The sequence below is a fragment of the Larimichthys crocea genome, chromosome I (genome assembly GCF_000972845.2).
Source record: "Larimichthys crocea isolate SSNF chromosome I, L_crocea_2.0, whole genome shotgun sequence".
Lineage (NCBI taxonomy): Eukaryota > Metazoa > Chordata > Actinopteri > Sciaenidae > Larimichthys > Larimichthys crocea.
In genome coordinates this window covers 28980669-29052757 of record NC_040011.1, presented here as the reverse complement: position 1 = coordinate 29052757, position 72089 = coordinate 28980669, and the positions used below count along the sequence as shown (strand labels likewise).

At 39.9% G+C, this 72089-nt stretch overlaps 1 protein-coding gene across 2 annotated transcripts; it reads right to left on the bottom strand.

Moving 5' to 3' along the window:
- Positions 1-26428: 26428 nt before the first annotated feature.
- tsc22d3 (TSC22 domain family, member 3) lies at positions 26429-60159 on the bottom strand. Of its 2 annotated transcripts, none has more exons than XM_019265419.2 (3): positions 59402-60159; positions 28797-28848; positions 26429-28176 (listed from the first exon to the last, which is right to left on the bottom strand). In XM_019265419.2, exons 1-3 carry the CDS (start codon positions 59740-59742, stop codon positions 27904-27906), a joined length of 666 nt encoding a protein of 221 aa, XP_019120964.2. In that variant the 5' UTR covers positions 59743-60159; the 3' UTR covers positions 26429-27903. The 2 variants fall into 2 exon arrangements, with proteins under 2 accessions (XP_019120964.2, XP_010730443.1); XM_010732141.3 differs by lacking the exon at positions 59402-60159 and adding an exon at positions 29282-29611.
- Positions 60160-72089: the final 11930 nt, after the last annotated feature.

Below are 72089 nucleotides of genomic sequence, written 5' to 3'. Positions count from 1 at the left end.
AGTTCCTTCCACTTGGTGTTTTATAGACCAGACAGTTTTAAAAGTGGAAGGGAGGGGTGGGCTGTGGAGGATTTTAGGTGGAAAGGCTGTCTGGGTCTGGCTCTCTTCCTGATGGTGACTCAGACCAGGGGGGGGCTTTCCCCAGTCTACAGTCCATGTTGTTGTTTTTTCCCCCCTTTCTGTTAATGTTACTTTCATTCTGTCATTCTTTAACCATTTCATCATCTGCCTCTTTGTTTCTATTTTTACCCTTTCAGTCATCGGTGTCTCTCCCCCCTGTGCTTTCGCTCAGAGGTGGGAGCCAACAGAGGTCTCTCCTTATACAGTCTCAGTAAGGGGTCTGGTGACAATAGGCCTGCTGCTGACATTCGCCACCGTGCCCTGCCTCTCCCAGAGAGCTGAGCGGTAGGTGTTTTCCGAGGCTCCCGCTGACAGACACAGACACAGAAAGAGGGTAAACAGGAAGAAGACAAAAAAAGCTGCTGAGCTCCCAGGGGTTGACATCATCATCTGTTTTCCAGCTCTTTTCTAAGGTTTAAGGGGTTTGGAGATGTTTTGTCTGTTACAGCAGTCTGGAGGAAGAGGGAGGCTTGTTAAACAAAAAGTTGTCTCGCTCAGCAGAATGGGCCTGTGATTTTCAACACAGAATGATGTTATCGTTGTTTCTCCGTCTTTCTTTTTCTGTCTCTGTGTTTCTCTTTGCAGCCCATGAGATTTCCATCAGAGCTTTTTCTGGCAGTGTTATTGGTTCACATTAACACCAGTACAATATGTTCATACATAATGATAGCAGGTCAGACAATGAAAAATGCTGCAAGTTATCTAACAGAACACATTACTTGCTGTTGTATAAAATGCAGATATGTCTAAATAGTCTTGTCTTCTATTTAGATTGTTTCCGGTGCCTCAGAGAGCTCCCAAACTTCCAGGCTCTTTGAGGCTTCTCACTCTGGATTAGACGTTACCATTTTTGTCCTGCCTGGCTTTGCAAACATACATTCCTGGGATTCTCATTAGGTGTTGAGGGGGAAAACTTCCATAAAAATTCTTCCAGAATATCAACTCCAGGGCCTGAAACTTTCTCTCTCTCTCTCTCTCTATCTCGCTCTCTCTCTCTATCGCTGCTACATCTCTCTTAATTTATATGAAAAATATGAAATGTTTTATCACAGGACTTCTAAATGAACTAAAGCACTGTAACAAATGAAGTTTTCTTTAGATTGTGACTGGTTTCACAGATTTGTGTGTTTCAAAAAAAGAACATGGCTAAATGAAGATTGACTTTTTGTTTACTTTGTTGTTTAATCTTTATTTAACCAAGTAAACCAAGTAACAAAGGCTAAAGAAAAACTGACAAAAACAAGTAATACTGAACTAAAATGAGCTAAAACATAAATGTTTAAACATTTGCACAAACACAATGTCACTAACAAGGCATATAACCTCCAAAGGGACATGAATGTTAAACCAGACACATGTGCCAGCCGTGTAATGAATATTGCCAGGCATCCCAGATATTTAAGTGTACAAGAGCCCCTGGGAAATCCCTTAAATTTCCCTTAATTATGTTTCATCTGTTCCCTCATGGTAGCTTGATGTGCTAAGTAGGAAGGATGAAAAGAAGGTCCTAATCTATTGTAATAAATAGAAAAGCCACACAGAGGAATTGACCTTCTCTCGTGAAAGGGAAAGACCTAGTTGCGATGACAGTTCAGACAGCTGATGGAGGTAACCTTCAATAAAAGGCATCCTCCTGTAGTACGCTCTGTTTCTACTGTTTACCTGCCGATCATCGCGATGAAAGATAAAATGATTGCTGCTCTTCAGTGTTTGATATACCAGTTTTTGTAAGCATCCGTTGTAGCTGGTAGCATTACCTTTACTATATGAACATGTTTCATAGTTTAGTTTATTTTCCTCAGTTCAGTTTGTAATTTTCAAAAACAAATGCACTGTAACTGCATACACATTATATTACCAAAGAAAAGAAAGTGAAGAAATGAAAAATCATATTGCCTATCACCCTCAATAAGACAAATATAGAAGGACACAGAAGTATTATTGGAAATATTTCCGAAAGTTCCAGGTATTTCCAGAAAAGCTGAGAGCAGAGAAGAGTGTGGGGCACTCAAGAACATACTAGAAAAGGAAACAAACGGCACAAGTGGAGGGAAAAAAGTGGGGGAGGGGTAATAAGTTAAAGAGGGGTGGAGTTGTGGGTGCGAGATAAGTGTAGGGATAAGAGCCCTGAGAATTTAGTCTCAGGATATAGAAGAGATATGATAAGAGGATGCTCCAGTCACATTTCACAGTGCCTTGTTTTTCTCTCAGAAACAATGACACCTCCTTACATTTGCAAAGTAAACTCACGCCACCCTGGGTACACATGGTTGCCATGGAGCAGTGTGGTGGTGTTGTTGTTGTTGGTATTGGTTACCAAGTGTAGAGAGAGAGTACAACACTGTATGACTCATACTGAGAGTGACTCGCCTGTCCTTAACCTACATCCAGACTGTCAATAGACAGTAGAAATGATGACATGATGCACCAGTCTTTATATTAGGATTTACAACTTCTACTGTGACAGTTTGCTATAGTTGCCATAGATACGATATCTGTTACAGCTTGGAGTCATATGAAAATTCGGGGGTTTCCTTACTTACGTCTGCTTACTTACTTCCTTACTGGAGGAGTTCATCTATGAATAGTAATGTCTAAACCCTTATAAGGTGCGTCTGACTTATAAGTGACCAAATAACTGACAGATGTAAAACAAAACAAACAGGTTCAATCAATACACTGTACCTCAGTGTTGTAATAGTTAAAAGTAATTTATGAAAATTAGCCCTCACACAGGAATAGATACTGAAAAAGCCACAAACATAACACGCTTGTAAATGTCAGCCACCTATGCTGAACAGAGTAAACAGTGCCAGATGGCACTGACAACACAGTACCGGCATGAGCAGCGACCGGCACTGAGAACACTTAAAACAAAATGAGACATGCCCAGGAAACAGGCTCTTAAACACACAGGTCAACTTGTCACACTGTGTTACTACTGCTGCAAAGCTGCATCCACAAGACTTTTAACACATGCTGCTTAAAGCTCTGTTGTTTGAGTCTGACTGTGATTACGAAGGAGTAGCAAGAGGGCCGCCATGCATCATGTAGGGGTGAAGATCGTAGGGTGCGTGCTCACACCTGTGGTGCAATCACAGCCCCATGGTGCACGACAGTATGTTTGCGTTATCTGTTACACTGTGTTTGCAGACGGCGGTCTGTTCAGGTCAGGCCACAATGTAGAGCAATGATCTTGCTTACATAAGCTGCTGTACAGTGAAAAAAAGTAATTCAGGGCTCACATGGTCTAGTAAACCACGACTGGAAAGAAATGTTTCATTTTGTCTTGTAGACCGCAGAAGAAAACATCTCCTTTTTTTTCTCCTGTATGTACCAGGAAGGTTATACAACATTGCATGCATGTTTGCATTTGCATGCCCATTCAAACCTTGGAACTGACTTTCTACTTGATTATCTCCTGGCATGGTAGGTTTCTGTCAGACACAACATAACATTGGATTAAACGTGTCAGTTTTTTTTGCTGTACACCAGTCGTCTGCTGTCTGCCCCATTTAAAGAACATGTTAATATCAAATGAAATTGCTACTTTTAAGTGACAGAGTTAAACAGAAAACAGAAAAGGAAAGAAAAAGTTTTCTGGGTGACATGCATCTTGCAGAGTGACTGCATGGCTACAAGGCTAGGCTGCCTTTCTGCTTGCGTGGTTGTCATTATCTAATTACCCATTCATTCCTCCAAAACTAGAGACTGAAACGGCAACCTCTTTTACAAACCCCGTATTTTTCTCAAGCCACACTAATCCTGTTGTGTGTTTAGTGCTAGACATTACTCTTGTGTGTTTACATTCCCATCTGTTTGCAGTTAAGACACGCCACACACAGGCAAAGACCTGCTCAAGGCCATGCACTTTGACACAAGTGTGTCTGTTGCATAACTAATGGTATGCCAGACAGCAGTTACACATATTCCTGCTCATCTTACTGGAGCAGGTGTTTGTTTTGTTAAGAAAATGCCTTTCTGCATCATTTAAGATGTACAGGTGTCTGTTCACGCACTGCTAATGTAAGGCAATGTGACAATATAAGGAGATAATTGCATGGAGGAAATCGTATACAGTTGCGTGTAATTACTGACTAATTCTTATAAGGATAATACATTATATATGTTGGTACCTGACACGTGAAGGTCAAAAGATTAAAGAAAAGAGGGAGATATTTTCATTATTATTCCGAACATGATTAGCCTTCAGTCTTGTAGGGAATGTTTTGTTAAAAAAAAAAATCCTATGACTGAAGGTAAATATATACATATAGACACAGGCATCCATAATATTCACAGTATTTTCATAGCTGAGATATGTTAAGCTTCATGTCTCGCGTCAGTCACACACAGTGTTATTACTGCTGCTGCCTTGTAAAAACTGCAAAGTGCTGACAGCGAATACAAAATCCAACCAAATACCAGAATCGGTCTGTGTCTGGAGAGTCACGACCAAATGTGATCATGATTAGTTCATTATTTTGTTTATCATAGTCTTACTTTGGTTTCTGATTAACACACTCTTGTAGATTGTGTCACTAAATCATGCGTAAGTGAGTCAACTAAATAATAGGCATGTGCTTGTTTGTTAATTCAACTAGTAGTACTGATGCAAGCATTACCATAAATACTTACGTCACCGAGACTAGCTGCAAGCCAGTCTGCTGTTGTGTGTGTGTATGTGTGTCTGGCTGGGAGTGTGTGCAAACAAATACACATTCAGGTGTGTGTTTTTGTCATTGTAGTTGCATACAGTGTAGATCTGAATAGTATTCAACAGTCCTGTAGTACTCTAGTCAAGACTCAAGACATTTTTTTTTTCTTCTATGGTCTTTGCCTTGTCTTGGACTGGGCCATTGGTCTCGCCAAATATTCTAGTTCGCCTTGACCAAATCTGTAACATCCTCCTTCAAAACAGTGACATCCATGACTTCAAAAATTGAATGATTAGGATTTATGTAGGAAAAATGAACAAACCAGAGTTTGTATTTGCTATAATGGTGACATTTGTGTCTGACAGGAAAGGTTTGAGAATCACTGACTTATGCAGTGACAAGTGTCTCTGTGGTATTTTGAGTGGGTGCATTGCATGTCCATAGAAGTACTGCATTCGAGTCACTAACCCAACACAAGATATGATTCAAGCTCTCGGTTTACATTTAGAAATGAGCTCATTGCACTTCCTGTTTGGTAATAGGCAGTCCTCTTCTTATCTGTCAAGCAGATCATCCCAGGAGAGCTCGTGAAGTGGGTCTGAGGTTTACTCCAGTCTGTACGTCTGTCTGCACTTACATGGAAAGGAGGTGAAGAGATATAGAGACCATTTGTTGATGAAACACACCCAGGGAAAAGAGAAATCATCCTGACATCCATCAATATTTACACCAGTGTTTACGTTCCTCTCCTTCATCCACACCTAGTTTCAGTGTGTGACATTAGGGCGTAATTCATTCCTGTTGGACTATTTTAGGACTAATGACTCAAACATGGATGAGTCCTCATTTCCTTTCATTTCTCACATCTGCCTGTCGCCAACTGCGCTTGTGTGTCTCAGCTTGCTTGAATCTCCATGGTAACCGTGGCGGTGGGAAACCCATAATGAACAGACTAAAAATCTGACTAAGAAATTCCTTTACTGCTCACAACAGCAAATCAACAGCATCCCAGAATAGAAGTTATTGAGCCCTGAGGCTTGGTTTGTTCTTTCGTGTACTGAAGCGAAGAGTGGGAAGGGAGCGAGAGGAGGTGTTGAGTTGTTGTATTTAACAGTGACAGTAACAGTTGAACAGGATTCAATCAAACACTTATTTTTCCCAGGCCTTGAACCGAGGGAGAACTAAAAAAGCAAGGGAAGTGGGTCACGCCCTGGTCAGCTGTGGAAATCCAACTCAGCACAGATGTGTGTCACCAGGAGTCCTGGCACTGCTTCTTTCAATAGAAAAGCTGGACAAAGTTAATACACACTCAGTGCCTGGTGGCTATTGTCCAATGTGCTGGTGCTCAGGAACACACTAATTCCACTTAGGCTCAGTTAGAAGATCAGATGGATTATCTCCATCACTGCAATAAACTTCTAATAAATAAAACCAGGTTCAAATTAGGCCCATGATCAGGTGTTTGTTATGCAATAGGCTATGCAAATGCAGTGGATTTATTTAATCTGCCATAACCCTGGAGTATAGTTAAGACCAGGCTGATGTGTGCAGCTGTCCAAATAGCCGATGAGGCCTTGAAACGACGAGGGAGGGCAATATCCCTCTGTGTGCCACTCCAGGGGAGTCTATAAAGCCGTAATCTGCATGGGAAAAAGAGATGTAACAGTACACAGTACATGAATGTAGCACCATTTTTGCTTGTAGAAGCTTGCATGTATGCTCCAGTGCAGGGGCCATAAAATCCACAAATTATAATTTACAGACGATGTGACCTCTTTTGGTATAATTTAAACTGTCGCTACTCCATCTCGTGCTTTCGGATTTGTATACTAAAATAAAACAAAAACATGCCATGCGTGCATTACTGAGCTTTTGTTTAAACTTCTTTTTTGGAGATGTAGTACTGTAAACTGCAAGAGAAAACAGTAATTAAGATATGCAATACTTATATAAGCAATACTGGTGTACTGGATGGACTAAAACTTGAGAAATAGCTGCAGAGTGTGGGCTACATCAGGGGAAAGCTAGATTGTGCAGTGTAAGATCACCATGGTGTACTTCATAAAATGATGAAAGACTGGCATGACTGTGCAGTGTGCAATTTACTGTACTGGTGTCACAGTACATGATTTTGGGGGTTTTAAAGGCCTTCATTTTCAAACAATTAACTTGTCACTCTTGTTTTGGGCCACCAACATGCAAAACACTAGTGAGGTTTAAAATTAACCTACAGCATTTAGTTAATTACAGATCATTGCCTTTCTTAAGAGAACATTTATCCCTGCTAGATTAACAGACCAAAGCCACGGAGGAAGCGTCGGGTGCACTCCTCTGCAGAGAATTATGGGATTTCCCTCAATGCCAGGCCACCAGATGCTACATAAGAGTGGTACACATGTGTCAGCTGAACTCTTCATGGTGGGGAATGATGGCACGGAGCAAAGTATATATTGTTTTCAAAAGCTTTTGTTTTGGAAAATATGAAACCAAAAAATAACACGCTATCCTGCTGCTGCGTACGTATGAAAAAATCAGCAGAGCCACAGAGGCGAGGTGTCTTCTTTCTTTCTTTATAGTTGTTGAGTTTCTCTCTCCACTCTGATTCATGAAGCCCCCTGAAGGGAAAAGAAGAGCAAGCACAGCAAGACCTCTGAATTTTAGGTTGTGTTTATTTGGGTTTTAGTCATATTGGTTTAGGACTATCTCTGAAGTTTAAAGCCATACACACAATGTGAACTTCAAGCTTGAAGAGTTACCTGAGGTCACTTAAAAACTAGATGCCAAGATTGTAGCCTGAAAATGTGTTCAGTAAAGCTGTTTTTTGGGTTTAAAATCTGTATTTTGAGCACAATAAAATAAATTTGTGATTGCAATATCAATGTAATCCTCTGCTCATCCACATCTATCTGGATCTGGCAGGTTAAACATATCCACAGCTGTTAGTGAACACTAAAACCCCAACACCACCAGCCTCTGACAAGCACCCAGCCAGTCTGGAAACCGTTCCCAAACATTTGTTCATCTGACTAATCTTCACAGCTTCGGGGGTAGAAATAGAAGCTATTTATATAATCAAATGAGGTTAAACTATGCACTTAGCAACATTTCACAATCAAGCATACATGCCCAAATTGTCAAGATAGGAAAACTATTATTTTGTCACTTCAGAGGAAAATTTTAAACCTACCTTGGTAACAAATATTATAATCATTTCTCAATTACATAGTTTACTTGTGTTGACTTAGTGTAATTCCTGTTCAGTCAAATTAACTGTAACACATTGAATGGTTTCGCTTTTGTTAAAGAAAAACACTACTCCAGCCTGCAATGTGTACAGAACATTTCCCTGGATGTGTTTCAGTGGTATGAAATAACATTAAAAATGGCATTCAGTTGAATTTATCAAATGATTACCACCATACTATTATGTTTCCCCAGTTGCATTACACATCAGGTAGATGTTTTTCGCTAATAGCCAACAGTTATTTTACACATATGTCAATCAAATCAATCAGTATCAATGTAAAAAGAATCTGGTGCAACAAATCAGCAACAGGCTATCCATCTCCTGATTGTGGTTTGTTTATCTCTTACTTTCTCTGACCTATCAAGATGCTCACAGCATTCCCGTAACAAAATCTTATTTCTTGACATTGTGACCAAAGCAACCTGGCTACTTATTCAATTGCTTGCCTTTCTGTTTGTTTATTTGTTTGTTAAGACAGAGCTACATTTCACGCATAGTCAGCCAATGACTCATTCTGGCTTACGCAGTGGGACTCTTTAGCCAGCATTTGACATTATCAGACAACTACCAATGCCTCCCAATAATGCAGTCACAGCCAGTATGAACAAGAGCCTTCACTGTTGTATTACAAAGGCACTCCTACATGATCGGAGTCAAGCACCCTGCCATGCCATTTTCAACAAGGACGACATTCTCTGTCTGAGCACACTATAAACACATTTGGACTATAGCGTGACAACTTTGCATCAAATCCCATCAGCATCTTCGATGTAGGTCACAGGAGAGGAGTTTTCATGAGCATTTTTCCCACCACAGCACTCTGAGTGTTGGATTCTGCATCTCAATTTAGATTTTGCAATTAGCTATATGGTGGATAGTAAAAGAGCTGTAAAGTTGATGAGAAATTACACTTTCACTAGTCCTCAGACAGAGGTTACAATGCACACAAAACCTTTACTGTGCACATGTTGTATCCAACACCCATTAAAAAATGCTTTCTGCCAATTCAGCAGCTGTTTTCATTGACTAGCTTTATAGGTTTATAAATGGGATGCATGTCAGTGTTTGAAACTTTGAGGTTGTTTAAGTTAAATCCAAAAGGCACGGTGTCATCGTTTAACATTTATTGTGTTACTCTCCACAAAGAGCAAAATAATTTAAATGGAGGTATAAAACTCACCACGCATTCTACGTGCCAAATTAAACTACCATGTTTCCCCATTTCATAGTGATATTTATTCTGCATATAAACAGAGTCAATTAAATGCAACAGTCTTCAGGACATGTTTTTAAATGGGAAGCATCTACAGCAGTGCATCAGTGTGTTTACAAAGTAAAATACAGATAACGTTATCGCCACCAAAGCATCAATATCTATCTGTGTACACATAAGTACATGCATGAATGGTTTAGGTGTTTGGTTGAGGAGCATGACTGGTTCTTTAGCACCATAGTAAACCTGATCTGGATCATTAAAAGTCATCATACAGTATAATTTGTTTATTATTTGTAGTAAGTTGTCCCATCCCTTGTTTATGTATTTTATGTGGCTAAGTAATACAGTAATCTGGTATACAGAGTAAGTTTCATTAAACTTTCTGTAACCAGTTATGAGTCAAAAATGTGTAGAACTGTGTTTGGAGAGTAGCAGGTCAAGAGAGAAAACTGACCTCTGTTTTGGTACATGGACTATTATACTCTGGGGGCCAATGCTGGGCAAGCACCAACTTTAAATCCAGCTACTGAAGTTTGACCTGAGCAATGTGGTGGATAAGTCATTCAGGGACACTGAAGGAATACAAAAAAAGAGGAAGTTATGAAACCGTGACCTTAATCTGTCTATTGTGTTTGTGCTATACAGAAGGAATACACTCCTCCTCCAGTCCAGCCTGCATCGGCACCCTTCAAACACATCACACTAACGATGGTCAGCAGGAATGTTCTCTCATCTGTATCCCACATGACCTAAAAACCAGCTGAGCCAGAGATTAGTGTGAAGTCAACATGCAACATGCGAGTGAATCTAGGTCAGAACAGAGTGTCACATACCGCAACTTTGAGCGAAAGAGTAAAAGTTTGTCCTTCGTTCACCAGAATTATTGCATTGAGAGATATTGCTGATGTTAGATCACGTCACAGAGCAATAATACAGTTTTGAGCAGTTTTATGATAACATCATGAGAATTCAACGATCTAATCAGACAGACATATGAGTTGATCTTCCAATCTAACTCTGAGAAAACAAACAACTAAAGAGGGTCTAACTTATCTAATATGCATTATAAGCTCGTCAGTTAATTTGAGGGTTTCTTGAATTTTATATTTAATATTTTGGCATTTTAGTTTGTTCACACCTACATGCTGTATGTGAAAGGAAATGCGAGTGTTTTTGTTTCTGTTAGAATAACTTCACTGCATCATCTACTTATCTTCTGAAGAGAGATAGGATCGTGCTCAGATGCAGAGACTCGGGTTTTCAGCAGATACAGGAAGCAGATGGGCCTTAAGCGAGCACAGCTCTATCTCCACATTATAAGGGAGTTAACCCAGTCTTCAGTGGGTGACTGGTGCTTTGACAGCTGAAAGGAAATGATTCTGAAGTAGGCTAGTGATCCTTCCTGTCCAATTTACAGGCCCACAAGTCCCTGTGGCCGCACAAGAGAGAGAGAGAGAGCATGTTAGTCTTGTCAGTGAGCCAGAATAGCTTTCCCTCAGGAAACTCCTTGAAAACGCATAGTCAGACCTGAATAGTACTTTGTGAGTCCCACACTGCAGCTGAGGCAGCACCAGGAAAAGCCAAGAGGATTTCAAATCTTTCCTCAGTTTATTTTCATCTCGGTGACACTGTGAGAACCCATTGTTAATAGATAGCTCAGACAGCAGGAAATAACAGGAATCGAGCAATTCAAACGCATCATCGAGCACTGAGGTCTCAGTCATGGGCTTGATATTTTCTACAAAGCGTTCTGTTTAAAAAATAATTAACAAGAAGCAACGACTCCAGTTTCCTTACCTGGTCTGGCTTCTTGATTATCACATCTACCTAAAAATGTATTGTTGTTCCTGTTTATTTCCACCATGATGAGGTAGAAGACGTGAGCCCTGCCCATGACCTTGTTTGACTCTGGCACAAACAAAACGTGTTCCTTGGGGACTATAACCAGCCATTGTATTTTATTTCCATTCCAGGTTATTTTTTACTGCACAGACAATCATTTCCTTTGTTTTTAATGCTCAACAAACATTACAAACTTTCCTTTATTCTATTTCTGTTTGAAACCCTCAGCTAAGACCTACAGAGGGGAGAAAAAAACCCAGAGCACCGTCATATGACTCGTGTCTGCATGTAGTCTGGATTCCAACTGGCGGCTTGCCAGTGTTTTCTGTCTGTGTCTAACCGACACCTCGAGTAAATGATGAAGATCCCACACCCTGACTCCTCCAATGAAAATATCATTGCTCGTAACTGAATTAATGTGTTCATTCCCTTACCTTTAAGCTTTGATCTACATTTTTAAAAAATTATTAATAATATGAACAGCATACCGCAACGGACAGCTCTTTAGTTGGAAGACCAAGAATCTGGTATGATCAGCCACTTAGTATCACACCTTATATTTCAGCGTTACAAGATGACATGTATTTATCTATGTGTTTACCTGCTTATTCTTTTTAGCCAGATGGAGCTGGATCCCATCCCAGCATGCACTACAGGGAATATTCAGGGGTCTTAGTATAAATAATGAATTACAAATGCGCAGATAATGGCTCTATATTCTGAACAGGGCAAAAGTGGAGAGCATCCTGTGTATGTGTGATTGATTTGTTGCTACACTTGATAAGCTGTATCTGAAAGAACCAATTAGAAAAATATCTGCATGGTTTGAGGAGCCTTTTCCTTAAAACTCTTTCCTATTAGTACAAGTAAATCTTCTGCAGCCCTTTTTGCATTAATACTTTAGAAAGCATCAATATGTCTGTAGAGAAAAAGGAAAACATGTCTATTATGCAGTATATGATTTATCATTTATGATTTTAATTTACTGTGCAAGACAGAACGCACCATCACCATAGTCAGTCTATCTGAAAAATAAAATAAATAAAAAAAACAAAGATTGCCAAAGATGGCCATTGCAAATATGATTTCTTACTTCTTTACTTATCATCTGCTCTTTTGGTTTCAGATTATCACTGGCACATTCTTTTTCCTGCAGAAAAAAAACACAAAAAACATTATATGCAGTGGTAAATAATGGCCTCATAAAAGACATTATTATCATAGGCGTATGCTGTGGTGCAGTTCAGCGTATCAAAGCATAGTAAGCATGACTTCCGCACATGAACCTATTATACTGTACGTACACAGAAGCCGTCTGCTTGGGGAGTGTTGCGTGTGAAGATTGTTGAGTCTGCAGAGGTAGACGGTCTCTGCTCCAGGCTCTGTCTGTCTCAGAGGTTATGCAAGATAGGCTTGGCCACGCCACATGCTACCTTCTGATTGGCTTCATGGAACTGATTCTAATACCATCCCCTGAAAAGGTTTTTGCCTGGCGTTCAGCTGACTGAGAGTAGAGATGTTTTGAATGAATGACTGTACTTGGACATTAGGACATCCAGAGGAGTGAAAAAAAACATCCTTTTAAAGGATACTTTCTCTTCTTTATTTGGCAGTTGGATACAAAGGAAATCTTTAGCGAGGAAGTATTTCTTCTGGGAATGAGGGAGTGAACTGAGTGAACTAAAAGAAGCAAAAGGGAGGAGAACTGTCACGATAAATCAACAAATCCAACCTCCGATGGGTTCTGGTTTCAGTAGTGTAATCAAATATGGGAGGGTGCTGCGCTTCCGAAGCGTGGCAAGTCAAAAATGAAAAGGCTGTCTTACATAAGTATCTGAATTCCACTTGCATACTGTGAGGCACATGGGAAAAAAGTACCAAATATAGAGTGACCAAAACTAAGCTCAGAGCCTCAGCAACTATGTAACCATTAAAAAAGAAAATCTCATTCTGTTTGCAGCTTATAAACAACATGGACCACCACAGATGAAAATGTCTGAGCTGGCTATTTCATGCTGCATTTCCCCTGACAAGGCAGCAGGCAAGACTAACACCCTTGGAAAATGTGATTTTGTGATGCAGACATGATGTCTTTCAGTATCCGTGCAATGAATCCTGGAAAGGCTTTTGATATGTTTGTACAGAGTATTGCCATCATCAGTAAGATGTAACAATTCTAATTCTGTTTTGCATGGTAAGATACTTCGGGTGCACTTTCCCAAAAAAAGCCACACCCTTCTTTTCATGGAAATAGAATATGGCTTTAATCCAAAATACTTCGATGCACGCACAGCGCTGACAGATACAGGTTAACCCCAGATTTGTTATGCGTTGAGAAAAGTGTGAGGAAGTCTCTTGTACATATTCTGCATATGGATTCATGGTCGTGTTCATTCTATTAAATTACCAAAAACTGCAGACGTTGCATAAGCAAACAGCAACTGTTGGCAGATCGCTTCACCCTGCACTTCCAGATACGCTTTATCATTGTGCACTGTTGCCGCAAAAGCACAGACATCAGTTCTGCTGACATTCATAAGAAGCAGAAACAGATGTGACCTGGCAGCACCTTGTTCTTACATCCTGTCTGACCTTCTGTCTTTCTAATGGTCAACATGTCAGTATCAATCAATGGCATTAAACGGCCTGGCCTTGGCCTGCATTAGAGAAAGTAGCACAATGAATCAGATAAAGAAACCCTGTCACTGTCCCTGCTTTGCTGGTACAGAGGTGAGTCACTCTCTAAAACAAACATCATCAGTTGTCAGGGCATCTATAGTTGATTCCAAACATACATGATAAACTCTGAGGGCAGAGACCTGCCTGGCATCACTCCCTGTACAGTTTTTCGTTGCCAGGACAATGTTCTTAGAATTACAAAGTTTAAAAATTGCATCATATATTGATTTTCAATGCTTAAGAGTCACGGGGTCATCCAATGGATTTGTGTCGGGATATCTTTTTTCTGATCCCTTCAAAAGTGCTGACATAGATCATGTGTTTTAAATTCTAAGTGAGAGTGTCTATTTAGCTGCATATTTGTGGTATTAATATTAGCATTAATATGATACATATTGATGTTTTATTTGAATTACACAGTAGTATTTTGTTTTTGTTTTATTATTATGCTGCCATAAGCAATGGACACTGTAGGTTGTACATTTGAAATTTAACAGCCAAGACCTCAAGAGAAACAATTTGTTCAAAAGCACTCGTGTGAGAATAATTAACAATTTTGTACGTATTGTTTGTTTCCTCTTGAGGCCTGGAGTTCTTCATTTTGACAACTGTTTACATGCTTTACCTTTTGAAATTGCTGTAATCCCTTCATCCGTTCAACCTGCTGAAGTAGCACTTTGGAAGCCCTAAAGAGTTTAAATAAGTGAGTTCTGGGTTAAAAGGCTGAGTGGTTATGCATGAAAGCAAATACACACCGTCTGACTGCTACCACACACAAAGAGGCATCTGTATCCAACGCGTTCGCTATGTACAGTGAGTGCTAGAACACTCTCAGGAACACTCTCTAACATACAACTCATATATCATATTCTCATGCTCATTTGTCACTTTTACGCCCCTGGCTAGAATTGTCCAATTCATTAGTCAGGACCCGTTTCATAACCGTGGATTTATTTATGAGGTGACAAGAGAAATTCATAATACTTCATACCATGTTATAAAATGGTGTATACGGTGTGCAGTGAGTTATTCAGGACATAGGAAGCGTGACAGCAAACTGACGAAGGGTCAGGATTGTGTGTGTGTGTGTGTGTGTGTGTGTGTGTGTATGAACTGTATGTTCCCGTGTGTCCTTTTTCTTTTCTTTTTTCTTTAACATCATGTTTTCATGCGTGCAGTGTATGTTGACTCATGTGCATTGTTTTCTCTGTCTGTTTTTTTTCCCCCCTTGTAAAAACACTGTTTAAATATAGACAGCAAGTTCTGACCCATCAGTGTCCTACTTGAGACTTAAGACTTACGTAACAACTGACATACTGTGCATCTATAACTCAAATGGTTACTCTTGAAGCAAATAATCATGATAATTCACTACAACGATATCTGAATAAAATAAAATTTAAAAAAAAAGGTTTTTACTCTTTTTTTTATTTATTTATTCATTTTTAATCTTTAGGTACAGTATGGCTCTTATCTTCAACTTTCATTGAAAAAAGCATTTTTATAGCTTTTTTAGCTGTGACGTAAGGAGTTTTATTTGCAAAAAGAGAGACACCATTCTTATGACTGAATAAAGAAACACCAGTTTGATTTATATTCCTCTGATTATACAATAAAAATAAATAAATAAATAAAAAATCAATGTAAATTGAGGTATCTTATCAATGTGCTGTCGGGGATAATCTTACACCATATGTAACTCTTGCATAAAGCTCAAAGGGTCTGTGTGTGTGTGTGTGTGTGTGTGTGTGTGTCTGTGTCTGTGTTTGAACAGACAGACCTTTAGCCTTTTTCTCTTGTTTTGCAGTTCCAGTTTCGTAAGCAGACTGTTGCTTGCAGTGCATTCCGCTGCACCTCATAAATATTGCCTGAATGCTTTTTCGCTTTTTGTGAGATTATCAATGAAGCATTTTCTTCTTTGAACTAAACAGATGTATTCAGCTAAATACTCTTTTGCACCTTCTCATCCAGGAGAGTGAATTCGGGGTGAAAGTAATGGTCAGGGGTTAAGGTCAAGTCTTGACACCATAGAAAATGAGGTGCATGTTGCTGACCTTTCTGCAGAAATAACCATTACATTAACCCCAGTGTGAGTGCAAGAAAATATGCCCCAGCAGAGTTGTGTGTCTATGTTTGTGTGTGTGGCTGTATTTTCTTGGTTTGCATGTAGCAGATCAATTGTGTTTGAGTGGAATGCATGTGTGTGTTTATTTTTAATGTGTCAGTGCTGCCATGCCATAGCATCGATGCCACCTCTGTTCCCATTTATCAGCGGGACGACAGCCTGGCCAAGTTATGTATACTCTTAACCTTATCGTCTGCAACTGTGGCTCTGCATATGCCAAGAATTAGATCACAATGTTCAACTAGCTCCCCCGAATCCCCAAACTGTAGCCTGAGAGGGTAAGGGATGATACTGAATGAGGCAAAGTGAATGATGAAACGCACTGGCATTATTGCTAGAGCAGACATATTATTTCTTGTTCTGTACAGTCCTCCAGCAAAACACACATTCTATTCTTCTATTCTGCCAAGAATGTTTTGTCCCAAAAATGACACATTGCACTCCAGCTTGTACTGACAGCTTATTGTGAGTGGACTTTATCCCCCCCTGAGATCTTCATTCTCAACTCCTCTTTGGCGCAGTGACAGGTTTTTCGTTTTGTAATGTTTATTTGGAATATGTACGTTATGTGCTTCTTGCGTCAGTATTCTCCCTAGAAACCTGCCAAACTCACCACACCAGTGCTATGAGCATCTCACACTCTACTTTGCAAAACTGGGTTGCTATCTTTCTGACCTTCTTTCTCTCTCAGGCTGTCAGTCACCTGAACCCGAGCAGCTGGGAATGTTGTTTGATGATGTGACTCTGCAAATCGACACCTCGTAGCTTCAAAGCTGAGCAAAACCACTTGACGATGAACATGATTTATAGATTAAAGCCGCTGCAGACATGCACATGTTTACGACTGATAAATGACACCGATAGCATTAGCGTAGTCCACATCTCATTAAAGTTCTGAAGCAGTGAATTATGAATTATTTTGACGTGATGACATTTTGAAATATGATCGTTTCTGTCTCTCACTGTTGAAAAGCTGATTCTTAATGGGACTGACTACTTTGGGCTGTAGTTGCCATGTGATTTAATTGTTTTAAATCATTTAAATCATTGATTTTTTTGTTGTTGTTGTTGTATTTGGATAGATATTCTTCCTTTATTTGCGGAAACATTAAAACACATACATGATCTTTTCCATTCCTTATGAACGTTTTTGTCCGCTGATAATGATCATAACTTTTGAGCTGCGTCATATATATCTGAGCACGATAAAAAAACAAAAAATGAAAATCTGTGTAGCTTTGATTTTACATTTACCACAGAACAACATGCAGAACACGTTGTCAACTATTCAACTGATATTAATTATCCATTTAAGTTGTGCATGTAAGCACTCAGCAGGTGTGTTCGGGCAGTGTAATTTCTCAGAAATATCACATGAAGCCATTAATAGTTTCATGTGTGTTTACATGTTCTTTTACACTCTGGATTGTGGTTCAGAATGCATGCATGTGTGTCTGACAGTAAAACATTGTGCGATGTGTGTGAACCGCTCTGCTTAAATAAATTCACTTTAACTGTAAGGGTTAGGGGTTAGGGTTATAAACTCCAGTTACGACAAGTTCATTGTACTGCATGCATATACTTATTTCAAAACATTATCATGTTTCATTAATTAACTGCACATAATGATTAATAAAACTAAAAGAACACTAAAACAATTTAAAGATCCGTTATGTAACATTCAGGGGCCTCTATACAAATAAGTTGACTTGTCACTGTCAGATCATGTATCTCCAATTTTTGATTACTTTTTTTTCTGTATATGGAAAGTGCATAGTCTCTTCTGTCTACTGTTAATCATCATTTTGACCAATGAAAAGATATTTTGGTACATCATATATGTAGCAAATCCATTTAAATATTAAATAGTTCACTGATGGTTGTGTAAACATAGCATGATTTCTGGTGCTAAATCTATTTCATTACACAGTTGTAATAAAGCTTCTGAGAAAAAGACACTATACTGTACATACTGGTCCTTTGTAGATAGATGTGTGCTATTATTTTATTTATCACTATTACTAAATGAAATGTCATAAATCATAAAGTAACATTAATTCAGGACAGACAGTAATCTCAAGTTTTTCATTTCCTTCTGTCTTTATTTCAAGCTTCTACACTTTATACTGTCATATGAATAATACAGGCGGTGACACATTCCTCCCAAAATGCACATTATCTCTAATAAATTCCATTTTATATGCAGACTCAACTGCTATCACACACATAGCCAGCATTAATTCATTTCACATTACATCACTGACAGAAGTTCAGTTCAGTTCAGTCTTTGTCACTTTTCATTTTCTCCCTGCAGAAAGGAACTGCGCTCATGGGACTGAGAGTTGAATATTACATTCAGCAGTGAGAAGTAAAGTGCATGTCACTGTTCAGGATGACACAAGTAGCTCAAAGGCACAGTGATGGCGTGTTAGTATTACTCATTCAATCTTAAGGGAGTCAAGGAGACGGCTGCCATGATGTTCTGCCTCCATGATTGATTAGCAACCATTAGTGATTTTATTTTAAATGAGATGTAATTAGATGTAACTTGCCTTCAGAGTCAGTAACAAAATCAAGTTTATTACAAGTAGATTTTCACAAGGCCTACAAGGAATCTGCTTTGGTACGTGACACAATAAACATAAGTTAAACATAAAAACAGAAATGTATAATACAGATTAGAGCATGAAACGGGCCTTAGAAGTCAGGCCTGACCTGGCCCCGGCCCAATAGAATTCAACCCGAGCCCGGCCCGTTTTGATTGACAGCTTTGTAGAGCCTGAACATGTTTGCAGCGCATATGGCATCAGTCAAGAATGAGTCATCACACCTCAGACCTTGCTTTTGCTGGCTCAACCAACACAAAGTCACCACAGGCTAACCTCCATTTCACCTCCTTAGCATCCATTTTTGCACCTGTCTCGTGCAGTTTGAAACGCATCACATGATCACTCATTTACCGTGCAAGTCATAATGCAAGCCCGAGCTCGGCCGGGCCCGATTCAAATGATAAAAATTATGCCCAAACCCGCCGGGTCCCGCCAGGACTCCACGGGTTCGGGCAAAGATTCCCAGCTCTAATACAGATGTGTAAAATCTGTCTGTTTAAAAAAAAGATCTTCTCTATATAGAGGTAGAATCTGAGAACATGTTACTCATTATCCGTCAAACACGCAACATCTGCTGTGAATAACATTATGCAACAGCAGTACACCAAAAAAAAAAAAAAAACATGGGTGCCCTGACTTGTTGTTTCAAAAAACACAATTATGTAGCTGCCAATATTGGAACATAATAACCCGGCCCACAAGCAAACAATCCTTTCTGATCTAGAATCGCACCACACAGCTGGAGACAGGTTGAACGTCTGTAAAGCAACTCTCATAAAGTTCACAACCCCGGAAAACCACAGGAAGGCAATAAACCACCAGAGAACATGTTGTTCTGCCATCCAAAAGGAGCTCAATGGAGGCTGCTAACATGGAAGCAGGACAGGACAGGTGTGAATTCACACTTACCCACTTTGTAATTATTTATTATTTATCGAGTTTGAACAAAGGATTCAATTATATGTTCCCAGTTTTATGATTGAAAGCTACCTGTGTAGCAAGTAGGGTGTAAACAGATTTATTATTATTATTCCTCGTGTGTAACTGGAACATGACATGCACCATAGCTACGAATAAAATGAAATATAATTTAATCCATGACCAGATAAAACTAGCTTTCCAATATTTTTGTTTGGGAAAAGGTGTCAGACTTGAAGTTGCGCAAGTTTTGGCGTCACCTGTTTGTTGCAAGTCGCCTCGCGTTCAGCTTTTGGACATCAATCTGTCAGACACGCCTCGGAAAAGATACTGTCTGTCCTCAGCCTGCTGGGCCACTCTCTGTCTGTCTCATTAAATTTTTGTGCACGGGACAAATGACACATTTTCAATACTTTTCGAGGCAGTTTTGAAACTTATTTCAACAGGATCAGTTGAGAAACTGGGAGAGGGAACTTTTGCTGAGTCAGCCTGTTCTTTCCAAAAAAAAATAAATAAATAATTTCCCAAGAAATGGAAGTGGAAACTGTCACAATTAACCCGTGAAAAAAAAAAACCCAAAAAAAACATGTGACATACTGAGGGCTCATTTTAAAATAGTTTTCTTAAACTTAAAAAAAATGTCTTGATCCAATTAATTCATGTTTTATGCTTAACCTGTCAAAAATGTGTGACTGTGACGACGAGTGATGACAATAATACTCTCCTACTCCAACCTCTCTCAAATTGCACAACGGTTTGTTGTGTTTTTTTAAACCATAGACAAACCTGAGACAAACAATTTTTCTAGGCAGAACATTCACGAGACAGAAATCTTATCTGTAACTGTAAATTCTGTTCAGCCAAGACATATTCAGCTAGACTGCAGGAATCCTGCAGCAAACAAGTTCAACTATAAGGACTCTATTTTTGGTACTGTATTGAATAAATGGCTGCCAGGTCGACATCCAAGTCACACTCTGTCTATACACCCTTTTGACATGTTATGGCAGGAAAAGCACTTATTTAATTAACAACACCACTAATTATTTAATGACATTTTCATGAGACAGTTCCAGGGCCCTTGTATTTTTTTATGGCTCACTGAAACGTTACGAAACAGAGCTGTTTTGGTATTTGTTAGACCTGTATTTTTCCTGCTATGACAAGTCACAATGTCAAAAGTTCAGTACTGTCTGTCCTATATCTCAAAAACAACATGTCACTGAACTGTATCACTATTCACACACCTGTTAGTGATTTAGAAATAACTGGCACATCCATTCTGCATCCTGCTATGGAGTCGCTTTACTGTTGCATACATATTTCCCGAAATTCTAGCATTCTGACATGATTACAAAGCCGTGACGATATGGCTCGTGCTACCATGTGTGCCCATCGTGGTTTTAAAATGCGGTAGGCCTTTTGCAGGGGAAACGGTGTAAATATCAAAATGCATGAATATCATTGAGCTGTTTTGATTTCAAGATTCTGGTAATGTGCATGTTGGCTCAGTGCCAAGACATGCTAAGCCTGAGGCATTGTTAGTGTTACGAATAACACCTGTGCTTTAACTGCTAATAAGTCAAAAAAAGGTACCGGTATGTAAAAACAACTTTTGTGTGAAAATGGCTATGTAATAAGACTCATTTTATTTATGTTTTTTTAATCTTTGTCTAAACCAAAGTGACAGAACATGACAGAATATGAATTTAGATATAACACTTACTTCAAACACATTTGTAACTCATATTGTTCCTTTGATTCAAACATTTATCAAAGGAATATGTTTGGGCAAATTATTAAAAGTGTTAAGAGAGTAGATGTTAATCACAGCAGCAGCAGCTGTAACAGCTACAGTTGTCAGAATTTCTTTGAATTGCATTTTGCCCTTGTTTGTGTTTTTCCCCGCCATGCATGTCACAACAAAGAAAAAGGTTTTTCCCTCTCGTGTATAATCATAAATAGTGTGATGGTTATTATCATCATCTGTTTTCCAATTCCGATATGCATGACTTGGTCCTGACTTGACTTGCTGCTGCTCCACCCCACAGCGGATAATAAAAGGAGACTAAGCCTGGATTTGGGAACATTGTGTTGATGTCAAGAAAGTATAGTATCATACATTGTGGAGCAATCCTGCACATTAAAATGTAAACATTCTCAATTGATGATTCCATATTTAAATTTTCTATCCACACAAAGGATCTATGATCATGTGGAATTTTGTTATATTTCCACATGTAAAAAATAATTCCAAGTGTCACATGTTATTCATGAACCAGTTCCAACCAGTTATTGTTTATCATGCGTGCGTATGACTGACTCAAAGGGAAACCCTCTACCAGCCTTTTATGTCACAAATCTATTCCCAAGGTTGTCTAGAGGTCATTTCCTGCCCTGTTTATATCTTAAACATCCTGCAAGCCACTGACAGCTTTCTTCACATGGGCCTAAATTCAAACAGAGGATGAGAGATGTTTACCACAAAAGGGTCCAGTCACACAAAGAGACCACAATGGAGGCATACTGCAAAATCCCTCCAAAATGCTACCAAAAAACACCACAAAAAAAACAACAACTGTTAAACCCGTATTTGTGGTTGAAAGTAATATGACCGTAAACATGCTGCAGTAAACTGCTCCATAAACACTGTAAACTGCCTTGTTATCTTTGTACGTTTATCAAGTCTCAGCACCCGCCCTCATTTTTACGTACTGACACAATAAACTTCAACATCTTTCATCTTTAGCTGTGTTCACTTGCATTCTTATTGTGTCACATATACAAGATGCTAAATACAGACAGCCGCACAGCTCTGCACTGTTATGTTTAAAAAAAAAACAATGAGGGCCTTCTGTATGATTTAAATTAAAAATCTGTGTGCACAGAGGCACACCCAGCACCCGTAAAAGAATACAGTCTTGCACTGGACTAAAACAAAGACCTGTTTTCAGATTTTCAGTTGTGTCTTAATATGTTCAACACTCAAGAAGACTTGTGATTGTGTGTCTTGTGATTGGTGACCACTGCTGTGAAGGAAGCTTGAGAAATGTACATTTCAGTATTGTGCAGGTTATGCAACCATCTCCCCTTTGACCCTGCATGTGTCACATGGTCTGGTGGGGGTCTGCAGGCTTATGCGCAGGCTCTTGTTGTGAAACGGTGCCATGAACCTGGGTATCACCATAAATCTGAAACCAGTGGCCCCTTGACCTTTTTGTCTTTCTAAATAAGATGTCCTGAGCTGGCAGCATTCTTAAAGTGCCTTTGATCAGCTTGGATACAAACACAGTTGACACCATCATGAAGAAAAACAAGAGGTTTCTGAAGATATCGCTCACAAGACCCAAAAGCCAAGCCACTGAAATGTACTGTTTTAATGTGCCTGTCTTTAATGTTGACGTGTAATATGCTATATCATACGGTCATAGTAAATGGAATTTTTGAAAATGTTTTGTTTTAATTTAGCACCAGGCATAGAGGGACTAACTAGATTTAATGGCAAACTCTCCAGTATTCTCAGGAGTGATACAATTTTCTTTCAATTTTACACCTTGTTTCTTGGAGCATGACAAACTCCAGACACTTAATCCACATGCAGACCCCATGAACGTGTTAATCAAGTTTATACTCCAAATGGAGTTAGCAATGCTATTGATTTAACATCCAGGCAGCGTGTCAGTTGTGACATTTCAAATCCAAAACAAATAGTTGTATAAACACAAAGCACAAAATATTTTAATAGTTAATTTTCCATCATCTCAGCATGCAAATTCAAATATTTTGTCGAAAAACTATAGCAGGGAGATTGTTCTTTCTGCAATGAGTGTTAAAAAAAATGGGGTATTTGCAGCACAAAGCAACCAAGCAACAGAGAGAGAGAGACACGTGAAAAAAACAACTAGGCGGAGCGAGCACATTTAGCACATCTCTTCTTTGAGACAAAACTCACTCACGTCAACCCTCTGACCTCATTTCTAAATTTGACAACTCAGAGGATTATTGTTTGGTTCATGGTTGTATGTGAACAAAAATAGAAAGCAATGTGTAAGAGGAAACGCAGCATATAAGGGCAATTCATTTAATTTTGCATGATTCACTAACATCTGTCTGCAAAAACGTGTGCCGTGCAGTAATAAATAAATGAATCGAAATAAGTTTTTCTATGATGGTTATTCAGACATAAACTGAATAAAATGTCTGTTGTGTTACTTATTTTAACAGGGTACCAAGGCAGCAATAAACCACTCTGGCTCAGACAGGTTGTAACCAACCCCCCGATTGAACTTGTGCATTGTTTTTTGTTCTTTGACCCCCCTTTTTCTTCAGGGGTGCACATTAACACCTACTTTAAAGAGGTCACATTGCCTTGTCAGCACATGAAATAAGTGGTGCGAAGGAAGATATCAATTGAGCCATGCTCATAAGTTGGATGAAGTGCCGTGTCTCTGAAGCTTGTAAACTGTTTTCTCATGTGAGAGAGCAATAATTGCACATCTTATGTAACCATCTGTCATCAGCAATTTGCAAATCTTTTGAACTGATTTTTTTTTTTCTTCGAGAAAGCAGAGCAACTTCATATTACAGGAAATGTGCAAGGCACGATAGAGTATTACAGTATGACAAAGAGAAATCTGACATTGGGCTGTAACTTTAATGTTTGACATGATGAATATGTTTACATTCAGAGGACACACAAGTTGTATATGTCTGCATGGAAAGTAGTTAGACCAAATTATTCCCCTGCATGCGAACCAACCACACTGAGGCAGAGCCTGCTTATTCCAGCACAACCCCTGAATTTCCATCCGAAACAGATGTTCTTTTTTTTTTCATTGCATAACACTAGCAGTCCAATGCAAACTCTTCTCTTGGCTGCCTGATTTCAAGCTTTCAAGTTCCGAACTGAAGTTTAATTCAACACCTAAGGCTCTTCCCACACTTTTAATATTTAACTGTACAGTGATGTGGAATCACTGATGCTTTCACTCAGATCTCCTGTGATTTTGCCTTTTTAGTAAATCCGGCCGAAGGCAGTGATGGCTGCAGATCTTTAGTCATTAACAAATGAATGAATGCGAACACGTCCTCAGCTAGTTGGTTTTTAACCGGGAGGGTGAGATCAATGTTTGATGTATGACTGTAAAAGAGTAAACGTGTAGAAAATACAGTTATGTAATTTAGAACATCCTGGTGAGACGTGTTGGAACGGTTAACTCCGTTCACACATTCACGTTCAAATGTGTTACATGGAGGTGAGAATAGTACAACCACATCATGTTCACTACCTACATGACAACATAACCTAACTTTCAGAGGCAACTACAGGGAGCACATAAACAACAAGACCAATGAAAACCCTAAACAGGAAACATGGCGTTGGCAAAGAGACAAATATTTCCTGATTGGGCTTCAATTGCAGACCATGACTGAAAATTTATGATGAATCGGTTTCAATAAAAGACCACAAGCACTAAAGCGATCCTAGAACACACTGTTACTGAACCAGTCCCAAAATAGAAAGACTGAATGAGCATTAAAGCAAAATAGGAAATTAAGCCAAGTTCCTAATTGTCTTCAGACTCTTTGTGAGCCTCTAGAGTCTGTGGCATGTACACACTAGCTGTACACCCAGATGAGTTTTTCCACTGTGTTTGCAGCTGCATTAGCCATTAGCAGAAGTATGATTAAACTGCAGCACCACTTTTTGCAGTGACATGCACAAGGTCTTCAGATATCTGGATAGAACAGAGAGAGTCTGACTCCAGTTATCTTGTGCAAAAAAAGCCAATAAATGTCAGTCCCTCTCCTTTTTGCTACAGTAAACAAATGTCCTCCTTGGTCAATATGCTGAACGTCCCACCTGACACTCATTAAATACAGAACATATTTCAGAGGAGCCTTATTGATCGGGACCATCGGTTTTCACGTAGAATCAGTTGTTTTGACACGAAACACCAGGAGAGGACTCGGTTTCATGTGTGAAAGTGAGCAATGGGGAAGACACTGTGTTTACCCTGGTGCTATTTGATCTGCGGAGTCTCTCTCTGTTCTCTGCAGTAGATGGATGTGAGCCTGGTCTACGCACCAGGGAAGCCACAACATATCTAGTTACACACAGGCTTCACTGACTGGCTGCCAAGCTGTCTGAAGGGAAATGCTACTAGAACAAACTGTTTTTTCACTCAGGCAGATTCCAGTCCACTGGCAACCAGCATATTATTACTTCACTATCATTAGTGGTCGCACTGTTTTTGACTTTGGAAAAAAAAAAAAAAAAAAAAAAGTTTGTGTACTTAATAATATTGAACTTTTTCCTTAAAGGTCTCAATGAGAAAGGAGCCATATACTAAATTTAAAAAAAAAGTACCTTTGAAGTAAGAGGGTCATGGTTTACTGCAAGATTGTTCTGAATTTCACTAACCACATGCTGTTTGTCAGACTGACCTTGTAAACACGAAAACAAGGCCCCCCAAAAAAACTCAATAGAAATCCAAATATATTCAAAGATTTTATAATGGCGTGGCTCCAACTTCCAGACAATGGTGTTGTTTACTCTGAAATTCAAATGAGAGGATTTCACATTCCCAGACTTATTTTTCAGCAGCAGTAAATGAAATCATCCTGGTTTATGTTACAGCTACTTCATCCTCCCATGACTCGATTTCCAGGGAATAGAATATGTGACCTCCAAAACACTACTCTAAGGAAAATATTAGAAAACAAAACAACTAAATCTGGTCTAGACTCTGTGGCATTCCCCTATTATTACAGTGTATTAGTGCTGAAGGCATTCATACCTACATACAGCCATTAAAAAAAAGCATGTTCTGTTTAGTTAAGGACTTGAAATACAGTAGATGCTGCGTGCTCCATAACACTGTAAAATCACAGTGTTAGATTATGATTTAAATTCCCTGTCAGGAGTCACATATCTAATCATACATCTTTGATTTTTGGATCAAACACAAGCTATGTGGGTGCAGTTAATGAACAAAAGACAGTGTGTCAGCGTATTGTATTATGTAAACATAAGGTTTATTGCAAATGTGCAGTTGTATCCAAACACCATAGTGAACAACTGTTTCCAGGATACTTTACAGCAACAATACCTTTATCTTTACAAAACACATAGAAACTTTAGCACTAGCTTCTCCCTGTGAAGTTTAACACATGGTCCTGGTTTGCTCGCTGTTGTTGTGAAAGAAAAAAAAAAAAAAAAAAGTCTTTGGTAGCTTGAAAAACAACAACAACAACAACAACAGCAGAGTTCAGTGTGGAAATATGTTCCTCTTACTACGGACAGGCACTGTTGTCATGCCATCGTTTTCAAGTTGGCATCTGAGCAAGAAATGGACCAGATACTGGACGACGCTGCTAAAAATCAGGAGTGCATCTGCAGCGACTAAATGCCGGAGTCTGCTTGCTCACCACCCCCACTAGATTCACCTCAGGACGTTTCAACTTTTATGTACATTGTAGTTATCCTACTTTTAAAAAAAAGGAGCTAGGCAAACAAGGTGAGCAGACAAACCTGCCCGACCTAGATTACAAAAAAAAAAAAATTAAGACCACTGTACAATACTCCTATTTTACAAACAGCTGATTTTTGTTCAGAATCATAAACAAAAACAGGAGATATAGCAGGATTAACTTCCCCCATAAGCAGCAAGCCCCATCTGCAGACAATACAAGATTACATTTTATGAATCATTACAGTATACTGATCAGTCTACTGCAGCGGTCCACCAGCTCTAATCGGCTATACTGCATTAACCTCCACCTCTGTTGCTTTAGCCTATCCTGTTGATTATTCTTGTTATGCTTAAATGTACATGAACAAATGAACAATACATCGTAGGTGGTACAGGAAAAGTCCTCATTGTGTGGCTGAAATGTGTGGCTGGGAAGAGTCCTTGAAACTTGTATTTTTGAGATTGGACAAATCCACACGATGGGGCTCTTCTCGTTGAGACATGGAGGACCGTCTCATATGGGTCTCCCCTGGGTGAGTGGGGAGCAACGTTTACCCCCCCACACACTTTCCAAGTTAGCACCTGTAGGGCCAGCCCGATCAACACCTCCTCGCACACTCCTCTGTGGAGCAAAGGGTGTTTGTTGGAAGGGTTTGGCTAAGGCGGGAAAGTACCCCCCCCTACCCCAACATGTCTGAAAGCAAGCGCTCATCGGTGTCTAGTCAGCCCTCTCTCTATTCTCAGCGCTTTTGTCTACACGGACACTACGACAAAGAGTTGGACGGTATCAGAGGACGGGCCTGACACCGCACCGGTCAGAGCGTCTTAAGTTCTGTTTTGTGCTTATCAGAGTCAACAGTTCGTTTGTGTCCCATCGATCATTTACAGCCCCGATGCTTCACCTTCGTTGTTTTCGAAGGGTTCTCGGCGACGGCGATTTTGTAACGCTTCATTCAAATGGAGGTCCATTACTGTGAAGAGACAGTGGCTCTGCCCGCCCCAAGGCAGAGCCACTTACACAGCAGAGCCACTGCTGTGGATGAAGGTCTGCTGCTGCTGCTGTTGCTGCTGCTGGTCTGGGGTCACCTGGGTGCTCTGATTGTCCAACAGGACATCTGTCGGGATGCGAGACTGGAACTTCTCGAGCTGCTCTGGACTGGCCAGGTTCTTCAGCAGGTAGTTCTCCCTCTCGAGCTGATTGTTCTTCTCTGCCAGCTCTTTGATCTGCTCTTTGAGGATCTCCACCTCCTCACGCACTGCATACATCAGGTGGTTCTTGACAAGGTCCTGTCACAAGGGAGAAGAAGAAGAAATTAGATCAGTTTAGATATGAAAACAGGAGAATGATGAGATTAAAATCGGATCTATTCGGATGCACTGAAAGAAAGATTTTCCAGGAAGAAGAGTTCTGCTTCTCTGTTTTCGTCTGTTTACTTGCATGGATCTCTTGTGTACACTGAAGTGCGTGTGTTGCAACTTTAACTCGAGGGTGTTTTTAATAATTCTGTGCTGCGAAAAACATTTTTTTTTACTTCCTGTCATCCTCTTGCACTTGTTTTCTACTTTGCCACATGAATAAAGCATACATTAGCCTGCAACCGCCTTCACAGAACAGGGACCTCCCTGAGCATTCATAGAAAGATGGTTTTTGTGCAGAAAGTATTGTGGGGGGAAAACTGGATTTTGGAGAGATCGGCTGGCTATAGCAGTTCTATACTTGCTGATGCTGACAAACTCTTGGTCGAAGGGACCATGTGAAGCTCACAGTTTGATGTAGTGATAGATCGTGTGTATCTAAACTGTAGCAGTCAGTCAATGGGGGATTTGCTGATATGCTGATGTGTGCAAGCTATATATTATTACATCCATGACATTATCTGGTGTTTGTGTGTGTTCTCTCAGCTTACCATCGCCTGTTCAATCTTGTTGTCGATGGCCACAACGCTAGCACCAGAGGCACTGCAGAAGAGAAGAACAAGAGGCCATAAATGTACAGTTCAAAGCCACAAAGTACAGTAAACTTCAAAAGAAACAAACAAGTCGGTGCTTAATGAATTCATTGCTCCGTGACAATGAAACAGAAAGGAAAAGCGTTTGATCATCTGTTATGGAGTTTATTTCTGTACAGGATGAGGTGCAGGCTGATTGCTTTGAGATATGGGGTATGGTGTAACCAGGACAAACTGTACGAGGCAGTTCAGTTCAGTGTCCAAAGTCCAAATAAACAGCAGCAGAGAGAAACACAGCTGGACAGACAGCGTGTGGAGGGGTTTGGTAGTCACAAACATTAAGCTCTGAACCCCTGAATCAAAGTACAGCATCTGCAGAGCCGCAGCAATGAAAAACCAGAACGCGTTATTAATGACATGTAATGTTGTCGTCGGATATTTACCTGTTGTCAAGTTTGACCGACACAACGTCTCCTCCGAGAAACGAGGAGAAGAAAGAGATGGAGAAGTTGTGTAACTGGTAGACGGCCACCTCCATGGGTGTTTTCGCGAACATCTCCGTGCTCATGTTGAGTACCAGACTCGTTTGGATTATACTTCTCGCCACGTTTGCGACTGGTTGCTTCACCAAACTGTATATCCGGATTTGTTTTCGTCTGTAGTAACGATGCACTGACTCGCTGCTTGCTTGCTGAGCTGCGGTGCTGTGTCGGTTTGTGAGCTTCGCCGGTTTTTACAAGCGACTGTCTGATGCTATTTCTGCCACCGGCTGCTATTTGAATGGCTCGCCTCCTGACGTCATCTGACGCGCGCATAAATTATTCAAATGAGTCGGCGGGTGTGTTTTTTTTTTCTCTCTCTCTCTGGTGCCTTAACGTGCAATAGGACAAACCGGTTTTAACACATGGACCATGTGAGAATTTGTTCAACTTTTTACATAATAAACCCCAAAACACGCGTGGTCACGTACTGAAGTATTCACGTTGGTAGTATATGACATTATTTGTTCCTATTATAGAGAGAATAAGGATCCAAATGTAACATATAAAGACAAAATATGATGCAGTGGAGTATACAACGTAAAATACCACATACTAAAATGAATGCATACATTTTTATAATTCACCCTGTTGTATTTTGAGGAATAAATGTCATTACTTCATAATTGCAGAATATTTTATCTATAATGATCAACTGTGCAAACACATGCATGTTTAAACTATAAAACTGATGTAGGCCTTACAGTAATGCCTCCTTGTTTGATATTATGATAGATAGATGTCTCGAGTCACTAAGATTGAGTTAATTTAAAAAACAAACTCGAGTAAAAACTTTTCATTTGTCATTTTTTTCTGCATTTCAGAGTAGAATACACCACTTGATTTAATAACCAAAACCAAAACAATGAGTTATTAGAGCTTATTATAGAACTATGGATTATAATAATTACACATTATCAGTAGTAAACAAAAACGCTAGTCGAAAGTACGACCCCTAAAAGGAGCATTTGAACGCAGCGTCACGTCTGCCCTGCCTCTGAACTTCTGCTTTGCTGCTTCTGCAGTTAACCCACAGACCGAGATCCGTACTCAACAAACTACATCACAACAAGCTGCTGAACAATCGCAGGCCTGCACAAACAAGTCACTCGCGCTGCTCATCAATAAAAACTCGATTTGTCCCTTAAAGAAAGGCCGCACGTCTGGATGATTTGTGTCATCTGATTTTCATGTGAATCACTGATTTTCTTTCTCGGTTTCATTGAATATGTCGTTTAAACGCACATGTAAGACCTCTAAAGTTGCTGTGCAGTGTACGTTTGACGAGTTAAAAGAAGCCTTCCAACATCTATATCGTTTTGTCAACAATCACATCTTGTTCCCATCAGTTGTTGTTTTCTTGCTTGACATCCTATAACGGAATGTCCTGTGCCACATTTCACACAGGTACTCCGTTTATGTATTTTTCCATCCTCTCTCTCTCGGTAAATTTCCCCTCAGTCTATGTCTGAACTCTATCGGCCTCTAGTGGTGAAAATGTATAACACATCGACCTGTGGGGGACTTTGTTCGTGGACACAATGTTATTATGGAATTTTCCATATACCTCTCCCTGGCTCCATAATTAGAATTATTCCAGGTTGTTTTCCTGCTTATGGAAAACTTGTGGAAAATTCTCAAAAGGACTCTACACGTATTTGTATTTATTGATTTAATACTGTTAACATGACATACTACTTGTTGTTCTTGTGTTTTTGAGAGTAATACAGACTGTAAAGCATTTGTTGTCTGTGCCATTACTTCTGTTTAGTCACAGTATCAATTTATTTGAAGAGCATACAGGAATCAATCTGGGTCCAGAACTGAAGCTCTGTTCCCTGGGCGTATAAACCCCTAACCTTTAGGTCGTCTTTTGAACTTTGTATTCTACAAAGTGTGACGCAAACGTTCTGAGCCTCCTGCAGAGTGTAATAAACAATTTGTAATATAAGCCAGTCGCAGGAGAAAAATACCTGCTGTTATCCGTCGTTTCCCTTGACGGCCTTTCTTTGAGTCTACTGACTGTGGCTGTTATTGAGCAATAGACCTTGTTTTCACTGAGGCATCCATGCAGGTTCTAATAGCTTTAATGTAATTGCTGTGTGTCTCTCAGCTGTCACATTATGTTCCCTTTTCTTGTCACAGTTAACTGACTCAATATCTGTTCATAAGCCAATTAAATGTCTATTAGAAGGCCTCTGATGCATAATATTTCTTCTTACAAAGGCCCAATGACCTGTAGAACATTACCAGCTAGTTACTATAACTTTTATGGAAATTCTCTGCTGACTGGGCCTTAACTGATACAGTACGTATCCATAAAAGCCAGATTTTGAGGTATCTAATAACACAATAAATAAGTAATAATAAAGAGAAAATAACAACATGATTGAGTCCATAAAGTCCCTGCATTTGTATACACACAGCATAGCGATCAGGATGATGATAGATGACCCAGGGCCTTTAACTTTCTGATCACTGCATGGTAAACTAAGGTATAGTGTGTTTTCTTAAGAAAAAGCTGTTGTGTTGTTACATAACAAAACAATTAGAGTGGAAAGGCTGACTTTTGGTCGGCCTAACAAGGCTAAGCAGAAAGCACATTGACTGGGTATTAGGACCCATAGTGCCTGTCGTCTCAGATTTCGTGCTGTGACAGTACAGCTGCCAGGTTTAATATCAGCCCCTGTTCTGGCAATGAGGGGCTGGTGAATTACCTTGCCCCGCTGTGATAGTCCCATTTAGGAGCGGCGAGTCACAGCGATTGCCTGTGGCTCAGCTGAGATGCACAGATAGAAACTACAGACAGCAGGGAGCCTCCCTGCACTGCTCAAATGAAATATACCCAATGAGCCAGATGCAGTAAGATGATGACAGTGTAAAATATGATGCCCATGACCTTCCTGCTTTGCCTGCTTTAATCACAGTTTAATAATTAGCAAGCGATGAAAGCAATTCTTCTTAAAAACTGCATCTGCATGTTTCCAAACAGTCTAAATGCCACAGATAATGACCTACACTGCCTTTTCAAGAAATTAAGTCTGTCATATTTCTGTGGAGCTCGTACTGCCTGACCATTTTTGGTGTGTGCCAAATCCAGTGAGTCACTTAGAAGCCAGGCGATGGGCCACAGTTTCCATCAGATGTCCCCTATGCAAGAGCCAACCGTGTTATATAATACTGTGATTCATCTGCACCAATGGCTGCAGAAGAATGAGATTGAGACATGCCGCCAACACTCCCAGCTTTTGTTATGACCAGCACTCAGGGGCTTTGACGCATTGAATTCAAGATGTACACAACAAAGCCCAATAAGAAAAAGAAGACAAATCCACAGAGAGAAAAAACTATTCTATCGATTTGAGATCACTTCTTGGTCAAAAAGGATGCTTTTTCTCTTCTTTTCTACGTCCCATCTGCACGCTCACAAGTTGGAATGCATAGCGTGTAGCGAGAGTGTGGCCTGAGAACACACAGCCCTGCCATAGGCTGCAGCCAGAGGCTGTCTCAGAGGAAGCTGTCAGTGTGTGGAACACGACTGGATACAGCCAATGAATACTGAACACTCTGCATACACCAGGACACCCAGAGGCAGTCATTATTATCACATCACCTATAAGTCTCCTGAACCATGAATAGAAACAAGGCACATGGCCTTGGTCTAGCTCCTGAGATTTTTCACTAAATTTAACAGGCTGTCAATTTCTGCCCCTGGATTGCATCTAATATAACTTTATGGGATAGGTTGTTTCTAACATGTAATGCATGCAGATAGATGATGACAGGACTGACATTGTTATCCAAGGCCTGGTAGCGATATCACGCTCTGCCTGCCTTCACTGCATCAGTTTAGCAAATTCACCACTAGAGGAAATTGTAAAAGATGACTTTGAACAACATGATCACCAATATTTATATGTTGCAATGGTGTGACATGTCTTTACGTACAGTTGATAAAGGAAATAGCTTGTGGCTTTATTTTTTTTTCTCCTTTTTTTTTCAATCTGGCAAGACTGAACATTATGACAGTTTTACAGCTCTGCGACAAATGACTCTTCATGTGAACACACACGCGTGAAGTGTAAACCAAGCCGTTTCATGACAAACACCGCACCCACAACCCTACATCATGTAGATGTCGACAGACTGCCGATATCATCCATCTTCTACTGAACTGTCTTCAATGTGAACATCTGTCACTAACACATGTCACTGTCATGCCAGACATCCTCTCATGCACAAGACAAACTCTGACTATCCTCGGTGGAACCCCCCACTTACCGCCGATCCGGCCTCTTGAACAGACTCGGTGAGTATGGGGGTGAGTAGCTCATTGCTCTCTCAGGATAGCTGAAGTGCTGGTAGTGACAGCAGAATCTGTGAGGTGGTTCAGCCAGGCGGATGGCGCATATTGTCCTGGGAGAAGGTGGCATAGCCCCAATAGGTGGAATTTCAGTGGGACGCATCTGAGACTGACCCATCTTGGCTTCCAAATGAAGGGGTTGTTCAAGAGGCAGGAGCTCTTTGACCGTTTTCTCACTGCTCTGCTGTTGTTTGTTCTCAACAACTGTGTTCTCAAAGCACAAAGAGACAATTGAGCGCTGGGCCGATACCTCTGGATATGCCACCATAACTGTGAGTGCCATGCTCAGACTGGCACTTGTATGATGCGTCTCCAATCCAGTGGAACACAATGGCCCCAGAGTCACAATGAAAATGACGATTTTCCTGGAACGGTGCCAATTGTTTCATCTCTACACTGCTGTGTGAATATCTGTTTCAGGCAGGCAAAGCAAACTATCTTTCTCTAAGTGTACCTGAAGGGAACAATCATCATACCTATCTCCATACCTCATTCAATCAGTGGTAATATGTGTAATGAAAGACATAGTTGGGCCATTGTTCCAGGATGTGAAACAAAACCTGTTCTCCATGTAATGACCTTATTCGGCACTACACTTTCCAAGACTCTAAAGGCAGCCAAACAAGAGCGAGTATCGTAGTGTTTGCACACTTTTAAGGTCTCTTACATGGAATGGATCCGGAGGTCTCCACCACAGAGAAACCGTTACACAACTTCTGAATAAACTCAGTGGCACAATATTCCAGATTAAGTGTGTGGTGTTCACAAACCCCCAAACACTTTAAAAGTATGATTAAGTGGGTTTGTCAGGTTCAGTAAGCCTCTTTTGTCACGCAGTGTGATTAATGTACAGTAATATGGTTTGGAGAGCTATTGCTGCTGGTAAACGTGTAACAGTAAACTGCTCTCTCATCACTAATTACAAGCGTCTTTCTAGTTTGACAGTCATGTGTAAATGTCTCACACGTCTCCATTTAATCTATCTCAGGGTTTTTGACATTTGATACTGTGTACAGATTGTGATGCACAGGCAAATGTGGTTTTCCATTACAAACCAGTTTCTACATGTTACCTTTTGAAAATTTTGCATATTTGCAAAATGGGATTTAATTTTGCAGTCTTTTGGTGCCGTTAAAGTTCAGACTCTGTCCTCTGAATGAAATCTTCATCCAGTATTTTTCTATGAGTCCACAGCATGCCTTCAGAAGAATAAGGGTATTAACTGATGACAGTTTGATTAGGACATTTAGTCAGGTGAATATTACCATACAGTGTTTAAATCAACAAATTTCTGATTTCAAGTTCACGCAGTTCAAGCTGTCACTGATCACAATCATTATTCAGTGTTATTTTTTTATTTGACAGCGGCTGAGCTGCCTCTGGGCATGTTTACACTTATGTCAGGAGCAATTCATTCAAAATCGAAAAACATTTGATCCTTTTGTATTCAGCTTAGTCATTCAAACTCAGGTGGATGCCTCTTCTTTTCTTTTCACTCCGTCTCAAATTTCATGAGGTTTTACATTGCGGAACACAACACAAAAAGACATCAAACCACTTTTTTCTGTTTCAAAGGTATGCGTTATTCTCACACATGACTCCAGCAAGGGACAAGATGAGCTGAAACATTCCCTCTGAGGTAACTGATGGGTGACTGATACTGAATGTCCATGTTTTTGTGTTTGTTTGTTTTTTACAGTTATTGCAAAACTTCTTGTTTTTGTTCTTCTGTCACACGAGCGGTGCCACGTAATTGCATGTCAACAGACAATTATCTCCTCACACACATGACCAGTACTCTCTGTACAAACATGAACACGCACACATCCAGGAGAACAGCAAAAGTGACTGACAAGGTGATTCATCGTGTTATAATATGGTCTTATGCCAAAACCTACTTATACTTAAGTTCTCAAGAAATGGAGCAAATGAATGAAGAGTAAAGAGAAAAATAACTGCAACCTTTGCTGTCATAGAATTTCATGATAGCAGTGATTTTATACATCCTGTATGTGTGGAATTACAGTAAAACCAGGTTCCAAGACTGATTATATATTAGTTTAAGGCTTTAAAAGTTACAACATGATGTCATGAACTCAGTATTATTATGAGTCTGAGCTGCTGTGTTAAGCACTTTGGCTAAATGTTGGTTACAGGCGCCAAAGGACCAAGTTTTTAATAGGCTGTACTTAGCTACAGAAAGGTTTTAATTATAATTTCCATGGTAGGAAACAGAGAAGCCATCTCTTCCTCTGTACATCCCTAAAGGCAGCAGATGCAGAATCAGAAGACACCACAAGCAGGTGTGTATGTGCGCGTTTGTTTACATCTGTACTCCTCAACATCTAAGAGGAACTGTACTTTGGTTAATAGAGACTGTTCTTTACATCTGCTCGGGTGACATGCTGTTTAGTACTACCAAGCAGGCAAAGCAAGAGCTGCTCCTTACTTGCCTTGATTCGTTTTTTTCAAGCTTTAATGCTTTTTTCCCCCCCAGAAATTAGTGCACTTCATTTCAGTTCATGCAAAATGATGATGTGTGAGTTTAAAGTATCCTTTGTTGACACTAATGGCAGTTTACAACAGGACAGTACTGTGGCAAATGGTGTTGTACAGTACTGCTGTGCAGTACATTCCAGCTAACAAGCTTGGGGACCTCACAGCATCTGGCACCAGGCTGTGATTCAGCAAAAGTCGGACAGCTTCAGGCCATAATGTAAAGATTTACCTTGTGCTGCAACAGAAACAATGTCCTGGCTAAATTTACTGTGAAAATACTGAAATAGAGCTGGGACCCAGAGGAGTGTGTTATTACAGTATGGTGAACCCTTGTCATGCCACATTTATCCCCCTAAAAAGAAATAACAGTATGTTCTAGCCCCTCACCCATAGGATTTCCGTCTGTATTTCAGTGCACACATGTATACACATTAAAACACACACACACAAGACTGTCTTCTCTAAAAGATGAGCGATTAGACACTCCGGGTTTGGATATAGGTATGTCAGTGCTCTCACTAATGGCTCTGTGAAGGTCAAAGGCTGTGTACTCAATTGGCCATGTCGTGTTAAATAGCAGTGAACTTTGTCATTAGCCGTGTCAGAGCACTTTGTCTCATTACTGGTAGCTGAGTTTACCACAGACTTATATGAGTGAGCTGGTTTGTTTGTGTTTCTGCCTAGTCTACTCGGCACCAAATATCTATGAGTGCATATTTCTGAAAATAAAAAGGGGATACCTCTCCTTTTAGAACACACTCTGTTTACTTGATATGAAGCATGAATAGTGATACTCAAAAGGCGGGGTGGCTGCTACTTTGCATGGCACCTGTGATAAATGCACCGTTGGTTGGAACGTGTCCCAGAACAAAAGGTTACAGAGTTCAGTGCCATCTGTCTATATTCATCTGCCTATGTTACATTAGTGTTCTAGTATACTTCAGCTGTTGGTGCAGTTGTGTGTATCTGTGTCTAATCTGAGTTGCTGCGGTGTGCTGACATCCGGCTAATGGGTACATCGAAAATATGATGCAGTGACGCAGAGAAATGGAAATGTATTGTATGCGCTGTGAAGCTGATTGGTGCATATGTAAAACTGTTCTGAGGCAAGGCAATAGTCTATACCACACTATCAGCTCTAAGTTGGCAGGTTTATATTTACCGCAGAGGCTGTCATCTGTTCAGTGTGCTGCTTCAGTATGTCATCATAAATTTGTTTTTGGCACTGTATGTTCATCATAAGCAAAAAAAGGCTGTCGCTGAGAAGGTTGGCTGATCTGATGCTGTGAGTAAACAGATACAGCTAAATGATGGCTGAGCATTTTTATAGGCAAACCACTTAATTGGTTTACAGCACAAAGCAGTCTGCATGAGTTTCAGTGGAAAACAACACTGGAGGGTGACAAAAAAAACAAAAAACACAATATTAATACATTTTACTGAATCCTTCATCCTGGAAAAAAATGGCATGGAATTGCCTGTAGTACAGTCTTTGGTTCAAGTTAAACAGGTAGAAACAAACAGGATGATTCAATTCTTCTTCACTCCCCTTTTTTCTTTGTAAAATCCTCACTCACGTTATCACCTTCCTCTTTCAATCCATTCCTCCCTCTCCATCTTTCCATCCCTCCGCTTTCTTCATCTTTTTTTCCTTGAGCTTGCAGCTGGATGACCCAAGTCAACAAGCAACTGGGACAACACTGGAGGGAACTGGGCCCTCGACGAGCCATCCCCTGTTGCGTGTTTGTGCACTCGCTTGTGTTTTTTTGTTTGCCTATGTGTATGTTGATGCGTGCAGTTGGCCGCATGCTTGCTCATGCACGTCTTGCCTTGTCCTGCATGATCTAGATTTAACTGGTTGATAGGAACCCTGCTAACTCTCACTGTCAGTGTCATCCAAACACTGAATCGTTCCCACAGACTCCAGCAGGCTCCTCCGCTGAGAATTAAAGCCAATTCTCTGTCACCTGCGAGATGACGATGGAGCAATGACTAATTTCCCATGGATGATTTGAGACAAGTCATTGGCGGTCATTGTTAAAGGAAAGTGCCTTAACAGCTTAAATGGCTACACAAATGAGTATTAAATATTTCTTGTTTTTGTAAAAGTGTTCTAGAAGGATAACCAATGCAATAAACCTAAGGTTTTCTTTTTTGTCCTAAAACTTTTTTGTTTCGTGCCCTCTGTCATTCTCTTCCGGCCCTGGGGTGCCTGATATCTCCATGACTTCATAATACAATCAAAATGTTATCTATTTGAAGTTGCTCTAAAAGATAACCTTAAATGTATCACTGGTTGCCTTGTAAAGTCACTTCAAGAGCAATGTTTATCTGTGGCCTGCAATCATAGATAGTAGTGACCAGAGCTGTGTTACTACTAAGATACTCATATTAGCCTGAGGAAGTTTCAGCAGCGTGCAATCCACTGATCCCTACAAGCCAAACAAATCTTGTTTTCCTTCGACAAGACCGCAGGAATGACTCAGATCATAATTCACTCAACTTTTTTATCGGTACACTCTGACTCAAACAAGAGGGCTTTAAGTAGGTGATGACAGAATAGTATGCAACTGATCTACTTTGGTAATATGTGTTGCAGCTTCATGTATAAAACCAGACTGAAATGAGCTGAAACTGTGCCTCAATGCCTCAAAAGCATCAGTTCTTTTAAATGGACCTAAAGATTAATATTTATAGACGCACATAAAGGCTTTCAGAAATGTTCAAAGCAGGAATAGAAATTTAAATAAAACCAGGACCGATCTGTACAGTTCACCCCGGATCTCTTTGTGTTTTAACTTGGGGCAGCACTATTGAGAACTTGGATTAATTACTACAGACACAGCATCTGTGCATTTGGACATCAAGCTGTTGCTGTTTTCATATGTAAATACCAGTATGCATATAAATTTAGCCTAGCTATACGGTTGCATTTAAACCATTCACAAGCCACTTTTACTTTCTCTCAAAGGGGAACCTGATATAACTCAAAGTGCAGCTGTGAAGTGGTGAAGCAGGGAATTCACATATTCAGCACCTCGTATAAGTCTCCTCTTTCAAATAGCATCGCAAATTAAAAGCATTCAACTTCAGAGTATAACCATGAGGGCAAAAGGTCTGTGCAGTCCCACAGAGGTACAGCGTGGATGACATGCAAACAGAGAGGAGGGAGCTGAAGACAGGGAAAACATCGTGTACACTTTACACAATGTTTCCTCAGCCTGTGTCTGCATGGTGAGGATCCCCTACCGACAGAGGACAGGACCAGATGTGCGGGCCCACGTTCTACCAAGTCTTAAAAAGAAACATATTGCTGTTTAATAGAAGAAAGCTTAAAGAAAAGTTAATGAGAAAGTGCAATTAAAGCAGCCACATCTCCTAAAGGAGAAAAACTAAAATGTATATCCAGATGTCGGCCACCCATGTGAAGACTGTAAAACAAATACTTTAAACTATAAACACACACATTACATCATCATTCTCACTACTAAATTCTAAAAAGTTAATGAGGACTTATTAGTGTTAATTACAATGCACTTTAAAACTAAAAAGTAATATAAGTAATTGTATTCTGTTTTGTTAAATCCCTGCTAATCTCTCTCAAAGTTGTGTTTGTGTATTTATCTGTATTTTATCAACTCAGTATTTTATCTGTTCCTCACATGGTGCATTTACTGTCTTTTATGGTTCAATCCCACATATCTCCTGAATCTATGTACTTTACGCATGCCTGAAAAAAAATCATCTGTAATTAATGGCATGCAGTTATACAACAAACTCTTTCTGAGTGGTATGTAACAGCACTGTGTCGCCGCATGGACTGCTTATGTAAGTCTGATTCCACTGTGGAGAATTCTTCATGGCGTGCATGTTGAACTTTGTGGAGTGCGTTAAGTCACTGACACCGTGCCTTTTTCATATTTATACGTTGACCGACAGTTTCATGATATTTAGGGTATGTAAAAACATAAATATACTGTACTTACTTGGTTAAAGTAGCTGTACATGTAGCATGTCAACTACCACTTTCTATTTGAAAGGCAGTTAGCTAAAGCTGGTCCATTTATGTTGAGTGCTCCCTACATTCTGAATGCAGACTTCAAATATTCAGCTCTTGCCTTTGTTTATGACTGATATTGTTCAGCAGGTTTTATAGTGTAACACAAGAGCACTTTTTTTTTTTCAGGATGTGACTCAGCCAAGGGAAGGATCAGCATCAAAAGCTTCTGTTTGATCCAAATAAACCAGGAACATGGTGATATCCAGCACTGTGCAGTGCTGAGCTGTGAGGTTGTTTGGGAGTTTACAGGAACCCCAGCCTATCCTGTCTTCAAAAAGCTAAATGGCCTGCCCCTCAGACAAAGACGCAAGTCTTGCAAGCTTCGCTGATTGGTCATTTGAGTCTTTTTTTCTTTGGTCATGGTCCATTTGTAGATGTGCAACCGAGTGGAGGAGGAGGAAGAGAACAGATAAGAACTTGACTTGAGGATATTTAGTGATGGTGTTGAAATCAGAAAATCTGATTCCCCCCAGTCTAGTTTTCAGGCTACCCTGATCAGTAAGTGTTACTTCGAAAGACAAATGAATAGAACTTGTCTTTTTCTGATGGTGTTCTCCTTGACACTTCTTTCATGCTCATTGAGCATGCTGCTTTGTAATAGTGTAGTAGTGTAGTTTTTCTCTAGTTTGTGGTTTTGAATAATTAGAGAATCGTTGTGAGGTTGTGACCAGTTTCATATGGAACATTTTATTTGCTGCTTAAAAATATACAAACGTATGTAAATGTGATGGATTGCCACAGAGTGGAAGCTTAAATCCAGCGTTCAGTTCACCTCAATTCGATTTTTTTACAAGTTAAAAGGTCGTTTTAAATTTGAGGATTTCATGGCAGATGCTTGCCTGATAGCAAAGTTAAGGTTAAAGCTCTCAGGAAACAAACAGGAAATACTTCCACTTGAAGCGACTCTTGAACTTGGAGTCGGTCAGAGTACACAAGACAGATCAGTCTTTCTGAGTTGTCATTTTCCTGGTCTCGAAGCTGCACAGAAGAGAGAGTAAACAAGATCTACCATCCCAGTCATTGTAAAAAGGCTTGGGTAAACAAGGTAGGCTTAATTGGCCTTCCTCCAGCATGTACCCAAGGGTCCAAAGTTCACTTATGAAACCACAGAACACTCGTATCTGTTTTGCACGCACACACCACCCGCCAGGTACACAATCAGACCATGCAAGTAAAGGTGTGCAAGCAAGCATGGGCGCTGACAACATTGACGTATTCATAGCCGTGCGTGCATGCAAAAAGGACAAATGTGAAAAAAAAAAACACGTAGTCACACACAGAATTGGACACGAATACACGCATGAATCTGAGGACAGACAGAGCAACATATAAGCAAGCATGCACAAGTACTACACGCTGTTATTGTCTCTGTCTGGACGTGTGGATTTACAGTGTTTGGCAGGCGACTGGTCACATTTTTACGACTAAAACAGATATTACTTTACCGACTTCAGATCTTTCGTCGAACCAAGCTCTTCTTACACTGGATTAAATACACATTAGAATTTTTTTTTCGAAATTTAAAGACACTGCTAGGTGTTCAGATCGAGCACAAATAGCAATTCTGAAAATGTAATTTGCTGCTGTCACTCAAACAGTGCGAAAGTGCACGAAAAAACATCAAACAGAAGATGCTTGAAATCTTCTGGAATGAAGAGGCTGACGTAAAAGCTCTAATCAGATCTGGAGGAGAAGGAGAAGTGCGTAACAGTCCTTTATTGTTTTGGCGATGGATAGATTAGGAGATATAGGGAATGTTTGGTGCCAGCACGCTGTCAATTTATCTTCACGCCCAGATTACAGTTCAGTTATTGAGGAAGAACGTTCCAACCAGAATAGGTTATCTTTGTACCAGCACAGCAAGGTGGTGTTGAAACTAAAGGTAAAAATCGGGTTTGCGGTTTCATGGGGTACTCATATCCATAGTCAGTCATAGTCATAGTCAGTGTATTACCGTATTACAGTAGATGGCATTCAGCAAGCCATCTGTTTAAATTATTATGTACACTATATTAAGACTTTCCTACAGCTTAACCTTGCTGTCAGACTTCTTTTTCTTTGACCTTCAACCTCAGAACTTCTGTATTCTTACGCATAAGACCAACTGCGCTTCATGCTGTATTACACCGCAGATCAGCTGTTTGGGTTAGAAAGTTGCAAGATCAAACTGAAATAAAGCATTTCTCAGGATAGCCGTGATGCTGTATCTCTGATGCAGACATCTGAACAGAACAAAGCATTCAAATGTGTTCTCTAGAAAGCAATTAAAACGATCCTGAAAAGATCTTAGATAAAGCAAGAGACTGGGAGAGGTCACTGAGGTCACTGAGGTCAGACATTGCACTCCCGAGCAGCATATTCATTCAGGGTTGTCTTTGGCTTTAATCCTACAATTGCACAAGAGCATTCTGCGGCGTATCACGAATTGGGAGAAATATGCCAAAGCTTGGCTTGCAGAATTATTGCACTGAATAGCAGGGATGTGCCAGAATGTTTGTCAGAGAGCTGTCTGCAATATAAACATCAATCTATCATGGAGTCCATCCAACTGCATTGTAACAATATTTCAAGTAAAATTAAAGCAAATTAAAAATTGCCACAGTTTAGTGATCCCTGTCATATAAGTCCAACACAGATCTTCCTGCCTTTCAGTGTATTTACAGTAAATTCAGCTATGAATCGTATATGAAACTGATGTCAGTTAAGCTATATAACTTATTTTGAGGAACTAATTCAAAATTTGCAGAACTGCAACAAAATCGGGTATTTCACCGTTTCCCACACCCACTGGATAACTCCTGCACACACCAAGTACCAAAAACACAGCAAGTCATTACTTTTTGTCTATGTGACTGATTGTCTTCTTCACACCAGTTTAATGACTGTAGTGTTCTCTCTCGGTAAGACTGTAATTATAGTCCCACCGCAAAGGAAGGAGAACAGTGTGGCGCCTCCAAGGTAGTTGCCAACCTTTACAACACCCCTCAACAAATCATAATAGTAATAGTAACAGTATGTGCCCCTTGGATTGGACCGACAATGCCTAGCGAGTGGCCGATTTGTCCTCATGTAACTTCTGCATCTTGTCTGCCACCTTGTGCACGCTCGCTTGTTCTGCTGTCTGTATCATCTGGCTCTTCTGTTTAGTTTCTGTTCTCCCTTCTCTCTTCTTCTCTGTCTGTGCTGCACTCCTCCTTCTCTAACAGCTATTGTTATTCGTGTTCTTGCACACTGTCTCTGAGCAATAAATCTGACTGGCATGCTTTAGGACAGCCTAACCCTGACTTGAGGTATTTATCCTGTCTCTGACCTGTCTCGTCATATTCATAGTCATTGTCTGGGACATGCTTACCTATTTTTGGCACAGCTGACTGTGTGCATACCGTGAGCTGGATGGATGGATGCAAGGTGGGAGGGGTAACGGTTAAACAACATCAACTCTCTCACACAATCAACTTAGATACATGTGTATGCCCTGCGAGTGTGCCATGTTGGGTTCTGTATTCATGAATAAAGGATGAACTCAATCAACAGTGATGCTGCTCGGGTCATGCCCTGCCATCCTGCTGTCCAAAATATAAAACAAAAACAGAACGTGCATCTGTTTCAGGACTGAACGCAAAGTACAAACTCTGCAGTCTCACACAAAAACGCACCCTGCGGCAACCTGTAGGTGTAGGTGTCAACCTGTAGGTGAGGACAGACATTCACGCAAGTGTTTGTTTATAAATTAGAATATTATAAGTAATATTCATCACATATGATGTATGACATATGTTCAGGCAGATTAAACACTTCTTGACACACCCATGGAAGTCAAGGAAGTGCTGCAAGATATGCGCATTTCCTTTAACATGGCGGTACAGCGAGCACATTTAGCTAAAAGGACACTATGCATTTATGCGATTACAGAATATCACCCATAACTTTTTTTATTGTCTCCGATCTAATCTGTTAAAAGTGTCTGTCTGTCTGAAAAGAACAGAGAAAGCCGGGACAGCAACAACATAGAGCCATGGAGCAGACAGACACGCAAATTAACGCAATAACAACAATCCATAGTATCACTCATCACCAGATACTGTGTGTCTGCGCCCTCCAGCCCGAGGACAGCCCTTTGCTTTGTATCAAAGACTGAGCAGAGAGCTACCAAACACCAAAACAGGAAAATGCAAAAATGAGGAAGAGAAAAGGAGAGGAGAAAAAGGGAGGGAGGAGAGGGCTTTCACAGCTGTTGTTAGGCAGTGTTTCCTCTGATAGGAGGCTTTGGCTGTACTCCCAGTTCTTTAGATAAACTGTCAAAAAAACATTGTTAACTTGAGATATGAGGGCGGAATGCTGGAGAGTTTTTGCATTAGAGAAAGAGAGATAGAGTCTTAATGTGACAAAGACATTAAATCAAAAGGCTAAACTGGCACACTATCAGCAAAAGGTTTTACCCAACATTTTACTCGACCTGTTCCCCTGGTGGCTTAAGGAAATGATGCGCACCACACAATACGGTGAAATCGAGTTGAAAAAAAAAATGTGGAAAGAGATCAAGTCTAAACACCAATTTTGAAAGTGCAAAATTTTATTTGAACACAATATGCAGCATAGGGCACTATCATTAAGCACTGTATTATAACTCCATGAAAAGAGAATAGTCACGTAAGATCAAACACTCAACTCTGTTTATAAGATGACACACCTTAGTGCGTGTTCAGTAAGATGTTGTTCTGGGTGAACAGTGCAGACATCTGCAAAATGTGTTAGCCTCTTATCATGGGATAAAGATGATAAGCAGTCTTAAATCTGTCCTACTGCACGTCTCATAGTATTTGTGACAGCAGGTGTCATGGACTAGTTTTATCACCTGAGGGCAACAGTTTTTAGAATGAATGTACTCGTGGAAAATGTGAAAACCTGTTTTATACATGAAATAGTTTTGAACAAAGAAAGTAACCAAAGAACAAATCTGGGAGCATGTGACGTGGCAACCAAGATGCTGTTAGGCGTTGTCTGTTTTTCACACTAACAGGGATTGAAAAGACAAAAAAAAAACAGGATAATCATGGCAGCACAAATTGATCAGTTCAAGATATCTGCAATAGCATCACATGACAGAGTTTCATATCACAGATCTTAAAATGAGAAGATACGCTTCATATTGCTCACTCTATGCTGACCAGCCAATATAAGCCATTGCATTTGTTTCCATCTGTTTCAATAAAATGCTAATGCCATTTAAGATGCCAGAATGAGAAGAAAAAAAAAAGAGAGACTCCCCAAAAAGACAGGCCCCGGGAGAGGTGCTTAGCGATGCTGTTTTTCAGTGTAATGGCCTAGATATTATTGCAGAAAACACACAAAGGGAGTACAAGTACTGCCTTGTCTGAATCTGATATCTCCTTCTCGAAAGCTTATTTGAATATGAATTGGAGGAAGTATCCTGCTTGTCTTTCTTTTTTTCTCTCTTTTATATACACCCCTTGGTGGCTGTCATAGAATAACAGCAAGGGACTTTGTTTTTTTTTATCCGGGTGTTTCTCTGAATTTCCCACTGATATGAGCTACAATAGCATCCTTTCCCTCCAGAGGGCTGGGAAGTGGGCCCGTGAACAAAAAGAGCCCCAGAAATTACACTAAACCACTTTTCAAAGTCACTATATGGATCAGATAACAGCATATTCATTTCCATTTGAACTGATAAATCTGCTGGTAAAATCCTGAAAAACATCATGGAAAGATTGACAGTGTTTTGCCAACATTTCTAAACTGTTGTGTCTGTCTGTTTGTTATGTAACCTCTGGTGAGAACAGGAATCTGTCTCGGAAGCAGAAGGAGCACTCGACCATTACAGTACAAGTACAGATTATTCATGGTTCATGGTCATGGTCAGAACATTCACCTTTTGACTGCAACAACCAAAAAGGACTCATGATCACCGATATGTTAACTGCAAACTGGATTTACTCTTGTGCACGTACCTGTGAGATGATGATGTGGTTTGTTGTGGAAATCAGCTTGTTTTTATATGCTAAATGAGCTACAACAGTTGTTTTAACTTTATATTCTTGCCCTAAGGATCCTTACAATTCATCAACATTCACAAGCAATCGTTTTCTAACGGGATTGTTCTCTAGGTTTTCCTCTCACCCATCATGACCTCACATATGAGTCTAGAACAAAGCAATGCTTAAATTATGCAAACAAGCCAGAGGGAGATGTATCAGCAAAAAAACATTAGGGATAGAGAAGAGTCAGACACTTCACAGATGATTATGATTTCCTATCAAATTCCTGTGAGCCTTTAGCAGCACGAAAAGGATTAAGAGCCGAAGTGAAGTGTTTCTTCCTTTTCTTTAAAAAAAACTATATATAAAACCCATCCATGATTTTCACTTTGGAATACATTTCATCTTGTTTATGGTGACCTTTGCTGAGCAACAAGCTGTGACTTTGGGTGAAGAAGGAGTCAGCTGTTGGTCTTCCTGCTTAGCTTGTGCTCTTCCACAGCAAAAAAAAACGGCTCCTAGAAAAACCTCCTGACCCGGACAATACTGAAAGGTTGACCTCGAGTGTTACATAAATTCCTCTCTCTCTCTTTCTCTCTCTCTCGCTTCCAAAATGGTGCAGGTTGCACTTCCCCTTATATGACACCTTGTATTCAGGCTGGTGATAAATAGGTCTTTGTGTGCATTTGCAGGCCCCTGAAAGCCTTGTGTCAGGGATGTGGATGGCAGCCTAGATGGAATCTGTGCGTGCGTGTGGTGTGCGTGAGTGTATGCACAAGATAGGGAGACAGTTAAGAGGACTGGATGAAGAAAAGGAAGGGAAGAGAGTTTCAGCATTTGTCAACATTCCTCCCAGAGTCCCACACTTTCTTGGCATTGGCCTCGCTGGTTCCTAACTCCAGCATCGGGGCTCTATTACTTTGCTCCAGAATCATCTACATGTTTTCAGAGGGCTGCTGTTTAAGCTAATCCCAGACTGTGTAAACACCACATCACGCAAACATAATAATGATCCGTGGCTCATTCCTCCCCATGACACCACACTGGAAGGAATGCAGAAAGAGGTCATTTCATGTCACTGCTGCTAATTGCTCATCGTGATGGCACAGTAAGATGGCAGGCGGAGTAAGGCATAATGCCCCGTCAGATGGAACCAGCACAGGCCGCTCCATGGTACAAGTGTTTCTTTTAAACACAGAGTCACAAAGACAGAAGTGAGGTCTCGGACAGGATGTATCTTGTTATTTTCTCTCATTTGAGTCTGCTAGTGCCTCGCTTTGTATCTAACTCTATTTCTCTCTGCTGGGGGAACAGCCAGAAAAAAAAATCACAGACTCCCTGAAACTTGGCCGATATCTGAACGTTCATTTTTCTCCTTTCTCTCTTGTAGGATCTTGTCTGCCAGAAAGGCATCGACAGCGAGAGGGGGGGAGAAAAAGAAAAGATTTTGGCAGAACAGAACAGGTCGACCTTTTCAATTTGCTACTGCTGGCTGCCAGTGGGCTCAAACTGGTCCTCAGTCCCACGAGAGCCACGGTTGTGTGCATTAAAATGCAGATATAGCTGCAGCTTTGTTTTTTCATGCGCTGTGACTCATCGTGAAAAGTTGCATTGTCATCAGAGAAGAAAAGCGGTGTGAAAAGCGAGTGCAGGTTCCTGCCCCTTTATTTTCTTTGCGAGTTTGTTTAGTTCTATATTTCAGCTTTTTTTTTTTCCTTTTCTTTTTCCAGTTTCTTTCCTTCCTTTTTTTTTCTCCAGTTGAGCACAAACACTTGAACACACTGAAAGTTTGGAAATTTGGACTCACTAGTAACAAACAGGAAACCATATTCATTACAGTAAAGTCAGAGTTTGATTATGGTTCATGGGGATTTGCCAGTCATTTGGCCTTTTAGAGCATGTATACTGTAAACTGTAATTCAGAGTGGCAGTTACATTACTTTCAATTTCTGCCCCTGCCCTCACATAAAAAATGTTTTCTTGATGCAGCAAAGGAGTTTATTACATACTGATGAAACAAACTCACTGCACCAGGGTGTGAGCAGGCTCTCCAACATGTTCTCAGCTCATTTTTCTTGCTTGACGGCTGTCTGAAGTCTCCCGCTTGTTTATTTTTCCCCATCCTGCAATGTTTTCCAAAGACCCAATTTAATGATGCAATTATAAATGACAGTAAAAAGTTCCCAGACATGGGACGGGGGTGGTGAAGTGACAGATCTTTCAAAATGAGATACACTTCAGTAAGCTTTAATTGAACAAACTGTTAAAACCCCACTCAGGTACTGTAGATTTAATTAAGGATATGACTGTGTGATGGAAAGCAGATGTCAGAGACTTCAGTATAAATCCAATTACACATTTACTTTTAAACACCCACATTACATAATTGTTTAATGGGCCAAAACAACATAATGGTGCTTAACTGATGTTGACATATGCTCCTTGACCAAAACTGTGTACTTTTATTCTTCTTATTACCAAGCTCATTACCATCTTGTCCATTGCATGACAGGAGAGTCATGTTTTGCAAAACCTTTGGCCCTTAAATTACATACTAACCTTAAAAATGATTTACTAGAGAACCTAGAAGTACAGTCGGGAAAGAAAAACACAGCATCCTGCCAAACTACAGATGTCCAGTAATTTCAAAAATAGAACATGTGATTGGTCGTGGTACTGTAACCTTTCCTGTTTTCTGGGAAGCTTTTCTTCATGACCTGCAGAAGTTCAGAGAATTCTTTTCCTTCACACAGACTCTAGAAGCACTTCTCAGTGATCAGCTGTGGCAACACCGTTGCTTAAGTATGTCTTATACCAACCTCCAGGGAATATATATATCGTAAGAGTGTTTGTGTAAGCGTGTATGTGTGTGTGTGTGTGTGTGTGTGTGCTTATGGATTTATTTTGATAAGGCTGTACACGGTTTGAGCTGAGAAAAGGTGAGCATGAGTGAGTATCCTAATTTTTCTTGCATTCTAGTCTTTTTTTGTGTGTGTGCATGTGTGTCTCTATTTGTGTCTGTGTGTGTGCACCCAAGGTACATCATGTACCCAACCTGTGTGTGTGAATAGTGCCCAGGGAGGAATAAGATAGGCTAATGATAGGCCTGGCTCAGGCTCGCTCCACAAAAGCACTGTCTGGCTGCATTGTGTAGCAGACTATTGTGGTAAGAAGAAAAAAAAAATGGAGTCAGTGTGGGACAACACCACTTGGGATTATAAAACAGGCGTTCATGGAGAAACAGATGGGATAAGCATCAGAATGAGTCAGGGTATGCCAGTCCCTTCAAGGGAAGCTGTCTCTTTTACTTTGGATACATATGGTGGGCTACGAGCTGCCATAATGTAGGCCCACGTGCTTTATGTCAGCACAACTGACACATAATGTTTAGTAAATGACATACATACATCAATAACACAATTTTAAACATGATCCATGGTGATGAAGATACACAAGAATATAAATACAAATGCAATCGATATTATTAGAGACCCGCCAAAATCTTTTTTTTTTTTTTTTCAGTGGAGCTCATGGAGCTCAAGCCAAGCTCCCCCTGTAGTTCACACCCTGGTTTCCACTCCAGATCCACGGCTTCTCAGCCAAAATTCAACTTGGCTCATTGAAGTAGCAGGGTGGGTTACAACATTCTCACTTCTCATGCAGAGTTAGAAAGAGTCGGAGTGGGAATCACCATGCTAATGAAAATAGCACAGAATGAAAATTTTTGCTTCCCTCCAGTCAGCAGCTTGGGTGGTACGGAGAGTGCAAGTCTAATAACTCTAACATAATTTCAGCATCCCTGCATCTGCACCGTGAACTACTGGAGACAATACAAATATTTTCCATTGCCTGTCTAAAGCTTTGGCACTCCAGGTTGTCGTGTGCAAGATGCGGTCTAAAAAATAAAAAATAAAAAAGAGCAAATCACAGCGCGTTAACCCCTATTATCAAGCGTTATGCAAGGAGTATTAGTGTGTAATGCCTATTTAAAGAGTGTAATTATAACATATTGAATGTTTGTGATACCATTACTCCTCTCAAGCACAGCGCTGTGTGTGTGGGAGTGAGTGTGATGATAAGTGTTGACAGGCTGCCTTATTATCTAAATAGGCGCCATAGCCATGGTCCAAACAGATAAGGCAGGGAACGCGAGCCATGGTCACTCCAACCCCCCCTCCTTCCCTCTGACTTATATAAGTCCAGCAGCTCCTCACTAGAATAAATGAGATGGAGAACTACAGAAGAAGGAGAGAAGGAGAGAAGGAGGGGGAAAAAGGAAGGGAAGAGATGTGGCAAATAAAAGAGGGAAGGACAAGGAGAGTTGCGCAAACATGAATCGTGAAAGAAAGCTTGTTTTAATAGTTGGGTGGTACTGCTTTCCTTTGTGTATTCATTTTTTCAGAGAATGCTTTCTTCTTTTCGTTGCTCTGATAAATGACTTTTCAAAGCCTTCTTGCAGGTGTCTGCACTGCACTGTAGTGGAATCCTTGTATTTATTTGCACTTCATACTTGTTTTTTATGGACTTGCTTCAAGAATTCTCCACCATTTAAGTCATGTTTATGTGGCAAAGCTGAGCCTCACGGGCATTGGTACAAAGAGTTTTCAACAGAAACCACAACACTACTCTGGACAAATGCTCCATAACCACAAAACAAAGAACCCAGTATTTCTTTGACACTTGGATTCTTCTTTGACGTTGGATATTTATTATCATTTATGACACGCAGCATGATAGCAATCATAAAATAAGCATTAGGCAATCAGAGAAACTGCTCTTTCAGAAGCTGCAAATGTCATTTTCACTTTCAGTTAATTTAATTAGTTTCAAGCTTGTTTGTAATTGCTAAATAAATTAGGTTTTTAAGATCAATTAAGTATATAATTAGTGTATTTTATGCAGTAACTGTAAAATAAATAGATTCTGGTGGTCCAAATCATTTTTTGTTTTTTTTTGTTTTTTTGCATTCATAATTCATGGTGCTCATTATCCATAATTAGCTAGTGACAAATGCAGTTAGAAGATGGACGGGGTACATCCTCTCTTTTTCCAGCACACTGCAATGTTGAGGATTTAACTCAGATGGCAAACTTGATGTGTCACTTGTAGATTTCTAATCCCCCCTCTGGTACATACTGTATCTCCACTCTCTGTCACTCAGGACAAAAGAGCTTAGCTGGATTCTGCTGTGGTGACGAGTCAACAAAGGTATAATGCTGTGGGTCACCTTTGTGTATACAGCCTGCTGTACTGTAAAGTGTGTTCATATTTGTGTGTTTGTGTAGCCAGGGAGTGTGTCTTCAGTCTCCCAGACAGAAAGATGAATCGCTCAAGCCTGACCATTACAGCTGTCATTAAAGAGTACAGGATTGGTTGTTTAAAAGATTACAGGGCTTATTTATGAAAAAGATACTTGCAATTGAGGTCAATATGCCGTTTTTTTTAAACCACTCCTTAAAGAACAAGGCTGGTTTTGTTCGTTATAGTTGCTAATTCCCACAAAAAAAACAAAACCAACAATCCGTCCGCCCATCGTTCAAGATGTTCAAACTTCCCCAAACTATCTGTGCTATTAGCTTCAGGTCCATATGTTTATACTGAAAGGCTAAACATCTACGTCCTTCTACTGTAGTTTTTAAAGAGTAAATTAGGTATTCTCGTTGACAGTTTTCAGTTGCAGAATTGTCACGCTATGTATTGTATTTAAGACGGATGATTATCTCAAGAGCCCATATTCATTGTAATGAAGGAACTGTGTAGCTTGTGACTTTAGCGTGTTTGGACAGCAATGGAGCTCTATGGCACAGAGGATGAGCTATATCATATTTTAGCACAGCCACCTGCAATTATTGGATCAGTTCATTCATTCTTATTGTTGACAGAATATATATATATATATATATATATATATATATATATATATATATATATATGTGTGTGTGTGTGTGTGTGTATATGTATATGTATGTATATGTATATGATGTATATATGTATGTGAATATATATATATATATATATAAAATTTTAGCAGATGGAAAAGTTTTAATTATTTAATATTATTCAGTAACACTGTCCATGTAACTGTACAATATTTATATATATCATATATATATATATATAATATAATATATATTATATATATATTATATATATATAACTATTATATATAATATATATATAGGTGTGTATAGGTGTAATATTATATCTATATATATATATATATATATATATATATATATCTATAAAATTTTAGCAGATGGAAAAGTTTTAATTATTTAATTATTTATCAGTAACGCTGTCCATGTAACTGTACTGTAACAACAATGTGACATAACTCTAATAAATGGAGGGAAAACGTCAGATTTTCGGAGTCATGCAAACAATACAAGGCTCTTTGCAGCAAGATAAACGTTTGCAGCAGATAAAGTGCACAGAAACTAAAGCACAGACAGAGATAATGATTAGATTATGGCAAAAAAACAGAGATAATAGCGATCTGATGAACATGTTATGTGTGTAGTGTTGCTAGGAGCAACTGAACGTGGAGCCACAGCAGTGTTGGTAAAGAAAGGCCAGTTCACAGGAGGTTGCATCAACCTATGGTACAGGGTGTGTCTGTGGATTTCTGAGTTGCACGCACACTGAGCTCCGTCTGCTGTAGTGGATGGTATGTGTTTGGAAATGTATGTGTGATTAATTGTGGCTTTTCTTCATAAAAAACAACAACAACTTAATCACCATAGACAGTAGAGAGTATCTATACTAGTGGTAGAGTAATAGTAATGTAAGTGTTGTCTACTGTACAGACACAGCGACACATATACATACACTTGTATCGGTTCCAGGCATGTACTGGCACGGCACCAACCTATTCACACAGTCACAACACAACAAGGCAGTAACTCAAGAGGTCCACTAAAAAGCCATTATTGTACATCGCTCTTTAAACTGGTTCCCCAGTGATAAAATCGAGCACAGGGTTAGTTTGTGGTATAAAATATATACTAACATGTGGTTTTTACTATTGTGAATGAGTCCATTTTCATCACGAGCCTGTTACTGAGGAAACTCATAAAAACAACGGTAAAACAAACACTTGTCATGGCTTTTTTGCTTCCTCCCGTCTCTAAAGAATGACTTCCTTTAGCTGTAGAAAAAGGCTGTGACTTTTTCCCCAGACGTCTGCAGTCTACCTATATATCTTAGAGTTCCAGTGTCAACAGCACACTATTTTTAGTCATGTTTTGTCTTTGCACCAGCCTCCTGTCAGGCTCTTTGTTTACCTCTGACTATTTCTCTAGCTATCTCTCCCTGTTGCCCTCTCGCTTTCCCGACATTGCTCAGACCTCGCCTCCGTAGCCTTTGTTTGTTAAGGATTGGCTCCTAAGACTTGCCTGGCCATGAATCCGTTCTTCCACCCCGACATCCTTCCCTTAGCCTTCTCGCCACTAATCCCTGTTTTTTGTTTACGTTTGTCTCCCCTGCCACCTGCAAACCACCAAGTTATGTAACCCTCCTCAAACTTGTATAGGGCACGTCATTTTTCCTTTTCATGTGAGACACCAACAATGTAAGAAATAGCTCGGATCAAATGTAATTGGATACAGGTTCTCTCGTCAGCAAGGATGTTTGACATATAAAAGCCTTTTATGTGGGTCAGACAGGGAGGGACAACAGCAATGTGAAGAATAGTTTCAAACTCAGCATGTTTTGCTATATTTTCTCTCATGATGTATGTGTCTATGCGGGACAGATTAGACTGCTGTCTCTAGGGAATTGCTCTGTAGCAGTGGAAGGGATGTGAAATTTGAATTTCAACACTGTTGCATCAGTTAGTTTCACTCTGATCCCTACGCCTGTTACAGCTTGTAGCAGCTTACATACAAGATGGTTTTGTAATTGTGCCGTATGTTTGTAATGCGTGTGCCCTGTGCTCTGGAGATGTTTTTTGTTTTTTTTTCATGATGGTATTTGTCTGGTAAGTGAGACCAATTTTACAGCGGTTGAGACTACGGAGGAATTATTCTTATACTGGCAGCTACCATACTGCCACAATGTTATCTACAAAACAAGCCTGAATACACTGTTTGAAAATAGACTGATGTCATTCTCTCACAGTGTCACAAGTTCAAATCTGTTTCTCTCCCTCCCACACGTTGTTTATACCCATGTTTCATTAGTAAAGCATAAAACCTGCAAAGCATTTACACACAACAAATACCTCGACACACGGGCGAGCAAGGTGCGCTATGATTGCTGTTCGAGTGTGTATCACTTATGTAACGAGTCTTCTACTGTATGCAAATGATTTGCCCTTGCAGATGGAGCAAGGCAAGCGGTCCTGTGCTCAGCTCTACCTGCATGTAAATTAACTCAACAGGTCACTCTATGGTCATATCCAAGATAAAGAAAGGCATTTAGTTGTATAAGAATGTAGGTTATGACTAGGATATAGACTGTCAAGTCCTGAAAGTAAAACATGAAACCGACTTATGCAATTATGCAGACTGAGGTAAACATTTCCTATGTTATAAAAGCTTCTCCAGTAGCTTCACAGACATAGCTTACTATGAGGAATAATTAGAATTATTACATTTTACACTTGGATGGATTCCTGAACATGGCAAATGCACAGTGGATATAACAGTGGATCACTTAATAGGCCAAGTTATTTCGTAGGTTTATATTTTGATAACACATAACAGCTCAAAAGCTCAATGGAGTCTCCAACACAGCTGGATTCTGTCTCCACTCCATTCTTGAAGGGCTGGGTCATGTTCAAAGGCAAAGGCCAGTAATCATCTCAACCCAAACTGAGAAACTCTTACCACTGTAATGAGGCCTAGGTTGCCAAGAACGATAAATAGTTGTGTCAGAGCAGAGAACCAAACAAAGTCGGAGGTTGTACCTCTTCTGATCTTTTACTGATATCATACAACGCATAAACTTGGAGTCTTCACTTTCACCTGCAGACAGACATATTTTGTCTTTCCCCGTCTGGAAAATTATTTCTCATGTCAACACACCTGAACCAAAAAATGAAAGTTATGTCATTGATGCACACGACAGGCAACTTCTTGCCTACACTTGTTGAACAGCTTCATTTTCTTTCAAACCAAACTTTATGAATTGCAAAATTGTTTCTCTTACACAGATATAGGCTACAGACCGGGACATGAAAGTCTTCACCGGGGTGTAACTTAAAACAACATTTTCTTTCTTCAGAGATTTAAGAGGTAGATCATTGTTCTATTGTCTATAAACCTGGAATGTAGCTCTGTTGGCTGTAGGGTGCAAACTCCTCTTCAGCAGCTGCTGCAGGGGAAGACCTCTTTTATGAGGTCTTTGTCGCTGTGTGACATCTATTGTGCTGCTGCTGAGGTCTTTTCCCTTTTTATTTTGACTGGTTACTGACCGACTCACTGGTCAAAGACCCAAAGTCTTGTGATAAACATTTGTGTCATCGCTGCAGGCTCTTCACCCCACTTCACCCTGGCATGTGATGGTGTTTAGTGGCTGCTAAGTACTGACTGACTGCCTGGGGTGAAGGTGTGTAAAAGTACTCTCTCATTCCAGCCAAGTGTAGTGTGTCTTTAAGCCTCAAAGTATATCAACACACATCCTCTGGTTTTATCCCAGGGAAATCACAGATCTTGCACCCCTCAGGGCTCTCTGGCTCTGCCTCAAAAAGCTCAAATTCTCCTCTCAGCACATTTCTGTGACCCTTAAATCATTTACAGAACATGTTTACTGGCCACCGCCACGTACTGTTATCCAACAAGTCCAAAAGATGTCCTGGCATCTGTCCTCAGGCAATGCTGAACATTTTATTCTGTTAACAAGTAGCAAATGAGAGTGATGGCTGCTCAGCAGCTTGACCACCCAGGGGTAAGGTCACAGTGTAAACCTCGGCCAGCTTTCATCAGAAGCCGGGCGCTCCAGAAGTGCTTGAAAAAAAATCTATGAACTTCTGCAGACCTCAGCTCAGTGAGGCAGCTTTTCTTGTTCCAACTGACAGGATTAGACTGTGAGTACATGTTTGAATGAATGAGTGCATTTGTGTTTCTGCACGAAAAACTGTAAGGGTACACATTTGAAATCAATGTTTTAATCCTGCAAGAAACTCTATCCATGAAAGCCACATGATCTGATTCCCTCTCGAGATGGAAAGGTCCAGGAACAAAGTGTTCTGGCTAAAGACTCTGTTTGTCAGGCAAACAGTTCAGCTGGCACAGACTGATGCATGGTCACGCTGGCCAATGACACGGGTGAACACATTGCTGCTGAGCCAGAAATGTCAAAAATATTCTAGCCAGATTTACTCTCTTTCCTAGGAAATGCCACTTTTGTTTACACTGTAGACACACCTTACGTAAATAGATAATTAGATCACGATTTCAATACTGAATCGTTTTCTAATTAAATAATTGAGGTTTAATTTAGTTAATTCATCTTTTGTTAGTAAAGAAATGCATAAAGCTGGAAAAGCATAGCTGTGGCATGATGGCTAAGTCTGAACAGCAGAGCAGACAAAACTAACAAAGGCCTGCCAGCTGGCACTATTTAAGATATGGTACTGTAAACACTGAACGCAGTGAATAATAACTCACTTGAGCATATCGAAGTATAACTTCAAGTCCAAGGACATGTTGAAAGTATGAAATAAAAAAATAAAATGCTTTGTTTAAAAAGCACTATTTGTTCACTGATATTGTTAGCTCTAATTTCCAAAACTGAGTACTGGCTGAACTTGGAGCAAGTTCAGTCTTCAACTCAAGTTTCTTCACCCATTGTTTGTCATCCTACAGGATCATAACCGTGCTATCATAAATAAATCAGATTGTTTCTTCATGGAATAATGCACCTCCACGGTAGGAACAATATCGCCTTAAAAGGTGTCAAGTTATTGAGTGTTTAAATAGCTGTTATGTAACTTAACAGATGGAAAAATAAAGTGAGTACGTGGAAGTTCTCCAAACAGCCTATATATGATTTTTCTTATTCAGACAGAAGTAACTCCTGTTGTATTCTGTGGTGTGTCGGGTATTAAAAACAGTTCATATAAATGCTGTTGCTTTTTCCAATTGACTGAGGGTCTGGCACTGAAAAATGTTTACGGCCATAAAGACCAAAGACCAAAAGTTTTTGGTTGTAAGGTCTAATCATCCTGTCCAATAAGCCTCAGTGCACAGCAAATGGTTTTACTTCTATTATACTGTCTGTACTTCTACAGTGTCAATAATCACAACAAGAGATAAGAAAAGACTTTAATAGCTGGAGCATATAGCAAAGTTAAGACAGGTTAAAATGTAACTTATCTGGATATGTCGTGGCAGCTCAGCTTCTGGAGAAATTTGATAAAATACCGATAACACTTCTTGCCCAGAGAACATTAAAGATAAGATAACATCTGCAAATAAATGAATCAATGATAACAAATGTCACAGCTATATTTATCCAAATTATTTTATTATCAGGATAAACACATCTATTATCACAGATTTTTAATCTGTTTTGATGGGGGGGGGGGATCTGGTTTTATCTGAAATTATTTTTAGAAAGATTTATGTTCCGCATTGAAATAAGTTAAACTAAAAATATTTGGTTGGACAAATTACCATCAAACGAAATTTAAAAAAAGGAAAAAGTAAAATGGATATGACTTCACAGCCCTTTTGACAAGAACTAGTCAGAGTTAGGTTAAAGGTTCACTTGGTATCAATATATCTTTTGTACACCACTAAACCAAGAAGAAACCCCCCCTTTTATTGCCAGATTATCAGATAAATGTTGTCGTATGACATACGCATGTAGAACATGACATACATGTCATGATCTTTTAACACATATCTCTGTTTTACTGTCACAAATGATGACACCTTCAAAGTACATTATATTCAAAGGTGGCACATACGGTGATAACGTGTTTGTGTTGTCTTAGTGTATATAGATATCCTATAGATCGCCACATTTTACTGCACTGATAACCAGACGGACTTTATGTAATTACAGCTTTTACAGGGAAGTACTGCACAGTAAGTGTTGGCCTGGGTTCAGGAGTTCAGCGACGGTCAAAACTGCAGCCGACTGGAAAGATGGTAACTGTTAATTTGAGGCTGAAGTCATTTGATACTAGCTGCCAAACAAACTCTCCAACTGGCAGCGACTTTGTAGCAGGACATTCTCCTTCTCACAAAAACTGCAAGGTGAGCTGCCAAACACAGTTTAGAAAACAGTGTTTGGCAGCAATGGGTATAAAGTCTCTAATCTCTGTTTTAATTGACCTCTAAGCAATAAATAATGTTTTAATTGAATCAATATGACGGCAAACTGTTTTAGAATAACCTTGTGTGTTTCTTTTTAGTTTAGAGTTTGTTTACCTCTGTTCTCTGGCCTTTTTTTCCACATTGTTGTTTTGAAGTAAAGCTCTATTAAAAGTTATAATACAGTATATAAATATTAACAGTTGTCCTTAAACTGAATAGCCCCACTAAAGGGAAACACCCTATACTGTTAATATTGCACAGCATTGTCAGTGTCATGTTATGTAACACATCAAATAAGCTGCATGAAAGACGTCGATGGCGTGGATGTAAATAGACACTGTGAGCTGCATAAATATTTGGACACTGTTGTATGTTTGGAAATCCAAATTCCAGTGACTTTAGATGTGAAGTAATACAAAGTTTTGAGTGTTTATCAGACATAGACAAAGTCAGCCAAATTTAACCTGACAGTCAGCCTCACACTGCCTTTAGAAGTCAGTAATATTGTGCTTTTCATATTTAAAAAAATATATATCAAAATGAACACTCTCTGTCCGGGCCTGTATTTAATCCATGGCTGTAAACACTTATGTCAGCCTTTTTAGAAGAAGCGTTGATCCAAGATTAGTTAACATTAGCCATCTGGTCTATTTAAGTGAAATATGGCCCTTAAGCAGCACCGTTCTCATTTGATATATGCAGTTCCAGAAGTGAAACGGTGGACTAACTAAGAATAACTTTCAAGTTCAAATTTCACGTCCTAATAAACGCCCCTTTATATTCAGTCGTCACCTTATCAGATAAGCGTGTACCTATCAGATAAGCAAACAACAGACATACCTGTGGAAGAAGAGCAGTATGGACAGCATGGTCTGGTCAATATTGCTGTTGCAGATGCCCTCATTGAGAAGGAAGCAGGGGTCCCTCACCACCGATTCCAGGGAGTCCTGCCTCATGATGTTGTTTAACTTGTCCCTGTTCAGGTTCTGGTACATCAGCTGGTTGCGGAGCTGGCGGAAGTGACTGACACTGGGGCTGGTGGGGCTTGCTGGCAGGCCTCCAGTAGTACCAAGGCCCTGAGCTGGACTGCCGGACATGGAGACATCACAGCCATTGGCCAGGTCCAGGCAGCAACTGCAACAGTCCAGGCCGATGGGCGAGCGGCAGTCATCCTCTGACATCTCGAAAGACAGATGGATGAAAAGGAAAGGCGCCCAGGTGTGGAAGGGCAGGTGCAGTAATCTCAGTGAAGGATGACAGAGACTGAGGTGTATGAATGAAAGACAAAACAGTCAGTAACAGGGTGTTTTCCTCAGCTCAGAGGGATAGACAGGCAGTCTGGGCTGCTCTAGAGTACCATCCTGTCTCCACAGCAAGGCTAAATGGCAGATTGAGTTCCTCCCTGAGAAGTGCAGTCACGCTGGGCCACTCAGCCGGTTTCTATCCCTGAGTTTCTCCTCCTGTGGCTCTGCTGCGTTTAGCCTTTTGTTCAGGGCAGACGCTGCTGCAATGTGTTGCTACTGTGGCAGGAGAGAGAGTGAACGCCCCACGCACACACACACACATACACGCACACACACACACACACACAGATACATACACACTCACACCGATTCAGCAGGAAAGCTGAAAGCACTTGAAAGCAAAACCCAGAAGCTGCTTGCTGCTTATCACTTTTTTTTTCTCTGGTTGGTGCGCCTAGAGACAGTGGGAGGGAGTTAGGAGGGAGGGAGGGAGAGTGACAGAGAGGGTGGAGAAAACCCCTGTGATTGGTAAAAAGCATAGCTGGTTACATGTACCGGGGGCCCCTCCTCTTTCCTTTTTCAGCATAGCTGTGTGTACACATTAAGGGGAAGAGAAACAGACAGAGACAGAGAGTACAGCTTTAGAGCATGCTTGAAACATGTGCAGTTCCGCCAGCTCCACCCTGCCATGCTGACAGCACAAGGAGTGGCAGAGTGAGGGAGGCTGCAGGAACGCACACAAAGACACCATAACATGTCTGTCTTACTAATGTGTGAACATGCCAGCACAGCATTTTCCATCCTTTTTAATATTGAAGAAAACAGTTTGTCCATTTTGCCTCTATTGAATTTGTCAGCAAGAAGGTCATGGGTTTGAATACACCAACTGGCAGGGGGCCTTACTGTGTAAGGACTTTGTATGCGCTCCCAATGTTTTCTTAGGTTTTCTATGGGTGCTCTGGTTAGTTTAACTTGAAACTCTAAATTATAGGCGTTTATGTGAACACAAGTGCTCGTCTGTGTTAGCACTGAGTCATGACCTGCCCTCTTAGTGTGAGCATGGATAAGCTGCAGCCTTGTGCAACACTGCATAGGTAAGAGGGTACAGATTGGTTCATGGATGATAATCAGTATGGACAGCAATGCTTGTTATCTAGTATTTTTTTACTCTTGTTGTTGTTTTTGTTTTTAAGTTAAAGGGCCAATGTGTGAGATTTAAGAGTTCTTTGCAGAAATTGAATACAATATCCATTAGTATGTTTTCATTAGTGTATAATAACCTGAACATAAGAATCACTGTGTTTTTGTTGTCTTAAAATTAGTTCTTTATATCTATATTGGAGCAGGTTCTCTTCCATAGAGTCGGCCATGTTGAACCACCATTTTTGTACAGTAGCCAAGAACAGACAAACTTAACATTGATCTAGATGTGGCTTTTTGCTTTTTATGTGAATTTCCCTACCAGAGTTTTTCTTACATCCTTGGATGGAGAGGGTGAGAAGTGTGAGAGTCTTCATTTGGTTGCAATCTGCAAGTTCATTGCTAGGTGTGGCTAAATCCAACACACCGGACCTTTAATGTAATAATAAATATCATGTAATATATAACGTGTGTGTGTTTGTGTGTGTGTGAGGTTCAGACTGTGTGCTCACAACTTGCTCAGTAAACATAAACATTATCTTATCAGGCCTCCCCTGTGTTTGTTTACACTTTTGTCAATTTCCACGTCTGTTTCCAAATACTTTGGGATTGGGTAAGAGCATGCTGTGTTCTTGTCCTCCAAACGAGTGTTTCACAAGCCCTGGTAAATAATGTCATTACAGCCTTACAGACAGCTCCAGGAGGAATGTACTTCTGAGCCCCCTGACCTCGACCGCTGACCAACAAGTGTAGTGCATGCTGTCTACAGATGGCGGTCATGCAAGAACACAACAACAAGATAATTACAAATAGCATGTCGTACTCTGAGGCATGCTCTGTTTCTGCTGCAATAAAAAAAAATGTCACGCCACGCATTGTTGGGTAGCAGTGGGATCAATTAAGCAGAGAAAATGACTGACTATTGCTTTATTGAGTGTGTAATGATGTCCTCAGGCAGCTGGGCTGGTGCAGTTTGGTTGGTTGAAGGATGGGAATGAGGACTGATCCGGGTAGAGGCTGCCCTCTAGTGGGCTCCTAAAAGTATAGTCACTGATGTAGAAGTGGAACCACCTTCTGTAAGCGTTTTTTAGGCATAACTTTAAAAGAAAAATGGCAGAAATTTGAAACATTTTCATATATTAAAAAAGCCATTTCTGAAATATATCACTGTATACTCTAAATTCAAGTTCTGCTGAATAATAAAAGCCTGTACAAGGTGGATAAAGCAACAACTGAGCTATGTGGCATTTTACTCTTTACTTTATTTATTTATTTACTTTTTTTTTTTAACCCACATCTGTGCATCAAGCCTAACATCACTCACAGTAAAGACAAGAAGAGGCATTTCCTGAAAGCACTTGTGGAACTGTGAAAACCGTATTGGACAACAAATTCATTAACAGGGGATTAGAAATCAGAGTTAATAGATACCACAGACCAGAGTGTGACCAAAGCTATTGTAAAAATGAATTACCAGAGTCACGGAGAGGCTAAATTCATAAAAGTATAGACTACCTGTCAGATTACTTACATTGTCTTTGATGCTAGGGAGAAGCAAAGTATCACCAGTAAAAGATCAACTTAAAGCAAAAATTCGACACCTGGGAAATACACTTAAACGCTTTCTTGCCAAGATTAGATGAGAAGATCGATGCCACTCTCATATCCGTGTGTTAAATGTAAGGACTGAAACAGCAGCTGGTTATCAGAGACTCCAGGCAGTTTCTGCTGCAGCAAAGAAAAAGTCTGGCACATAATCTCTCTCTAAAACTGCAAATTGTGTCTTTTACAATTCAGCCTTTTCTACAGATTCAACAAATGAGATATAAAGTGTTAATTAGTGAACTGATAAAGCCAAGCTAGCTGTTCCCCTCTGTTTCCAGTCTTTGTGCTAAGCTAATGGCCCCTGGCTGTAACTTCAAATGTTAACAGATATGAGAGTTAGTTACCACTAGAGTTAACCCTTTCCACTAGAAAGGCCTAGTGGAAAGGTTGCAGCAAAACTAAATTCTACAAAATCACAAATCAACAATCACAAAAAGGCTGTAATAATAATAAAAAATAAAAATAGTATCAGTCATTTGGAAAGTAGATAAAAGTTTATTGACAAAATGCTGGCTTCAACAATGCAAGTTAAACTGTAACTGCTATGGGAGTGTGCCAGTATTGCTACAAGAGATAAGTCACAGTGTTGAAGACACGTCGACATCACTCGGACAGAGTCCAGCAGAGGAAGCAACAGAATAAATCAGTGAATCACACAGAGAAATTCCCAGTTATAAGTACAGTACAATTTGGCATTCTTCCTCACCCAGGTGTTACCTGCCTCATTGTATTCTATTGTGTGCTGTTTTCCAGTGTAGTTGCAATAACAAACACACAGCAGGCAACAGCTGATGGAAAACACTTACCGGTGACATCACTGAGGGTTAGACCATAAGTGCAAAGTGCTTCAAAGTTTCATGATTTCAACCCTGAGCGATTCTGTGTCAATGTTTCATTTAAACTTTAAAGGTATTAAAATAGATCTGAGCAGATTTCATGCATACGTATTTCGATTCATACTGAGTGGCAGCTGCAAATACTGTATGTAATACATATCGGTCTTGGTTCTCTGCTTTGGGTGAACATTTTTGTCTCCAGAAATACAGACTGCACTGAGCTAAATGATGTGGACAGTCGAGATAAATTATTAATTTTGAAGAGAATTGCCTCTTAGAGACAGACTCCCACAGCTGTCTAAAGTAGGTCAGTGAAACTAGGATAGTGAAAGCTCATTGCCATCAATACCACATTCCTCAAAATGTTTCCAAATAACACTGATAAGTTCAGTCTGGCCACGAGACACACAAGACCACCTTTTGCTCTTGTGTGCAGAGTTTGCAGACAAACAAGTGATAAGTGACACGTACTGCTGATATTGTCATAACAATAATTTATCTTACGACAGAATAATAATTCTGAACAGAAATAACAGGAATGAATGGCTGCAGTATCATGACATATTTGTATCTAACAATTGGAAGAAAGAAAAAGGCTAAAAGGACATTTTATCCCAAGGCTATAATCAAGAACGTTCCTATCCAAAAAGAATAACATTTGGTTTATGAAACTCATATGTCTTTCTTGAAATGCACTGAAAATGACCAATTGGTTGTTTACTGAAAGTCTGAGTATTTGTTACATTAAAGTGCTTTTACACTGCCATGCCAAACTTCAGACATTGGTTCCTGTTCTTAGTTACAGGAACCCAATGGCATTTCAAAAGGACAGCATGAGTGTGTGGGTTGGCACTAGAGTAGAAAAGGTGAACTCACATCCTCAGCACTGGGACAAAGTTGTACTTGGTTCATTTCCCAGTGCCCAGTAACTTGCGAGAAGTGGGATTATTTATGGCTTGTTCATTAGAATGAGTTTTTACAAGCTGCCAGTTACCGAACGTGGCATCAGAGTGAGTCTAAACAACTCTGATTTATGCTCATCTCTATAATACTAGCTGAATATTCTGTATCCCTTGCTTTAATTAATGTGTTCTACTTGTGTCCCAACATGGGCAGTAAGAAAATGAAATATGGGCATGAGTTCAGACTTCAGACACTTTTTTATGCAAGCTTTTCCTGGCATTAGAACTGTTGTCTTTCAGATGTCAAAACAAAAATCCCATTTTTTTCATCCTATTGGGGAAAGAAAGTTGTAAACTTCAATAGCATTCCCACATTCCTTACAAGGTGTGTCCTAGTTTAGGTGATACCAAAGTCTCTCGGTCTAGAGCCAGACTGAACCGGCTCAGCACTGCATCTACAGCAGATACTGCTCCTGAACTTAACATTTTCTATCTTATCACCAGAAAGTCACCAAACCAAATAGCTGATAAATTGCAAATACCTGTGAGGAACTGGGCCAAAATTCCCTGATAGCTGAGTTCAGAGTATAGTGGTCATGTGCCACTTCAGCACTGAAGACAAATAGCAGGCAAATGGTGTGAGTGTATACTTTCAATCATGTTGTTTGATTTGTTTTGTTTAGTTAACATATACTTTTTAACTTAGCCTGTTATACTGTGTGTTTTATACAACACTCGAGCAAATACTTGGAAAATGTGAAACCTCTCCTCAACATGGCTGTGTGAACTAATGATCTCTCTCCAACACTGAAAGAAAGATCAATGGAGAGGGTGTGAAAGAAGGAACAAGTGGGAATATCTTGAGGCCGGTACAAACTGGGTCATCTGGCTTAAATGCTCTTACAGAGTTCATCTTAAAAACCCCAGACAATAACCTGGCTCTTTCATTTCCTAAACCAAAGCAAGGCAGTACTCCAAAATAGATATAAAAAGATCCTTAAAAAATTCTCTTGTTGGAAATTCAATCTTTTTCCAAACACATAAAAACAGATATCTATATACAATTCACTTTAAAGTAATAACTTTCTGCAAACCAGCAGAAGATGGTTGCAGAATATATAAATGCCTTAAGGTTTTCTGGCAAGGAGATCCAGTTAAAGGTGAGGACAAAGTCCAGGTGTCCAGAACAGAGTATCCTGAAACTATGAATTGAACTCTGATTTGTTTGTATTAGTCTTATCTTATCACAGGCATTACAAACAAACTTGGTTGTTCAATTTAGCTGAAGAGTAATTATAATTATAATCCAGCCTCCTCCTACACTGCCCCCTAGATATATAGATATATATATTACATGTATATATATATATATAAATGATGTCTATAAATGCATGAAGACATGTGCACTGCATGAAATATGTAAACCTTTTGTTGCTGGTTTCTATATGCTATTCTGCAGAAACAATGCAACAAACAAACCTATAATAATGTGACAATGATACACAATTGGTGGATGTTTGCTTTGTTTGAGTAACACCAATGTATGGGCACTAGAGGGCAGTAAAAGCAAACCAAAAAGAAAAAAAAGTCTCTTGTACCCCACAGCGCACAAAGTTACAGCTTCTAATTTGGATCTGTATGTGTGAACAAAGCAACCCATGTTATTGTTTATAATGCGTGCTGTTTGTGTTTGTTGTTGTTGTGGTGTCATCTCATTGTGGTGGCAAGAAACAATTTGTGGCTGTCATCAAACTTAACCAACCTTTGCTTTTCAGTTGACATCTTTTAGTTGAGCACTGCAATGCAAGTTAAAATGAAGTGTTGTAGACGATGGAAATGCAAAATGAGAGAAAAAATAAATACAAAAAGGGAAAGAAATGCAACAAAAAGTAATTTGATTAATTTATATTTGTCTTTCAAGTGTTTCTAGATAGATTAAAGTCACTATGCACTGCCAGGCTGATGTGCTGGGGAAGTAAAGCCGAGCTCAAAATGTTCTCAATACGATATAAATGACTGATCAAAATTCCTATTTACATATTAAAAACTGCTAGGTTCACAGTTAAACAGGCTGTGATATAAACAAATTAAAATCATTGCAGTGTTTCAATAAACCAAAAGTTCTTTTTTCACAGAGAGATGACCAGAGTAACATAAATTATTTACAAAATTAACATTTTCTTTTTTTCATTTTCATTTTGTATTTTTTGTTTTCTGCAGATCAGTAAAGAGCCACTCCCCGACACCATGGCTATGATAGTGTGTAATTTCTTCACTGCTGCCTTCTCACATGTGCGTTTGATCCACTGCCTGAGGCTGTGATTGGCCAAGACATCAGGGCCAGACATGCTCAAATCCTCCCATTGGTTGGCAAGATATGGCCCATAATCCTAAGCCTCTCACACCCTTTGAGGATTAAAATTTTCTGTCCAGTCATCTTAAAGAAGTTCGCCCCACTGGCCAGGCTTGGATTGTGGAAAAGTAAAGCACAAACTTTACAGGCAATCTCTCATCACAGGAACATGCAGCGCTGAGCCCAAATGGTGAGCATTAGTTGGCTGTGAAGGAGAATCAGGCCATGAGTTAAGCCAAGGAAGTAATTACCGTTGTCAGGAAACAGAAGTCTGAACTGTCAAGGGTCTGTCTCATGCACTCCAGTGCTTTACCGTACCATCTCTCTCACCATTCAGCTTTAATTCTACGCTTTCAACTCTTTTCCTTTTTTTCTTTAACATATCTTCCGTTCCGCCTTGGCTTTGTCTTCCTGGCGAAGGAAACCTGTATTGACTCAGTGTCACTACCTACCGCTGTTTGCCCTCAGCTTTGTTTTAGCTTGCTTTCTATCAGACCCCAGGCATTACTCACCACATATCTATCATTTGTCATGTACTGAGACTTTCAGGCATTTAGGACAGTGCTCAGTTTTCACTAGATATTTCTTTTAAAACAACAATATATAATTATTATACAGCTTTGAAATCAGTTTGATGGTACACTGACTTGTAATATCATGCATGGTATCTCTGGTATTTCCCCTCTGCTCTCTGTGCACCTGTTCTTGCACTATGTAAGTCGGTTGATCCTGATAAGACAAGTGCATGAAGTGCATAACTCTTTACGGTCCTAATTCACACTAATTCCACAGATTTTGATGAAATTGGATCATGTTTTATGGAGAAAAAGTTTTATAATCGCACATCCTTTAATGAGGATTTTTCGCCTGTGTGGGAGTTATATATTGAATAAGACACAAAGAGATTTGTCAGTGTAACTGACTGATTACTGTGAATGATGAAAACATGATCTCCATAAATTCATGTTGTAGGCGTGGAATATATTTTATTCAGACCCTAGCATGAATAAAATATTATTATTAAAAGTGATATTTGAGAACCTGATCATAATTCTGAACTAAAAAAATGCTTGATCCCTTCATTAGGTTTGTTTTCAGCTTATTTGAAGTTCAAACAGATCAGCACTTAGCATCAGATGTACGAACTTTTAACAGCAGCATTTAGATATCGCTTCTAACGATCTCTCAGTGAAGCCATTTTTTCATTAGGGTCTTGTTCTCTTTTGGAAAACATTACATATAAATAGAAATTTGTGTTGCAGCCTACATTGTGGTAATTGGTAATGTGCTCGACACTAAAAGAGGACATGTTTTTCTCAACTCCAGGCTGATATTTTGGCTTGGGAACTGGAAAAGAGCTCAAAAGAGCTCTGAAACATGTGTGGGAAGAAAGAAATTTACAGAGACTAATCGTGTTGCTGATGCTGAATTTGAATTTAAATGTAATTTAGTTTATGTGCCAGCGGAGCTCCTTAAAGTCAGAGCTACACACTCCAAGCTCGACTTTCACCTGAAGCTTATAACACCCATTTTACTGCCTGTAATTCCAATTATGAAAGTTTTATTAGGATGCACGAAACCATTATCCCAGGGCTTTAGGTGTTTCTGAGAATAAAATTTGAGGTGTTGATTAATGTGAAAACAATTTTACCACATTGGTATTGGCAGACGCACATAATCACCCAGCTGTGCCTGCTCTGTCAGTATAACTGTGTGCAGGGACATATCACGAAATGGAGCGAAATGGGAAAAACGATCAATATAGTATTGATTATCTTTAATGGAGGCAAAATAAATGAAACATCCACAGCCAAGAGTGTGCAATGAAAGATCTGCCTCATTTTGAATTTGTCTAATCCAACAATTTCAAAAGTTCACCTCCAAACACAATTGATCAGACTTAGATCTGAGTTCTCATCTATTATTTTGTCTCCTTATCCATGAAAAAGGATTTGTATTATGTAGACTCTTTGGTTAAGGTTAGCTAAAGGAGTTATGTAGTTAAAGTTTTGGTTGTGGTTAAATAGAAAAGATTGCTCACAGAAACACCCTCACAGAAGACAATATCTAGGATTAGGGTTTAAAACTTGGTCACCAAATTTAAGGACCAATCCCTCCCGTTTATGTATGGTTGCATTTAGACTGGAAGTGGCATGAGCACTCTCCCTGATTGACGAGCCTTAGGAGGCTTCAGCTGCTCACTATCCTCCATGTGGATAGCATTGATTGGCCTTGTTGGGCTTTTCAAGTCCAGCTCCTCTTGGTTAATTACAACATAGCCCTGAGCATTAGAACAATGGATATGTTTATTCACAGCTTTACAATTTCACTTTGTTTTCTACGTGAGTGATGAGGGGCGATGTGGGTAAAAATGGATTCAAAAACGATCTAGACGGGCTGAGATGGCTGCTCGGGCCTCTGAAAGCTGCCGTGTTGTGACAGTTTAGTGACTGATTGACGCCGCTGATGGATGAATGCATGCTTGTTTGCTCCTGAGGCTTGTTGTGGCACTCAGCATTTATTCGGCCAGTCGGAAAGGATGTGTGTCAGGTTGAGGGTGAACACACACCAGCAAACAGTGTCCACAGCACAGACCAAGCTAAGTTCACTCTTACTTTTTACGTCATTAAGATTGTGCCGCATCAACATTTACGATTAATTAAGGCCTGAAGTATTTGGTGCCACTGACTAAACCCCTCCCAGTGGAAATACTAATCCAGGTTTTGCAGCTATGTCTACTTGGCCACATTCTCTGCAATTAAGACTGTGTCTTGCAGTATTCTTACAAATAAATTCCACCTAGTCTCTCAAATCCACAAGTGAAATACAACCTTCTGCACTGTGCAGTACAATTCTATCCTATGTGACAGCACACAGCGCTGCAGCTACCGAGGCCTGTCACTCACTGTTAATTAAATCCCAACGGTTGTTCCATGGAGAGGTCCTTATTTTTTTTGGACAAACATCATTAGACGGAGCACACACGTAACAGCAGGTGGCCTTAAGTCCATCCACTTGTACACTCTCACTGCATTTTCAAAGGGAACCTTCACAATTTAATTGCGATTTGTTTTTTGGTTTTGTTTTGTTTGTTTTTTTAATCATGTGCTTTATTTTCTAATGAATTTAAGGTCACTGAAAGAGGATGTGCAGCCTTCCTGTGGTTGTTGTTAATAGAAACAATGTTTAGAAACAATGTTTTGGATATTTTTTCTGCATTTTAATATATTGGGAGATTATAATAATTATGACATGCTTTTGTAACGTTGTTACATAGACTATATAGCAGATAACAAATTGGGAAATACCCCATTAATGCATCATTATGTGTCTTTGTGCCATTGTGATTTGTGTTCCCCTATGTTCTCTCTTGTCAATACCGTAGTCTTTAGCAATGATCAGACATTAAGACTTAAGTATATAGTCCTTTTAGGCATAGTCATTACTTGAAAAGACTCCTGTGAAGAAATACTAACATCTGTGTGCTTGTGTGTGTCAGCCTCTTTTCAGTATACTGAAGGTCTCCTTTGGGCCTGATTGCTAAAATGACCGGCCTCTCTAATCAAATTCTGCCCCGGATAATTTACTTCAATTTGTAATTCAGTAAGTGGAGTCAGAGAAGAAATATTGTGATAAGAAAGACCAGTCTTAACGTGCTCTCAGGGGTAATCTAGCTTGTATAGTGGTTATTAGCTTTAGTGCCTCAAGTGCAACAAACACACTTTGACTTTTTTCTTTTTCTTAACACACATTTATCCAATCAAAACTTGCTATTAGAATGTCAAAGTGTAAGATTGTCTGTGAGCAGCCTCCTTTTCAAATAGGAGTTCAGTGTGAGTTTTTAGTACAGTCATGCATGGTTTCAGAGTATGATGTGCATCCTAACAGGTGTCAGGAACAAATTATACAAGTCTCTGGGATAAGGTTTGAATTTAAATGCATGAATACATGATGTACTATGTTTTTCTTGTGAGTTGACACAAGGACTGCTGATATTTTGTGTTTTTTAACAGTTTGGTAACAATCCTGAAGTAATATTCTCCATGATTTCCATGTGCTGTGAGTAAAACATGTCACTGAAATGCTATATATCCTTAGAGGGACCAAAGTCTATTTGAAGGACAGAGCACAAAATCCCAAGTGTGAACACTTCCTCACCTCTCACCTCCCTCCCTGTGTGGCTCAACTTCTACCACGCTAACTTTAGTAACAAACCCCACTGGTGTACATTTCCACAAATGCCACAATCGGAGGGGCTGTGTGCATTTTGACGGCACCGGTGGGATTGGGTGACGTAGAGGTCAAAGGTCAAGACAACTGTGACACATTCCCAACTGTGATACTGTGTCTGGGTGCTAGGTTGTTTGACTTTGTTTGAGACAGATGAAATGCCACGTTTTTTTTAAATTTAGGACAATAACAGATGGTATAGCTTATGGATGACGGTGCATGATTAGTGTATGTGTCCTAGTATTAGAAAGTATGCATGGCTTCTATGAATATGAGCTTCTCTGTGTACATATGGAGGAAGTGAAGTGCTGCTGGGTCACCCAGTGTGACAGAGAAACTATCTGAGGCTTTTGCCTTTGATGTCTCTCCAGCAACGCAGCATGCTCTTTTTCTGTGGGCTGTTGGGTTGCTGGTGGTGTGGTGGCAAACAACATTTCTGTGCATTCCTTTCATTCCCCATCATATTCATATAAAAAATCATGCTCTTTTTGTTTTATTTTCTCTGATAATGATTTCCTAGCTGTCAGGAAGCCCAGTGATCTTTTAAAAAATGTAAGGACATACTTCAATAAAATGCTGAGAGAAATCTCTTCAAAGCTTTTTTCATCATCTCTTCTTGCAGGGTTATTTGCTCACGTGTTTGGCAGATCCAGTCGTATGATAAAGATGTACCACTCCTTTCCTGCCTTTCTTCATCTGTCAGTCTGAGCCATGTCTCCAAGCAAAGCCCCCGGGCCGGCTGATTCTGTGGCTGCTCAAGTCGGACAATCTCTGGTGGAGGTATTTTTGGGAGGCATGACAACGATTGGTTGTGACCCTCAGGTTTAGGGAGTGATAGATGGCCTCCACTGGAAGGTCCTTGGGTCTGCTGAGTGGGAACCGTGGGGGGAGGCCAGAGCACAGAGGAGGCAAGCTGCCAGGGAGTTCAAGTCAATATGCTGACACTTTGTACCTGCGTCTCTGAGGTCTCACAACCAAACCACTAACAACCAGGGCTCTTTTCCAGCGCTGGGCTTAACATCCTGCTGCAGCAGTGACTGTATGAATTTTTTGCTTCTTTTCACAAGCCCCTTATCGCTTGCAGCACTATCTGGATGTATTGATATCCTATAAGCTCTATGCTTCTCTAGAAATAAGTGTACAGCACAATTGGGTACATTTAACCACTTCCATTTCCCTTCCCTGCAGCATATACTCAGCTCAGTCAGCTTGATGGCA

What these genes read in the sequence shown, in the direction of transcription:
- tsc22d3 (XM_019265419.2), bottom strand. Translation starts at nt 59,742, where the DNA reads ATGTCAGAGGATGACTGCCGCTCGCCCATCGGCCTGGACTGTTGCAGT. An exon ending in ATACTGCTCTTCTTCCACAG is followed by an intron (nt 28,849 to 59,401) that starts GTATGTCTGTTG and finishes TCTCTTCTGCAG; the next exon opens with TGCCTCTGGTGCTAGCGTTG. An exon ending in ACAAGATTGAACAGGCGATG is followed by an intron (nt 28,177 to 28,796) that starts GTAAGCTGAGAG and finishes CCCTTGTGACAG; the next exon opens with GACCTTGTCAAGAACCACCT.